Source organism: Arachis hypogaea, chromosome 16, assembly GCF_003086295.3.
Source record: "Arachis hypogaea cultivar Tifrunner chromosome 16, arahy.Tifrunner.gnm2.J5K5, whole genome shotgun sequence".
NCBI lineage: Eukaryota > Viridiplantae > Streptophyta > Magnoliopsida > Fabales > Fabaceae > Arachis > Arachis hypogaea.
In genome coordinates this window covers 17,221,682-17,293,770 of record NC_092051.1, presented here as the reverse complement: position 1 = coordinate 17,293,770, position 72,089 = coordinate 17,221,682, and the positions used below count along the sequence as shown (strand labels likewise).

Below are 72,089 nucleotides of genomic sequence, written 5' to 3'. Positions count from 1 at the left end.
TGAAATTAGGTTAATTAGAATTAGGTTTTAATTTAGGAATTTTAAGTTAGGATAAAATATATACAAGTAATATAATAATTTTACAAAATATTTGAGATAAAAAAACAATTTAAAATTTAAATTTAATATTGTAAAGATTACTTTTAAAACGCATAAAATTTTATTCATCAAAATTTAATTATTGTTGTTTATATTTATAATTTAATTAATTTCTTTTAAGTTTTACAAATTAAGTTTTAGTTAACATATGATTATTAATAAAAATTATATATTAATCTTTTAAAAAAATATAAAATAATATTTATAATTTTTAAAAATTAATAAATATAAACAATATGTAAAATATTTTAATTTTTGAAACAAAATAAAATTATTCTGAAAAGAATTATATAAACAATTTTTTTTATTCTCAAAGTGTTTAACATTTTGAAATAATTTGTTGGTTATAAAATATACTTACATTTTGTTACAAACAATATTGAATTTTGTGACAAATTAATTTTTTGTTACAAAAAGATATTTTGTTACAAAATATTTCAAATTTTTGCAACTATTTTATTCTTTATTACAAAATATTATAATATTTTGTAATAAAACAATAGTTCGTTACAAAAACTAACATAATTTGTAACAAAAAAAATCATGTTATTACAAAATATTAGCATGTTTTGTAACAACTTATAATGTTGTTACAAAACATTATTCTTCTGTAACAATCACCAATTATTATTACAAAAAAATTATTTTTTTGTAATAATTTTAAATTTATTACAAAATTTTTGTTACAAATATTCTATTTTTGTTGTGATAAGAATGGGACGTGGATGCCCATTTTCTATGTGAAGCTCACATTCTCAAGAGAGAATGTATTTAATAAAGGTTGAAAAATGGTGATAATTTATGTGTATAAATAGGGGATGCATCCATCTGAATACACACACAATAATAATAAAAACACCCTTTCTTTCCTTCATATATTATAGTTCTCTCTTTCTCTATCTATCCGAAGTTGTTTTACAACACGTTATCAGTACGACACTCTGATCAAATTTTTAGGAAGACTCAGGTAACAAATTTTCATTATGTCGAAGCTCTCTCATCTTGAATTCAATGCTCTTGATATATCTTGGAACAATTATTTATCATGGATATTAGATGCTGAAATCCATCTTGATTCAATGGATCTTGGAGATACCATTAAGGCTGAAAATAATGCATCCCAGAAGGATAAAGCCAAAGCCATAATTTTTCTTCATCGTCATCTTGACGAAGGATTGAAAAATGAATATCCCACATTAAAAGATCCTGCAGATCTTTAGAAAGACCTTGAAGAAAGGTACAATCATCAAAAAATGGTGATACTTCCTCAAGCCCGATATGAATGGACGCACTTGCGTCTACAAGATTTTAAATCCATAAATGAATATAATTCTGCAATGTTTCGAATCACCTCACGAATGAAATTATGTGGGAAAAAGACAACTGACCATGATATGTTGGAGAAAACTTTCTCAACCTTCCATGCCTCGAATGTGCTCCTGCAGCAGCAGTATCGAGAAAAATGGTTTAAAAAATATTCTGAGTTAATTTCTTGCCTTTTTGTTGCTGAACGCAACAATGAGTTGCTATTGAAAAATCATGAAGCGTGCCCAGCTGGCGCCACCCCATTTTCCGAAGTAAATGTGGCAAATTACCCCAAAAGAGGTAAATGGCAAGGTTTTAATAACAAGAAAAATTAAGGAAGGAAAAGGAATTATATTAAAAAAAGAGGATCTCACCAGAAGTGGGATAAAGAAAGAAATATCGGGCAGAATAAATCAACAGAGGATAAGTGTTTCCGTTGTGGTGGAAAGGGCCATTGGTCACGTACCTGCCGTACCCCAAGGCACCTAGTTGATCTTTACCAGGCATCTTTGAAAAGGGACGACAAGGGAAAAGAATCGAATTTCGTTTCAAATGATGCTGAAAATTCCACCACTCATTATGATGTATCTGATTTCTTTGAGGATCCTGAAGGAAATATTGGTCATTTGATCAATGATGGAATAGTTTAATGTGTGAGATTATTAAGTATTCATGTAAATAAATAATGTAAAGAACTTATTGTTAAGTTTTATTTTCTATGTATTTAAGTTTCAAATATGATGTATATAAATAATGAAATATTAATGTTTATGAATTTTGAAATCATTAAATATGTCATGTTTTAAAATAAAGTTTTAGTATATGACAGTATTTTTATGTGCAGTATTTCTTAGAAAAATAATTCCGATCAAGTATTCAATTTAACTGTGCATACTACTCATTTTATTATTTTTTGTCTTTGAAGAGAATGACAAGGATATGTAATGAAGATGTATGCCTTGCAGATAGTGCAAGTTCGCACACTATTCTCAAAAGTGATATATATTTTACCCATCTTATGCCAAAAGAAGAATGTGTTAATATTATTATCGGCTCAGGCAATGTGATTGAAGGCTCCAGAAGAGCTATAATTTTGTTTCCCGGAGGAACAAAATTCATAATAAATAATGCACTGTTGTCTACCAAGTCTCGAAGAAACTTGTTGAGCTTTAAAGATATTCGGCGAAATGGATATCATATTGAGACTATGAATGAGGGAAGTCATGAGTACTTATGTATCACAACTCATGATTCAAATAAAAGGGTTATATTAGAAAAGTTGCCCTCACTTTCATCTGGGTTATATTATACTAAGATTAGTGCAATTGAATCACATGCCACTGTAAACCAGAAGTTTACTAGCTCAAATGAATTCATAACTTGGCACGACCGATTGGGTCATCCGGGAACAACCATGATGAGGAGAATTATTGAAAACTCCCATGGACATTCACTAAAGAACCAGAACATTCTTAATACTAGTGAATTTTGTTGTGCTGCATGTTCTTAGGGAAAGTTAATTTTAAGGCCATTACTAGTAAATGTTAGATTTGAGTCCCCTGAATTTCTAGAAATGATTCAAGGTGATATATGTGGACCTATTCATCCACCATGTGGATCTTTTAGATATTTTATGGTCCTGATAGACGTATCTTCGAGATGGTCACATGTGTGCTTATTGTCCTCTCGCAACCTGGCGTTTGCGAGATTACTGGCTCAAATTATTCGATTAAAAGCACAATTTTCAGAAAATCTAATCAAAGCAATTTGTCTTGATAATGCTGGTGAATTTACTTCCCAAGCTTTTGATGCTTATTGTATGGCTAATGGAATAAGTGTTGAACATCCAGTAGCTTATGTTCACACACAAAATGGGTTAGCAGAATCGCTTATTAAATGACTCCAATTAATTGCTAAACCATTGCTTATGAGAATAAATCTCCCAACCTCGGTTTGGGGGCATGCTATTTTACATGCCACAGCACTTATTCGTTTGAGGCCAACGAGTTACCATCAGTTCTCTCCTATGCAATTCGCATTTGGCCAGCAGCCAAATGTTTCCCATTTAAGAATATTTGGGTGTACGATATATGTTCCCATTGCACCACCTAATCGCACCAAAATGGGACCCCAAAGAAAATTGGGGATATATGTTGGATATGATTCTCCCTCTATAGTGAGGTATCTTGAGATACAAATTGGAGATGTATTTAAAGCCCGGTTTGCGGATTGTCATTTTGATGAATCAAAATTTCCAACATTAGGGGGAGAGAATAAGCTTCCTGAAAAGGAACTTAATTAGAATGCATCATCGTTGATGCATTTAGATCCTCGATCAGGGCAATGTGAACTAGAAGTTCAAAAGATTATACATTTGCAAAGAATAGCAAATGAATTGCCTAATGCATTATCCAATACAAAGAGGATAACCAAATCTTATATACCAGCGGAAAATGCCCCAATTCGAATTGATATCCCAGTTAAACAAATTGCCATCGAAGCAAATACATGCCAGAAGCGTGGCAGGCCTGTCGGTTCCAAAGACAAAAATCATCGAAAAAGAAAAGAAGTAAATACGATTCCTGTTGAAAAAGGCATAGTAGAGACACCTGCAGTTGTCCAAAATTCTGATATAGTTTTAATGCCAGAAGACATTCAGGTACCTGAAAATTGTGAAAATGACAAAATCTTGATAAATTATGTCTTTACAGGAGATAAATGGGATCGAAATAAGACAATTGTCAATGAAATATTTGCATATAATGTGACATTAAATATCATGCATGAAAGTAAGGATCTTGAGCCAAGATCAGTCGAAGAATGTCGACAAAGAAATGATTGGCCAAAATGGGAAGCAGCCATGAAGGCTGAATTAGACTCACTTGCAAAACGTGAAGTCTTTGGACCTGTAGTCCATACACCTGAAGATGTAAAACCTGTTGGATACCGATGGGTATTTGTGAGAAAACGAAATGAGAAAAATGAAGTTGTGCGCTACAAAGCCCGACTTGTGGCACAAGGTTTTTCATAAAGGCCCGGTATAGATTATGAAGAAACGTATTCCCCTGTAGTGGATGCGATAACATTGTATTATTTGGTCAGTTTATCTGCATATCATAAACTGCATATGCATTTAATGTATGTGGTAACAGCCTATTTATACAGCTCATTAGATTGGGATATCTATATGAAAGTCCCTGAAGGACTAAAGATATCTAAACCATCCAATGAATATTCACAAGGGTTATACTCAGTCAAATTGCAAAGATCTTTATATGGTCTAAAGCAATATGAACGAATGTGGTATAATCGTCTTACTGAGTATTTGGCCGAAAACGGATTCAAGAATGATGATATCTGCCCCTGTGTTTTCATAAAGAAAACTGCATCTGGATTCATTATTATTGCTATGTACGTTGATGATTTAAATATCATTGGGACTCCTGAAGAGATTCCAACAATTATAAAAACTCTAAAAGAAGAGTTTGAGATGAAAGATCTTGGAAAGACTAAATTTTGTCTCGACCTGCAGATCGAGCATACAAAAAATTGGATCTTTATTCATCAAACAACATACACAGAAAAGATCTTGAAAAGATTTTATATGGATAAGTCACATCCCTTGAGTACCCCAATGATCGTAAGATCTTTGGATGTGGAAAAGGATCAATTCCGTCCAAAAGAAGAAAATGAAGATATCCTTGGTCCTGAAGTACCATATCTTAGTGCCATTGGAGCGCTAATGTATCTTGCTAATAATACACGACCTGATATATCATTTGCTATGAATTTACTAGCAAGATATAGTTCCTCTCCAACCAGAAGACATTGCAGTGGAATCAAACAAATCTTTCGATATCTTCATGGAACTGTTGATATGGGATTGTTTTATCCATATGGATCCAAGTCACAACTAGTTGGCTATGCAGATGTTGGATACTTGTCTGATCCACATAAAGGGAGATCTCAAATAGGATACCTATTCACATATGGTGGAACAGCTATATCTTGGAGGTCCACGAAACAGACGATTGTTGCAACATCTTCTAATCATGCCGAAATACTAGCGATTCATGAAGCAAGTCGCGAGTGTTTTTGGCTCAGGAATTTGCTCCAATATATTCTGTCATCATGTGGACTGATTGATCATAAGATAGCTCCAACTGTCCTGTTTGAAGATAATACAGCATGCATTGCTCAACTTAAAGGCGGATACATCAAAGGCGATAGAACAAAGCATATTTCTCCCAAATTCTTCTTCACTCATGATCTTCAAAATCAAGGGACAATTGATGTCCAACAGATCCGCTCAAGTGACAATCTGGCAGATTTATTCACAAAGTCACTCCCAAAATCCTCCTTTGAAAAATTGGTACATGAGATTGGGATGCGCCGATTTCGAAATATTAAATGATGTCGACAAGAGAGAGAGACTGTACTCTTTTTTCCTTGGTCAGGTTTTTTCACATTGGATTTTTCTTGACAAAGTTTTTAATGAGGCAGTCCCCATCACAAAGGATGTTGTACTCTTTTTCCTTCACTAAGATTTTTCCCACAGGGTTTTCCTTTAGTAAGGTTTTAACGAGGTAATAATTCTAAATGGTCATCCAAGGGGGAGTGTTGTTATAAGAATGGGACGTGGATGTCCATTTTCTATGTGAAACTCACATTCTCAAGAGAGATCATGTATTTAATAAAGATTGAAAATGATGATAATTTATGTGTATAAATAGGGGATGCATCCATCTGAATACACACACAATAATAATAAAAACACTCTTTCTTTCCTTCATATATTATAGTTCTCTCTTTCTCTATCTATCCAAAGATCTTAAGTTTATATATATTAGTAATATAATAATCATTTCGATTATATTAAAATAGTAATTGTAGTACTAGAGTTCTATATTTATATTTTTCTATTTTATATTTACATCTTCTTTATTTATTTAGTTATTTAACAACAATTTTCTTGTAGTATTAATTAACGGACATATTATTAAGACTAATAAAATTATAAATAAATAAAAAATTGACAGATAACTTTTTTTTAATACACTATCATTTAATATATTACTAATTTAAATATCAAAATATTTTACAAGTTATCTTTTTAATCTAATTTTAATATTATAAAATTAAAATCTCCGAATCTGATTAACTCATTATCTCACCAAAAGATACATACTGGATTACTGGTATATAAAAGTCAAGATGTTGGTATTCACCACTTTAGAATACGGAAAAATACTAAAATAGTGATCTCTTTGGGGGGAAGGAGAGGTAGCAATATACGGAAAGATAAGATAAGAGCGTTGAAAGAAATTAAAAACTTCGATCTTGATTTCTATTCTGGATTTCTGGTCATTGTGATTATCACCTTCTCCGTACGTATCCTTGAATTGGATTGCATTAAATGAACTATAAATGAATGGCACACTAAAAAGTAAAAACGACAAAGACATTGCCACCACCAAATATTATTACGCCTTCCTTATTATCTCTATTATTTTATTAAGAAATACTATATATGCTCATCCTGTCATCCATTAAACATTCTTTGACACCCTATAAAAATACATTTATTACTACTTAATTATAAATTTAAATTCTTTTTTAATTAACAAAACAAAAAAAGTGTTTGATTTATATATATTGAGACATAAACATTAAATTATATACACAAATTAGTAATATATATTATATTTAGTAAAATATTAAATAAGACACAATAAAATTTTAAAAAAATTATATTATTTATGTAATAATTTTTTTTTAAAACAAAAAAATCATCATCCACCATTGTTGTCACTATAAATTCATCATCACATGTACTTCACCAGAAATTAATCAACAAAAAATTCACAAAAATCAACAAATATTTTTCGAGAAAAAAAAATAATAAACAGAATTTGATCACACAATGTAAATCTACAAAAAAAAAAAGAAGAAAGCAGCAAAGACAAAAGGCGACAGAAATGAAGGTAAAACGGCTTCAAGGTAGAGGCGAAGCAAACCAAAAAAAAGATAGAGGCAGTAGTGATGAATTCGAAGAGGAAGAGAGATGCAACTGTGAGCGATGCGAAGAGAGAGGGAAACGAATGTGAAAGAGGAAGAGAAGAAAGTGGCAAATTTGAAAAAAAAGAGAAGAATACGTGACAATAGCAATAATAGTGACGGACTGTATAATGACGAAGAAAGATAGAGGAAGGAGGAAGGAGTATGGTGAGCAAAGAGAGAATCGAAAAGAAAAGATGGAAAAAAAGGAGTTAGGACTAAGAATAAAATTAATATTTTAAAATTAATAAATGATAAAAGTGTAAAATTTTAGAGTATTATTTACCCATTTTAGTCTCTAAAGAATTTTGGATCAGACACTTTAGTCTTCAACTAAAATTAATTACTCGATTGGTCCTCAACAGTTAACTCTGTCAGTCACTTAGGTCCTTTGTTCCGTCAACTCTAACGGAGAACAAAATGGTCCCTAACAACTCTAACGGGGGATAAAATAGTCCCTGACCTCCTCTGATCGGAAACGACATTGTTCTTCTCCAATTTTCATCATATCTCACATAATCCTAACAGTCTAACACAACAACTTCAAGCTACACAATACATACTCTGCAATTTGAATATTCACAAGAAGAAAAATCCTTAACTTATTCTTAACCAATTCATACTCAGGAAACTAATGACTATGTCTCTCAAGTACTTATCTTTTTTTATGAATCTCATGAATCTATACAGCAAGTCCAATTTGTTAAGACCTGTCGTCTTCGTCGTCACCATCTCCCTCCTCCTCTACCATATCATCTCCATGGTCACATTGTCCACCACTCTTATCGATCGCTTCTTTCAGCTTCTTCTCCGAACCAATGTTCAGTCTTCAGTTTTCATATGAGCGGCAACGACGACATTGCTCACTGTACTGATAACTTGGACGCGAGATCAAAATTTTCTGCCAGCTTGGACTCCGGGAGAGAAGGAATGAAGCACTTGGGATCCATCCCAAATGAGAATTTGCTTATGATGTCGAAGGAGAATCTTCTTACGATGTCCTAATGTCCAACAATTTATATTGCTTGGCGAAGAGTGGAGAAATGCGTGCCCTTGGAATAGTTGTGGAACTTGTTATTGAGTATGTGGTGGACGTTGTCGGGGTTGGAGGTGATGCTATTATCGAAGACGTGGAGCGGTGAATGCTTCTGGTGGGTGAAGTGCAGAGAAGGTGGGTGTACCAATCACAGAAATTTAGGAAGTATGTGGTCTATGACATGTTGAGATAGGTGCGACACGCGTGGCAGTTACATCATGGCTTGATTTTGGAGCTGAAGAGGAGGAAGGAGAAGACGGAGAAGAAGACTGTGTGAAGGTGAAGAAGGAAAGTTCGAATGTTAGAGTTAATCAAGATATGATGGAAATTGGGGGAGAACGGCATCATTTCCGAACAGAGAGCACAGAGACCATTTTGTCTTCCATTAGAGTTGTCAGAGACTATTTTGTCTTCCGTCAGAGTTGTTAAGGACCATTTTGTCTCCCGTTAGAATTGACGGAACAAAGGATCTAAGTGACTGACGGAGTTAATTGTTAGAGACTAATCGTGTAATCAATTTTAGTTAAAAATTAAAATGTCTGATCCAAAATTATTTAAAGACTAAAATAAATAAATACTCAAAATTTTATATATAATTAATTATATCTTTATGCCTCAATATTTTATAAAAATATTAAATATATATATATATATATATATATATATATATATATATATATATATATATATATATTTTCTAAGAGCATTTATATGCTATCGTGTTTATAAAAAAATTGTCACAATAAATAATTAAATAGTAGACATATGCATACATGTATTATGGTGCCTATGTTTCTCATGGATATGGACAGCAGTAACCAAATAGGATCAAAGAAAATGTGTTTGATTATTAAAAAATTACTGATACTAAAACAATATTTATTATAAATGGCATAGATATAGCGAAATTGTATTTTATTTATTTTAGAGTAAACATTAACATAATTTTTGTTCATTTTTACCAAGAAAACAAAGTGATTATTGTCTAAAAAAATTAGACATTTTAATTTTTAACCTTTTTATTTTGAGATAATATAATTTTTTTTGTTAAAAAATTTGTTAAAAACTACTAACAAAAATTAATTTTATAAAAATTTTATTTATAATTTGTGAAGGTTTTAAATTCTCACAAATTATTAATAAATTTATTTTTAAAAATTTTTTTTACCAGTAGTAGTTAAGTAGAAAAAAATTATTGCTAAAAATGATATCACAAGAAAAAATAATTACAGTACACATTTTTTAAAGAAAAAAAATAACATCGAACAAAAAATGAAATAAAAGAACATTAATATTAATAATATTAATATTGGTGATTATGACGATAGACAAGATAACAATAATGATAAAGTATGGCTATATAATAAAAATAGTAAAGATAAACGTAATAATGATGAGGATAAAAAAAAGTAGTAAACTGATAGTAATAATAATCATATAATTGATTATATTATTAAAAAGAATTTTATAAAAATTTAAAATTCTCACAAAATATTAATAAAACTATCACAAAAATAATTATCATTATTATTTAATAAAATTTTTAATTCAAAGATTACCTTATTTTTTATAAAAATAAACACAGATCAAATTGAATCTTTACTCTTTATCCTATGAACTTATGAACCTAATAAAATAATTTCTCATCATTTAATCTTTTGTTACTTTTTATATTAAATTCACTATTAGTTTTCGCTATCAACATAAAAACAAGATGTTTGATTGTGTTTTATGTATATGTATATGATACGAATTAAATTATTATACGTATATAATTTCTCTCCATAAGGATATATATTAACATAGATTCTAAATATTTTGGTGTATGTGTTGATGACGGTGTGTCTGGATTTGCTATTAATTAACTCTACTGAAAGAATATTAGAGGCAAATAAAAAGAATAAAAAATACAATAATTTATCTGTGTGTGTGTGTGGATCGATCTTTTTGCTGTTTATCGTTTCGTGCATTATTGCATGCATGGTGGTTGTGGTCTCATGCTCATTCCACATTTTCTCTCCAATAATAATAAAAGCAGAAAGTATAGCAACATTATTTCTTCTTTTATTGTTTACTTGGTATGCATATTATCATATATTTATTTATCCAGCTAAGAATTTTGGGGCAAATTAAAGGTTCATCATCCACCACGAGGTTTGGCTCACTCAATAGTAAGTATTTATTTATTGTTAAATAATTAATTTAAGGTTTGATTTATAATAAGTGTTGATTGGTTGATCAGGAGCTATAGAGTATATATTGCCACTGGAATGTAACCAGAAAAATTGAGAAGGAGACGGAGACTACAAGTATACATAATATAAAAATAAATTAAAGATCAATTATTCTAATAAAATTATTATATAATTAGATAAGTATATTAACATATGTAATTAGGTAAAAATTTTAGAAACTAATAAATTTAAACCACCAAAATCATCCCAGATTTTTTAAGACACTAACAAAAATACACTCACTTTAGTTAACAACAAAAAATTTTCAAAATATTTAAAAAATGCAAAAAAAAATCCAATACTAAATATATGTTTTTAGAAAATGATTTAAATATTAGATTTTAATGTAATTTTTTATAAATATAATTAGAAAATGAGACAGTTTTATCTTTAAAATTTTGTGAATTGATGCTAACTAGATTTTTTTTGTGATTTTTTAATTAATGAGTAAGGATACTTTTGAGAAATGAAGAAAAAAATTTTCCTTCTTTTATATATTTTTTAAGTAGTTATTTAAATATTCTTATAAAAATTTAGATCAAATGCACAAGTGGTTTATTAAATACATAAGTAATTGGCCACTTATAAAAAAAATTTGTTATTTTTCATATTTTATAATATTTTAAAAATATTTTTGTTGTTATAAAAAACGAGAATTATTTTTGTCAGTATTTCAAAAAATTGAATCCAACTTTAGTAGTTTATTCTATTTACCTTGTTGTCTTTTAATTTGGGCTTTTATTTTGCAGATCATTTGATAGGAAATTTTAATTTATTAGAATATAAAATTAATAAATTAAACCAATATTAGCAAATTAAATAGTAATAAGTATTGTCCTTATAAATCAAAATAAGCTATTAAAAAATATAACAAAGGCTATATATATAACAGCAAGTTTAATATGCCAAAATTGCCAATTCAGAATAAAACAAGGCGGCGAAGACTAACACTTAATGTGTGTGCGTGTTCTTTTTCTAATCAATGAAACATTGTTGAGTTAAATTAGCTAGGATGCTTGTTTTGACTTTGTGAAATCATTTATAATGAAAAAATTTGACACTTTGATATAGATCTTAAAAGCTATTACATGAATGTATTAGTTATAGCAGATTGGTATTTTTGGACTTTATTTGTAAAGTTTTGATTCTTTGGTAGTCGAAACTCAAAGATCTATGAACAAGTCTTAATAATTTTACAACAGAAGATTCTATTTTGGGAATAGCTTCGAGTACTTCTGTTACAATTTTGACTGTCCAATAAACAATTTGGTCCCAAGGTAAGGAATAATCTGTTACCTTTTGAAACAATTATAGATCCTGGGAGGCAATTTTAATTGGTCAATAGAAAAAGATTTTAATTCTATCTTTTTTTTTAGTTTAGTTAGTATATATAATTGATAGTTAATTATTAGTTAGTATATTCAATTACTCTAAGATATTTATTATGTAAGTTGGTATATAAAATAGGTTTGTTAACTGATTCTGTTAGCTTGCCATTTTATCCATATCACTTTCTCTTTCTGTCAAAACAGATTTTAGAGTCCTACTCTCTCTCTCTCTACTCTCCTTTCTATTTTTCTCTATCATTCAAACTCTGCAATCCTTTCCAGCTTCCGTCTTTCAAATGGTATCATCACCGGAAATAACTACGGGCATCTTCGATGTTCTAAGCTTCTTCATCTACTTCCAGATCCAACATCTTTTTCAGACTCACACAGTAGAGACCGATGAGAGCTGTTCATCGAATCTCTAGGGTTTCGGTAACAGTGTTCCGATCAATCAGTTAGGGAATCGTGTCTTGGAATTGCTTTCTTCTTCTTTCTTTCCCCTTCTCTTGAACTCATTCGACAGAATTTGTTCATTAATCGCGGTCTGTTTTATACCGAATCACCTCCAATCTTCATCTCTTGGATTCTCCTCACATTCTTTCCTTTTCTCTTCAATGGATTCCACTCACAGTGACGTCAGCTCTACTGCAGCTTCCAATGTCGATATCAACACCCTCTCGTAGCTTCTTCTTCAACTCACTCAACTCCAGAACCGCACGAGTTCAGGAACGGTGCATCCTCCTATCGATCAGAACAGTCCATACTTCTTGCACCCAACTGAAAGTTCTGGTGATTCCTTAATTTCTCTTTGCCTTAATTCTCAAAATTACACCAATTGGTCCCGCTCGATTTCATTGGTGCTCGAGTCCAAGAACAAAATTTCCTTCATTGATGGCTCTCTCCCTCGACCAGAGGTTACCGTCCAATGTATGCAGCTTGGGGCCGTTGCAACACCTATGTCCTCTCTTGGCTACACTTATCTCTCTCACACGATATTCTTCAGAGTATCATCTGAAGAAATGTGGCTTCAGATCTGTGGAATGATTTAAAGAAATGCTATTACCAGGGAGATCTGTACCATATCTCTGAATTGTATGAGGAGCTGTATAGTGCAAAACAATGTGATTTTTCAATCACTTCCTATTTTACCAAGATGCAAGGAATTTGGGAAGAAATTGATAACTTCAGTCCGATTCCCATGTGTATTACCTGTACTAGCAAATGTATATGTGGTTTGGAAGAAATGCGATGGTACCGCAATGAAGACTACATTGCAAGATTTCTGCGTGGCCTTAATGATCAATTTGCAATTGCCAAAACCCAAATTATGCTCTTAAAATCCCTCCCTGACATGGATACTGTGTTTGCAATGCTAACCCAATAAGAACGCCAGCTCAGTCCTTCAATTGACACTCCAAATTCACAAATTCTATACGCTGCTAATTCTGGTCACAATTCCACCAGAGGCAGAGGCAGAGGTAGAGGAAGAAGTCCAAGCAGGTCTCATAGCACAAAGCATTGCTCCTTTTGTGGCAGAACAGGACACATTGTTGATACATGCTACAAGAAGCATGGCCTTCCCCCGCATTTGTAGAAACGTGGAAGCATCAATAACACTTTCACTGATGAGAATGATGAAATCAGTGCATTACCTTCAACTGCTATTAAAAATGGTGAGAATCCAAGTTATAGCTTGACCAATGATCAACGGATTGCTTTAATGTCCATCCTACAATAGTCAACCCAATCTAATCAAACCATTAACTAAATCACTATATCAACAGAGCCAAAAGACTTACAGATCACCAAAGGTACCCTTTTAGCTACATCATTATCTGTCAATAAAAAATTTCTTAGATCAGATACTTGGGTAATGGACACAAGTGCTACTGATCACGTTTGTTTTTCTCTAAATATTTTTCAATCTTTCAAAAATATTGAACCTGTTACTGTGCACATGCCTAATGGCTTCATTGCTACTACTACCATTGCTGATACATTGATTTTTAATACAAATTTTTACTTAGAGAATGTTCTCTACATCCCTATTTTTAAATTCAATTTGGTGTCAGTTTCACGAGTTACAAAGGCATTGAATTGTCTATTTTTGTTTTCACATACATGGTGTCATATTAGGGATCACCATCTATTGAAGATGATTGGCATAGGTAAAAGTAGCACTGGTTTATATATACTGGATCACTCAAATGATCACACTGTAGCTCATTACATTGCACATCATTCATCACAAACACTACATAACACATGTGAGAACATGATCTCGTCTACACAACCGTCACAACTGTGGCATAGCAGACTAGGACACTTGAATAATTCAGCTTTGCAAACACTACAAAAAGATGTCTCTTTCATTAAATGTAACAATAATGCTTTAGCTTGTGAATCTTGTCATTTTGCAAAACAGAAGAAAATTTCTTTTCCTATCATCAGTAGTTCAGTAGCTTACTCGCCTTTCGAATTAATACATGTTGATATTTGGGGCCCTCTATCAATTGTATCTACCTCTGGTTTTAAGTGCTTTCTTACTATCGTCGATGACAATAGCCGTTTTACCTGGATTAAGTTCATGAAAAATAAATCTGAGGTTTCATTAATTCTGCCCAACTTCATTAAAATGGTTAAAACCCAATTTTCAAAAATCGTCAAATGTGTCAGATCAGATAATGGTCCGAAATTCAGCTTGCATAATTTCTTTGCTTCTAAAGGAATTTTACAGCAAAAATCATGTGTGGAAACTCTTCAACAAAATGGGATAGCTGAGAGGAAGCACCAACACATTCTTATGGTGACTAGAACTCTACTTTTTCAATCAAATGTTCCAAAAAAATTTTGGGATCTAGCAGTGGCACACGCTGTGCATCTCATCAATAGAGTCCCTAGTCCCATTTTACAAAATCTTTTCCCATTTCAAAAACTACATGGCAAATTACCTGATCTAAACCACATCAAAGTTTTTGGTTGTCTTGCCTTTGTATCCACTTTAACTCAAAATAGGAAGAAGTTAGATGCACGAGCTCAAAAATGTTGTTTTCTCAGATATAAAGAAGGAATCAAAGGATTTTTTTCTTTATGATCTAAAAACAAGGCAAACTTTCCTTTCTAGAAATGTCATATTTTATGAGTTTGAGTTTCCATTCAAAACCAACCCTGCCTCTTCAGATGTCAACCCTGCTGCTGTCACAACCACATCACATGTCCCATGGACAGACCCTTTTGCATATCATGATCATCTTTCATTTTACCAACATGTGCATTTAACTCCAATTTTGCATCAGCATCAACCGACTTTCGTCACTAATTCTATTTCTCATAATACTGCAAGCTCAATTCCTAATGCACAAGCCTCATCCTTGTCTCATTCACATACTCACGTGGACACTCATGCATCACCTCACCCTGCACCTCTTAGGAAGTCTAGTAGGACTAGGTGAGCACCAGCATATCTAAATAATTTTTATTGTGCAAATAATACCACTGCTCAACAAGTTATGCCAATTTCAAAATGCAAATATCCAATTTCAGATTCAATGTCTTACTCTTTTCTATCCACTAACCAAATGAATTTTTCTCTTGCTGTTTCCACACACAATGAGCCAAAAACCTATGAAGAAGCCGTCAAAGAAGACTGTTGGAAAGATGCCATTAATGCAGAACTTTCGGCACTTGAGCAAACTAAAACTTGGACTTTCACCCCTTTACCACCAGGGAAGAAAACTATTGGCTGCCGTTGAGTGTTCAAAGTCAAGTTTAATCCTGATGGATCAGTGGAGAGGCACAAAGCACGCCTAGTTGCAAAGGGCTATACACAACGATATGGTTTAGACTACATGGACACTTTCAGTCCAGTGGTTAAGATCACTATTGTGTGATTAGTACTTGCTCTCACTGCAATCAAGGGTTGGCACTTCCACCAATTGGACGTAAACACCGCATTTCTTCATGGTGAGTTAAAGGAAACAGTATATATGAAGCCTCTCCCGGGATTACCGCTCTCCTCACCCAATTTGGTTTGCAAACTTGACAAGTCCCTCTATGGACTCAAGCAAGCTAGTAGGCAGTGGAATCTTAAGCTTTGCTCTGTTCTCCGTGCTCACGTCTACCAACAATCGAAGAATGATTATTCTTTGTTCAACAAACACAAATTCGAGACCTCCTTCACTATGATACTTGCTTATGTTGATGATCTCGTCCCTGCTGGAAATGATCTCGCTGAGATTCAATCCATCAAGACCATCCTTGATCACCAATTCAAGATTAAGGACTTAGGAAATTTGAAATATTTCCTTGTCTTTGAAGTTGCAAGAACTGCCAAAGGAATTGCTCTTTATCAGAGGAAGTATGCTCTAGATCTCTTGGATGAGTGTGGCCTATTGGGTACAAGACCAGTGAGCACACCAATGGAATATAATCTCAAGCTTTCTAAGGACTCAGGAACGCCACTCTCTGATGTATCATAATACCGCAGATTAGTTGGCAGATTAGTGTACCTCACTAACACGCGTCCAGATATCAGTTTTGCAGTGGGTAAACTTAGTGAATTTCTCAGCAAACCATCTAATATTCACCTTCAAGCAGCATATCGTGTCCTTCGTTATATCAAAACAGCTCCGGCCTCTGGGCTATTCTTTGCAGCAGATTCTGAGCTTCACATTTCTGACTTTGCTGACTCGGATTGGGTACAATGTCCCGACACACGACGCTCCATTACTGGTTTTTGTTTATTCTTGGGCTCTTCACTCATTTTATGGAAGAGTAAGAAGCAATCCACTGTTTCCAAATCGTCTTCTGAGGCTGAATATAGGTCACTGGCTGTGGCCACCTGTGAGGCTCAATGGCTCAGCTACTTGTTGAAGGACCTCCACATAGATCACAAACTCCCAATCCCCCTGTACTGTGATAGTCAGTCAGCTGGGCATATTGCAGCTAACCCTGTATTTCACGAACGTACCAAGCATATCGAAATCGACTGTCATGTTGTTCGAGACAAGCTTCTCAGCGGCCTGCTTCATCTCCTACCAATCACCACTACAGATAAAATGTCGGACCTATTCACCAAACCTCTATCCCCTGATCCTTTTTATTCTTGTGTGTCCAAGCTTGGCATGCTTGATTTTCATCAACCAAGCACTGCATGCCAGCTTGAGGGGACATGTTACCTGAATGTATTAGTTATAGTAGATTGGCATACTTAGCTTAGTTAGCATTTGTAATTGATAGTTAGTTACTAGTTAGCATATTCAATTAGTCTAAAATATTTATTATGTAAGTTGGTATATAAAGCAGGATTTGCTAATTGATTCTGTTAGCTTGCCATTTTATTCGTATCACTTTCTCTCTCTGCCAAAACAGATTTTAGAGCCTTCTCTCTCTACTCTCCCTTCCATTCTTCTCTATCATTCAAACTCTGCAACCCTTTCCAGTTTTCGTCTTTCACAAAAACCAAAACTGAACTAAACACAAAATTTTGTGAAAAACTCTGTTTAATTTAAAAAAAAAATATCTTTCTACATGAAGCTATTTATTTAAAATTTTAGTGCAAATATTTAGAGGGAGTCATACATTTAATTTGGACCATTTCCATCACCTTCCAAAAAAAGTAATGACATTGAAAACTTTCCTAAGAAGCAAATTAAGTCATCCTCAAATACGCTTTGTACTTTCCTTGCAAATAAAACGCGTCTATGTAATAGTTGTCATCAATATTATTACTCTCTAATCTATTTAGAATCACCTTCAATAAAATCACAGTCAGAAGTGACACATATATAAGGTTGAAAGAGAATAATTTTCTCCGAGACCAATCCGATCCTATATTAGCATCAAGTGAGTCTAAACACGTTTGTATATATATTAATATATTAAGTACTAGTATTTTGGCCATTTCAATTAGTCAAGTCAAATCTAAATGTGTGTGAGCCCGGTCAACGCTATGATACTAGGTCAATAATATAATCCAATATATGATAGTTCATTGGTTTATACATATATATTGTACATATAGTAATAATTATAATGTATATTTTCTAATCAATCGTAAAACATTCTATATTATTAGTTTATTACACTATTGCATACATAGGCACGTGGGAATATATATATACCCACGTGAGACTTGTATACATGTTATTTAATTTTATATCTTCAATATTTTCTTCATAAAATATGTTGTTTACTCTTTTAACAATTAAATTTTGTAATAATATATATCTTTTGGTCATTTTTCTTAAGCCTCGTTACCTTATAAGATTTTTATTCTTAATACATAAAGTCACGATTGATGGATCATAGATTTTGTCCAAGATTTCTTCATCAATGAAATTATTATTTGACTGTATATAATTTATGTTTAAGTAATACTTATTATGGTGAAAGCTAAGTCAGTATATTTAACCAATTTAATTGTATACATTTATTTTTTAGTATTATTCTCCACATACAAGTTATTTTTTACAAGTCTATATAAGTCATTCTTCTTCTGCTTCGTTATTTTTCTCTTTCGTTATCATCGTCACCAACACCACCTCCTCCTTGTCCTTCCCTTCGTCCTTCTTTTTTCATTGGAATTTCTTCTCCTCTTTCTTTTTTCTCCTTCTCCTCTATCATCAGTTATCTCGTTGTTGAAGATAATGAATAATTCAAGTTCAGATTGTCAATTGAACCAGAACAAAATTGATTATTGTTTTGAATCCAATCAAGTGGCTGAGGTGTGGTTCGATTCTAGTTAATGTTTTCATTAGTAGTTTATAATTCTGTAGGTGAATAATAATGTTTTTGTTTGTGAAAATTGTTGTTCATCATTGATAGTTTGAATTGAATGTAATATAAAAGTCCTGCATTAAAGAAAATATTTTTCTATATTTATAGCAAATTTGGGTGTAACACGAAGATATTTGGATGTAATACGAAGATATTTGAGTATATTGTTTAAGAATTTTTTGTATATATGTGTGCTTATAAATTATGCATAATTCAAAACTCATTTTCTCTCTCTTCCTCATCTTCTGCTACTTCTTCTTCTTTTTCATCATCATCATCATCATCATCTTTTTTTTTTATCTTTTCAAGTTCCTTCTTGTTTTACTCTTTTAACAATAATAAAAAAAAAATCAAACAAATAAGAAGAAGAAATATATAATGGTAATATAAAATTACTTGGAAGAGAATGAACTTACATTCATTCAACTAAAAGAAAGAAAGAAATAAGGAAAAAAAGAAGAAGAAAAAAATGTAGTATTAGAAGAAACATTTTTTTGTATTTGCAGCAAATTTGGGTGTAACACAAAGATATTTGAGTATATTATTTAAGAATTTTCCGTCTATGTGTGCTGATAAGTTTTGCATAATTCAAAATTCTTCTTCTTCCTCCTCCTCATCTTCTGCTGCTTCTTCTTCATCTTTTTATTTCATATTTCATAATTCTTCTTGGGAGAAAAAAATCAAACAAAAAAAAAATACATAATGTTGCAAAATTAATAGAAAGAGGAGGAAGAAAAAAATGCAGCAACAACAACAGTAATAAAAAAACGATGATGAAAATAAAACACGCGAAGGAAAAGGAAACGCAAAGAAGAAGGAGAAGAAGGAAGAGGAGGAGGAGGAACGCGGGATACAAAAGAAACAACATAATTTTTACGCGTGCGTTATGTAAGTGGATTTTGTTGGATTAATATTAACTTATATGCCAAAAAAATTTATATGTGTAGCAATACTCTATTATTTAATCTTAATTCATTACTAATATTATTACAACTTCTACATCTATTAATAATAAAATTTCTAGAGAATTTATAAGTGTGAGACATTCTCAATTTTTCACCTTATGAGATAATTTTTCAGGTTAAATTATTAGATTCACTCACTTTTAATTTTAATATAATATTAAAATTTATCTAATTCAATGTTATTGGGCTAACTTTATGCAAATATTCACATTCTAAATGATCATTCTAGGAAGTAAGAAGATGTATTATAAGGTTCACATCTATCAAAAATAAGATTTTTAAAATTTTTATAAGTTTGATGCATCTTTCGTTTTGTACTGGAAGTCTCCAATACGGGTTGAGAGATGGATTGAAAATTTGCGGGTCGAGGCAGATGCCGGATTATCTGATTGGAGCAATGGTGGTGGGTACCTGCAAAGACACTCCGACGCTCAAGTCAGAATGGATCTAAGAGGTATAAGGTGTGAGGAATGAATGAATACCTGGAGGGACCTAGGTCCTCTATTTATAGAAGATGGTAGCTGTCTTATCTTATCTTATTTGACTAAGATTAGGGTGACGTTTGAATTCGAAAGTTGGTTAGGAACCTTAGTAGACCGGTTCCTGGCCTTCTAGAAGGATTTGGTGGGTCGGACCCAGGTAGCCGGGTTCGGGGACTATCCTGGGTCATGGGATCCATTGGGCCGGATCCGTAACAGTTGCCCCCGCAGCGGGAGAGCGAGCGAGGTTGGTCTGACGCTGGGAGATGTGGTCTTGACCGTTCGCGGCCTTCTTTTGTTTTCTCGGGTCGTCGTTTGACGTTTTTGGGGAGAAGTCGGTGCGCCGGTCCCGGTATTTATGGCCCAGCCGAAGTTTCGTCTGGCTGTTTTGATCTGACGGGACTCTTCTGTGTCCCAGCGCCTGTTGCGTTTTTTGAGGTGTGCTTTTTTGGTTTCCCGAAGGGGCATTTATTGTAAGGGAGGATTTCTCATTTTTGCCCTTCTGCGCTATCTTTATTCTTCGGGGTATTTTCGTCTTTTTTTTTTTAGGTTTAAAAACCGTTTTGGTCCCCATTTTCCCTTTTCCTTGTTGTTTTTCCTGGCTTTCAAGCTTTCGAGAGTAGTTTCCCTCTATTCTGGTGCTGTTTCTGTGTTTCTGGTTGTGTTCTTGCTTCTCTATTTCCAGTATTCCTCAGGCTTTTACTTCGCATTATCAGGTTAGCCTACTCTTTCCTTTGCTTATTTTTCAGTTTATGGTATTCTTGTCTGCCTTTGCATTTCTGTGCTTTTAGTGTGGATTGGGGTTGTCTTTTTGTGTATGGTGTTTCTGCTCCTTTGGGTGGTGGGCTTCGTAGGGGGGATGAGCACCGCTGTGTGGTTGGTAGTGGGTAGTGGTATTTGCTTTGGTTTTCCCTCGCCGTTTTCTGCAGTATTGGTTTAGGCTGATGGTGGTGCTCATCGATATTTTAGGTATGGCGCGTCGAAGGACCGAGGGCGTGAGGGCCTCGGTGATACCAGCAGGGGGCGTCCCTGCCCTTTACTCCTGGGTAACCAGCGATGTGTGGAGGACACCGTCGCGGATGAGGGAGGCGGACCTCCAACGGCTTCGTGATGAGGGGGCTGTTTGTGGGGGTGGTGACGCCGAATCTCATTATGAGTTTTCCGTTCCGGGGGTTGACGAGAGGGTTTGTTATACCAATTTGGATTCGCCGACCGTTCCAGATTGGTTATGGGTGTACGAGGCAATGTTCACCCGTCTTGGCGTGTGGTTGTCGTTTTCCCCTTTCGTTCAGGAGTTATTGAGTCGATGTTCCGTGGCGCCTTCCCAGCTGCATCTGAATAGTTGTGCGGCGGTCCGGACTTTCAAACTCGTGTGTGAGTTCTTGGAGCTTCCGGTGTCTGTGAATGTGTTCCTTTTCCTCTTCTTGTGCACCCTTCCCACTAAGGAGGGGAAGCACAAGAAGGGGTACATGTCTTTTAGGGCTCAGCCTCATCTTCGGGTCTTCGGTTTGTATGAAGATTCATTTCATGGGTTTAAGAGTGGGTATTTCAAAGTCCGTCCTACGAGGGGGCGTCATCCGTTCTGGCTGACGTTGGAGGGTGAGCAGCGGTTCCCCACGTATTGGAATTTTGGGGCGGGGCCGTCTGTTCTTACTCGGGTGACGCAGGAGTTCTTGACTGCGGAGGATCGGGATGTCGCTCTTGTTTTGTGGCAGTTGTTTGGGGAGCATCCTCTTAACCCTAGGGACGTGATGGGTGACCCGGTCGCTTGTCGGACCTATGTTGGTGTTTGAGCCCCTTTTTTTTGTTCCGAGTTGGGTACTTATGCGTTTTCCTTCTTTTGATCTTCTTCGCAGTTGAGATGGCTGGGGTTTGACGACTCTTGCAAGATTGAAAGCTCAGTTATCTCAGGGGACTCCCTCTGGCGGTACTCCCTCCACTCCGACCTCACGACCTACTGATGACACGAGAAATGTATCTGAGGATCTCACTTTGACTGGAGGTGGCACCGAAGGGTCGGGTTGGGGTGTGGGGGTTGAGGATGATGGGGTTGAGGTGTCGTCGGAGGGTGCTTCTCGGAAGCGAAAGCGGTCGGGGGATGATGATAGTGAGAATATGGTGGAGGAGGAGGGCGCGGTCCCGTCGGTGATGGATCGTCGTTTTGATGCTCCGGTCTTCATCGATGAGTTCCTTATGCCCGGCACGGAGGATTTTTTCCGTGAGTGTGACGTGACCTTTCAGGCTAAGTCCCTTTATCGTTCCCTTCTTCGTTCTGCTGTGATCGTCCGGAAGGCCGAGCCTGTGATGGCTCAGGTGGGCCTTCTGGATAAGAAACTTCGTCAGTCTCAGGCCAATGTGGCGAGGTTGAAGGGGTTGCTTGTGGATGCCGAGTCGGCGAGGGAGCGGGCAGTGACGTCATCCGAAGAGTCTGGTGCTGAGATCCTTTGTCTTTCCGAGGTTGGGACTTCTCTTTTGTCTCAACTTGGGGAAGAGCGGAGGAAGGCTTCGGATGCCGAGTCCCAGGCAGCCGTGCTTTTGGCCGATGTTGGTACGCTGAAGGAAGAGGTGGCTGGTTTAAAGGCGGAGGTCGTAGTGTTAACAGAGGAAAAAGCTGTGTTGCTGGCCGATGTGAAGGAGGCTGTTGCTGCTACCGAGGAGACGATGAAAGCTCAAGCTTTGGTGTTAGCGCCTGGAGCGGACGTGTCTGTGATGGGGGCTTTCAAGACCGTCCATGATGGCGAGATTGTCGACCTCGAGTAGTTGTGATTATGACTTCTTGTTTTTGGATTGCATGTTTTTATGTATTTGGCTGTGTGACCGTGTAACCGTGAATTTGTGGTTTTGAACTTCGATTTATGTTGTTAGGGCCATTCGGGCCTTTTTGTTTATTCCGTTTTAAGTCGTTTTGGTTTTTGTTTTTTTATTTTCCCCTTGTTTGGGGTGGGCGGACCGTCGTGAGGTCGATTCGTGGATATCTGTATCTCGGGCCTAGGGGGTGATCGGTCCCCCAATTATGGCCGTGCTTCTATTTCGTACTTAGGAAAAAACAAAGTTAGGAAAAAATAGCTTTGATGGAATTTTATTGATGTTTGGGCCTCGTTAAAACCCTCCGTTTGTGGTGGGAAAGAGTACCCAAGATTGACACTTAAGGAAAAGTTATTGTAAAGAGGGAAAGTAAAAATGTAACAAAGAAGGGAAACATATAACGAGAAAGAACAAAATAGGGGATGACCTAGGGGGTCCGTTTAAGTGTAGTATCGTCGTAAGTTGGCGGCGTTCCACGTCCTTGGGATTTTGTCTCCGTTAAGTCGTTCGAGCTTGTATGCTCCCTTTCCGATTGCAGCCTTGATTCTGTATGGGCCTTCCCAATTAGGGGTGAGCTTTCCTTCCCCTGGGTATGGAGTTCCTATGTCATTCCGCCGTAGGACGAGGTCGTCGGGCATGAATTCTCGTCGGATGACGTCGTGGTTGTACCTTAGGCTGATTCTTTGTTTTAGGGCTAGCTCTCTGATGTGGGCTATGCTCTTTACTTCGTTGGTGATGTCTCGTTCTGCTTCCTCGTCGTTACCCCCGATCGTTTTCCTCGGGCTTGGGTCTCCTATTTCCACTGGGATGACAGCCTCTACGCCGTATGTTAATCGGAAAGGGGTTTCTCTGGTGGTAGTTTGGGGGGTTGTTCGGTATGACCATAGGACTGATCTGAGTTCGTCGGCCCATAGTCCTTTGGCTTCGTCGAGCAGTTTTTTGAGTCCTTTGACGATTATTTTGTTTGCGGATTCCACCTATCCGTTTGTTTGGGGGTGTTCTACCGAGTTGAAACGGTGGGATATACGTAGTCCTTCTAGGAATTCTCTTAATTTTCTGTCAGTGAATTGGGTTCCGTTGTCCGAGATGATGATCTCGGGGATCCCGAATCGGGTAATGATCTGTCGCCAGAGGAATTTTCGGCATTAGGTTGCTGTGATGGAGGCCAGGGGCTCGGCCTCGATCCACTTAGTGTAATAATCTATGGCGACGATGAGATATCGGAGTTGACCGGGTGCCGTAGGAAAGGGTCCGACAAGGTCGATCCCCCAGGTGCCGAATGGCCATTCTGCCGATATGATGCTGAGCTGGTGCGGGGCGGCCTGGTGGACATTGGCGTGCCTTTGGCATTTATCGCAGTTTTTTACTAACTGCATGGAGTCCCGGATAACCGTGGGCCAGAAGTATCCGGCCCGGATGACTTTCTGGGCTAGGGTTTTACCCCCGATGTGGTGACCGCAAAAACCTTCATGGATTTCGCGGAGTATATACTCTGTGTCCTCGGGTTCGACGCATTTGAGCAGGAGTTGCGAGAATCCGCGTTTGTATAGCTGTCCTGCGACAACTGTGTAATTGGCGGCTTCCCTTTTTGTCTGCTTTTCCTCTTTGGGGTCTTCTAGTAGTGTTCCGTCGAGGAGGTATTGTAGGATAGGGTAGGTCCATGATCCTTGGCTAGAGAGCGTCAGGTAAGCGTTAGTCGTGGTTGATATAGATGGTGACTTAACGACTTCTTGAATTAACGATTTGTTGCCGTGTCCTGGTTTGGTGCTGGCTAGTTTAGAGAGGAGGTCTGCCCTGGCATTTCGTTCTCTGGGAACGTGCTGTATGGTTACGCGATTGAACCATTTTTTTAGCTCGTTTACCTTGGCAAGGTATTGTTGGAGTAGGGGCTCTCGCGTTTGGTAGTCTCCGTTGATTTGGGAACTGACTACTTGTGAATCGGTATTTACTTCCAGGACTTTTGCTCCGACGTCCTTAGCTAGGGCTAGGCCTGCCAGGAGGGCCTCATATTCTGCTTGATTGTTCGATACTGGAAACTCGTATCGTACTGACTATTCGATTACGACCCCATTTTGACTTTCGAGTATGACTCCAGCACCTCCGGAAGTGATGTTTGATGAGCCGTCGACGTGTAGCTTCCATGCCTCGGGGGTGGGATTTCCCGGCGTCATCTCGGCGATAAAATCGGCCATGCCTTGTGCTTTGATTGCGTTTCAGGGTTCGAACTTGATCTGGAACTGAGACAGTTCGATGGACCATGCTAGCATTCTTCCTGCTAAGTCGGGTTTTTGTAGTACATGTTTAACCGCTTGGTCGGTTTGGACCGTCACGGGGTGGGCCTGAAAATATTGTCGCAAGCACCGGGAGGCCGTGAGGAGTGCGAAGGCTAACTTTTCTAGTCGTGAGTAGCGAATTTCCGTGTCTTGCAGGACTTTGCTTATGAAGTATATGGGTTTTTGTTCTTTTTTCTCGTTTTCGCGGATGAGTGCTGCTGCGAGTGCTTCTTCTGTTATGGAGAGGTATAGGTAGAGGGTCTCCCCTGTTTGTGGTTTGGCGAGAACTGGTGGTTCCGCTAGGACTCTTTTGAAATGTTGGAATGCCTCTTCGCATTTTGCTTCCCATTTGAAGGGGGCTCCTTTCTTCATCAGTTTGAAGAAGGGGATTGCTTTTTGTGTCGATGCTCCGAGGAAGCGGGATAGTGCAGTGAGCCGGCCAGTGAGCTTTTGAATGTCGTTAAGGTTTTTTGGGCTTGTCATCTCGAGGACGGCGCGACATTTCTCTAGGTTAGCTTCGACTCCGCGTTGCGTGATCATAAAGCCGAGGAACTTTCCTGCCTCTATTCCGAAAGCACATTTTGTTGGGTTGAGTTGCATTTGATGCTTTCGTAGGGTGTTTATTATGAGCCTGAGGTCGCTGATGAGTTGCTCACCGGATTCGGTCTTGGCGAGCATGTCGTCTATGTAGACTTCTAGTTTGGTTCCGGACATATTCTGGAATATCTTGTTGACAAGCCTTTGGTAGGTGGCTCCGGCGTTCTTCAGGCCGAAGGGCATGACTGTGTAGCAGTATGTCCCGTCGGGGGTGATGAATGCTGTTTTTTCCTCATCCGATTGGTGCATAGGTATTTGGTTGTAGCCGGAGTATGCGTCCATAAAGCTGAGGTATCGATGGCCGGACGCGACGTCTACCAATCCGTCGATGTTTGGCAGGGAAAAGGTGTCTTTTGGACAGGCTTTGTTGAGGTCCGTGTAATCGACGCACATTCGCCATTTCCCGTTGGACTTCTTTACTAGTACGACGTTTGCTAACCACGTCGTGTAGGGTAGTTCCCTGATGAAGTTTGCTTCGAGTAGGACTTTTACTTGTCTTTTGACCTCAGCTGCTCGGTCTGGGGACATTTTTCGTCTCCTTTGTGCCACGGGTTTGGCTTTGGGGTCTACGGCTAGCCGGTGGGACATTAGGTCGGGGTCTATTCCGGGCATGTCGGTTGGTGTGAAAGCGAACAAGTCTCTGTTCTATTTCAGGAAATGGGAAAGATCTTCTTTAAGGTCGTACGGGAGGTTCCTGTTGATGAAAGTGTATTAGTCTTTGGTTTGCCCTATTTGTAGTTTTTCCATGTCGCCTTCTGGTTCTGGCCTAAGCTGGCCATCTTGTCGGGCATCCAGGTCGGCTAGGAATATCCCAGCCGCGTTGCGAGACTTCTTCCGTAAAGCTAGGCTGGTGTTGTCGCATTCTGCTGCGACTTCCCGGTCTCCGTGGATAGTACCGATGGAGCCGTCTTCCGTTATGAATTTCATAAGGAGGTATTTGGTAAAGATGATGGCAGAGAAGTCATTGATTATTTTTCTTCCGAGGATGACGTTGTAGACGGTGGAGTCTTTTAGGACCACAAATTCGGATATAATTATCTTCCTTTGGTTGCTTGTCCCTATGGTGAGGGGGAGGGCGATGGAACCGTCTGGTTTGAGGAAGTTGTCTCCAAGTCCCATGACACCGTTGCGGTGTGTTTGGAGATTGTCGTTGCGGAACCCCAGTTTGTCGAAGGCTCCTCGGAAGAGGATGTTGGAGTCTGCGCCGGTGTCCACCAGTATTCTTCGAACTAGTCCTGTTCTGATTCTTGCCGAGATGACGAAAGGTACGTCTTCGGCCGAGGTACCGTGCTGGCAGTCCTCGGGTAGGAAGGTTACCGTCTGGTCGGCAGTAGTGGTTGGTGTTTGGTCTCTGATGGCAAGGACTTTGAGGTCCTTTTTTAGCTTTGATTTTGACTTGCCTGATACGTCTTTGCCTGTGATAATGTTTACTATTATGGTCGGGTCGTCTTCTGGGCTTTCCCTGGGGGTTGTTTTTGCGTTCTCGGGTTGCGTCCTTCTCTTTCTGGCGACCTGTCTCTTTCCCCGCGTTTTGGTTCTCTGATGATTTTGGCGAACTCTGGGAGCTTGCTGTCTCTTATGGCTTGTTCGAGGGCGTCTTTAAAGTCGAAACAGTCTTGTGTCCTGTGCCCGTAACCTCGGTGGTAGTCGCAATAAAGGGTTTTGTTGCCGCCCGTTCTTTCTTTGAGTTGCCGGGCTTTTGGGATAATACCTCGATCCGCTATTTGGTGGTATATCTCGGTAATTGGGGCTGTTAGGGGTGTGTAATTAGAGAATTTGCCGATTCTTGGTGGTCGGTTTGTGCTTGTTGGCTTAGGGTGGTCCCTCTGATTTTCTCTGGGTGGTGGGTTATGCCGGGGCGCCGAGTTGCCGTGTTGGGCGTTGCTATGTTGCCGTTTATTGGCAGCGACGACCTGGCTAACCTCCTTATCGTTGATGTAACCTCTGGAAACGTTTTGGATCTCGTGCATGGTCCATACTGGTTTGGTGGTAAGGTGTTTGCGAAAATCTTCGTTCATGAGCCCGTTGGTTAAACAGAGGCTTGCGACGGAATCCGTGAGTCCGTCGACCGTTAGGCATTCGTCATTGAAGCGGTCGAGGTATTTTCTTGTGGATTCGTCTTGTTTCTGTGTGACCCCTAGTAAGCTGATGGGGTGTTTAGCTTTAGTGATTCTGGTTGTAAATTGAGCCATGAACTTTTGCAAAATATCGTGGAAACTGGTTATGGATCCGTTAGGGAGGGCGTTGAACCATTTGATTGCCGGCCCGGCTAGGGTTACCGGAAAAGCTCTGCATCGGACTGCGTCGCTGTGCCTTCTAGGTTCATCCTGGCTTCGAAGGCCGTTAGATGTTCCTGGGGATCTTTGGTTCCGTCATACTTCATGTCCGTGGGTTTATCGAAACCTTTGCGGAGTTTTGCTTTTAAGATCCTTTCTGTGAAGGGAGTAGCTCCCATTATTGTGTGTCGTTTCTCGTGCGCTTGGTTTCTCGGTGTCATCGGTCATCATCCGTGTGAACGGGGTCGCGGGAGATGCTGCGGTCGTATCTTTTCCTGTGTCGCCGTTCTGGCGATCTGCCGTGGCGGGACCTGGATCTGGAGGTCGTGTGACTTCCGTTTCCGGTGTTGTGCTTTTCCTTGGTGGCAACCCGGCCTTCGAGTTCCTGTACTCGGTGGCAGAGTTCTTGGATTATTTGGGCTGATCTGTCTTCCGGATTCTCGGGATGCCGGGTTTTTGTGACGATGGTACCGTCTTCTTTGTTATGGACGGCGCTTGCTATCCTTCCGTGAGGTATGGCTTCTTGGTGTTCGGGAGTAGGATTTCGCGTTCTAGAGTCGTCTTGTTGGCTGATGGAGTGCTCTTCAAATCCGTCTGCCATTCCGACTCAACCGACATTGATCCCCACAGACGGCGCCAATGTACTGGAAGTCTCCAGTACGGGTTGAGAGATGGATCGAAAACTTGCGGGTCGAGGCGGATGCCGGATTATCTGACTGGAGCAATGGGGGTGGGTACCTGCAAAGACACTCCGACGCTCAAGTCAGAATGGATCTAAGAGGTATAAGGTGTGAGGAATGAATGAATACCTAGAGGGACTTGGGTCCTCTATTTATAGAAGATAGTAGCTGTCTTATCTTATCTTATTTGACTAAGATAAGGATGACGTTTGAATTCGAAAGTTGGTTAGGAACCGTAGTAGGCCGGTTCCTGACCTTCTAGAAGGATTTGGTGGGTCGGACCCGGATAGCTGAGTTCGAAAACTATCCTAAGTCATGGAATCCGTTGGGCCGGATCCGTAACACGTTCCTACAAACAAGTATTTTTTAGAATTGTTAATATAAAAAGTTAAAAACATGCAAATATTCAAGGCGTTGAATGAATTAAATACTTCATAATTAAAAGATAAACACTGAGAGATATTAAAAATGAGTCATTAATCAACTAGTATAAATTTTAATCGATTATTAGTTATTATTATTATTATTTAAGTTTAATTTTGATACATTAATAATATATAAAAAATTTTATAAAATTATTTAATTATATTGAACTAGTCAATTATTAATTTTAATTAATTATTGATTAGCTAGTTATTATTTATATTTAATTAAATAATACATTTGAAAATATATAATTGACTATTTCTATAAAATACTAACATTATTTTATACCGTATCAAAATTATATTCCTTTTATTATATCTAGACCATATGCATGCATGGACCGTTTTATAAAATAGTTTTTATATATTTGCTTGCCATTTTGATATGTAACGTATGGATATTAATTATATATACAACGTTGTATTCGATTTCATCCTTTGAATTCCAAAGCAACCAAAATCTCTGAGAGTAGTTGAATAAACCAGATTCTCTTATTCATTAGAAAAAGTGCAAAACTGCAAATAGATAAGACATCATATATAATGTAAAATTAGTAGTGAATAGAGTCTAATAAAGTGCGCACAATATATATTCGTAAAGAATTGCAAATTGGCAATTTTCTAACATAATCTTACTGAATATGTGGGCTGAAGGGTTGACGAAATAAAATAATAAGGCTGCTGAATGCTGATGATGGATATATATTGAATGCTTGACTACCTATTTTGTGACCAAAGCCATCATAATAATTTTATAATATAATATTTGGATTGACCGATTGAGATGTATATTATCTATTATGTAAATTGTTATAGATATAATTATTTATGTTTTTTTATTAGTTTAAGTTTTTAAAAAGAAGTAGTTTTATAATATGATATATATTAGAGTTTTATGTTTAAAATATTTAGAATTTGATTATTAATAAATTTTAAAAGAAAAATAATATAAAACAAATAACATGATAAAAGAAGGTCTATATAAAAAAATTAAATAAACTTAATAAAATTATTATTTGAAAAAACGTATTAGAGATTAACTATTTATGTTATTTCTTTTATCAATTAAGTTTTTAGGAGAAGTAATTTTATTATATACATAAATATATAAATTTAGTTCATTCAACATGAATTTTCTTATAAGTAACATGCATTTTTACATCTTAATTAATTTAGAGGAACAATTATTATATATAGAATTATTTAATTCAATTAAACACAAGTTATTGAAGAAATACTTTAATTTGATTGCACAAGAGCGCAAGTATATGAGATTTTGTGTTTCGTGTTTTGTATTTGAGTTCGTAAGCTAATAGGCTTGTACATGGTGTCATAAATTATTCATTTAAAAAATTTAAGTTAATAAAAAAAATATTATTAATGTTTTTATATTTTTAACATTTTTTTAAGTAATTTTTTTTTTTAGATTTATTTGATTTTTCATAGACTTTTTTTTCTTTTTATTTATCTTATATTATTTTTTTATTTTTAAAATTACCAATAATTGAATTTTAGATCTTTCGAAATTATGATATCATATAATAAAATTACTCATTCTAAAAATTTAAATTAATAAAAAAAATATTATTAATAGTTATATTTTTAATACATAGTAGTGCATTACTGTACTTTTTGTCGTTTTGATTAATTTACAATAACTTTGCATATGATGCATTATAAAAACAACCTAATATATGATTTAACCTTTTTATGTCCCATATCAATAAAAAAATTGTCATGACATTAAAAATATTTAATTTTAAAATATAATCAATCAAAATCAAATTGATAATATATATATAAAATCCAAAACTATATATCTTAATTGATTCTACACATACAAAATTGAGACTTGACAAAAAAGAAAGACGCGATTATGGATAAAAAAAAAATTACAACTATTAAGGTATCTGCATAAAAAAAAACGAATGAAGACCTATAAAATTTTTACGAAAATAGAGATCCATTTCCACGAATAAATAAAGACAGGAGACGAAAATTAAAGTATTTATCTACGAGAACTCGTGCAAAATTTTTACGAAAAAAAATTACTTAAATATCTTTATTTATATATAAGTTGTATAAATAATTTTAATTTATTTTATTTTAATTTATATGTTGAAATTTTATGTGTATATTATTATGTTTAAATTATATTTAATTTGATATATTTAATTAAATTATATAAAATTTTATTATAATTATGCTAATTTATTTTAAAAAAATTTAAAATTTAATATCAACAAATATATATATATATATATATATATATATATATGCTGATGTCCACCTCTTGTGCAGAAAAAAGTAAATGAAAATGTATGAAAAAAATATAACAAAACCAAAGACATTAAATGAAGGAGGGGAAAAGAATGAAATCCGATCCCATAGGTTGTTGGATATATAACAAGTGGCAGCCTCTTATTGAATGGAATTAATGTGGAGCCGGGTATCCAATAGCCATCACATATCAATTCTTTTTTCTTTTTCTTTTTCTTAATGTTTACTTGCCCAACACAAGAGCCTTTTTCTTCTATAAATATCACACCAATAACTCTCTTCTCTCAAGCATTAATTTATATTACTTGCCCTTTCTCTCAGGTCTCTCATATTCATAATAATATATCTTTCTTGTATATTCTTAATTTGTTAGTTGTTACTAAATTGTTACTACTCTTTATTAGTTTTTATTCTGGTACGGTTGATCATATATAATAATAAGAAGCTAAGTTATATATATATACGATGTTGAAGAAAGTAGTGAATTGTTTGGCGTGTAATAATGAAGAAGATAAGAGGATAAGAGGGAGAGTGGTGTTGATGAAGAAGAATGTGTTGGACTTCAACGACTTCACTGCTTCAATTCTTGATCGTGTTCATGAGTTTGTGGGACAGCGCGTTTCTCTTCAACTCATAAGTGCCACTAACGTTAATCCTGGTCAGTATCATAATCATCATTTTTCTGAAATATATATATTTGTTTTTGAGGATAACGTAGTATAGGGTTTAATTAGGATCCTCTACCACTAACCTCTATTATTATCATTTCCACTTTATTTGGTTCTACTATCTTTTATTCTTCTTAACCAGTGATGGATCGAATCATCAATGTGGGGGTATTTGATTCTGAAGCTGCCAAGTTATGATTTTTTTTTTTTTGTGAAAACTTAGGTGCAGTCGACTTCACATGAAGTTGATAATTGAGAGCCGTTAAATAATTTGACTAATTTAACTAAATTTTCATCTAACGGCTCTCAGCTATCAACTTCACGTGAGGTCTACTGCATCTAAGTTTTTACCATTTTTTTTACAAAGGCATTGTTGCTTTCTTCACCCCAAGCAAGAAGCCAAGATTTACTAGCTATAACAATGTGGAAATTCCATGTGTTATAACATCTATACTAAATATACACCAAAATTAATTACTAACTAATATAAAATATACGTTTGAATATAAAATACACATTAAAAATAAATTAAATAATAAATATATAATAATTAATTTTAATGACTGATTTTGTTATGTAAATAACATTTTTAAATTTATAATATGAAAAATTTAAACGAAGTATCTTATTTCAATTTTTTTAATTGTTATATATGTTAATTCATAAAAACATAATTAAGCAACTCGTATATATATATATATATATATATATATATATATATATATATATATTCCACATTGAAAATAAAAAAGCCGAATAAATTAACCGAAATTAATGGGTTTCAAGTCATGCAACCGCAAGCCAATTTTGTTATTAGGAGTACTTTTTTTTTTTATGTTATCATTTAAAAATATTAATTGTGTAGAATAGCAATGATACGAAATCAATTAAGAGGGTAAATTCTTTAGTCTAGAATCAATGATTTTGAGTTTATACCTTGGGAATAGGTAAAAGATAAAGAATAAGTCTAAAGTTTAATATATAAATTAAAATTATAAATTTGTTCACAATGTAAGGTATAAATTTAATTTTAATATACTATTTATTACTGTAAAAAAATTTTATGTTAGAATTTAATAGTCAACGCAGTGTTTGAAAAATAAAATATTTTTAAAATTTATTTTTTTCGATTAAATTGATCCATCAAAAATTAAAAATTAATCATATTTATCTTTATATATTTAATTAAACATTAACTAAATATATTTATAAAAATCTATTAATTTAATTGTTTTCTCCAATTACAACATAAATCCTATTCCCAATATATTTAGCAACTAAATTAATAAATTTTTAAAATATATTTGGTCAGCATCTAATCGAATATTTTAGATGTCATGTATGTTATCAATTAATATTTCATATCATCAATCGTTTGACAAAAATTATTAATGAAGTAAGTGAAGGACAATGATTAATTCATAATCTTTAAAGAATTAATTTGATTGATAATTTTTTTTAAAAAAATTTAAAAAGTGTTTTATTTTTCAAGAACTAATTTGACTATTAATTTATACGTATCATATGTTAGCAAATAACAAAATTATCTATTTATTGTATAAATAATTATTTAAAAAATAAATATAATTAAATGATTGTAGTCAAAATTAAACTAACATACTAATGTATTGTGTTTATATTATTTTTATGAGAAATTACTAGTTAAAAATTATTAAATAATTTAATATATTTTACTAAACGATTCTCTAACTATTTTCAAGTAATCTCACATATCACCATAAAATAAACGAAGTTGTTAAGTGGCTAGAAAAACACAAATGAATAAAGGTAGTCGTATTTGTTACACTTACTCAGTTATTCACATTCTGTCATGTGTGCAAAAATTGTGGCACTTTTATTCTTTATAGTGATTTTTGTGGGGTCAATGTGAATACAAAAAATATATTCTCCTTCCCGGAAAGCCATAGGAAGCACCCTCTTTTTTTCCTTTTCTTTTCCCCTTTAGATCACCACACTTCGTTTTGAAGATTGGTTGCTTTTTGCCCAGAAGGAGATGAAGATGCTGACGTGTTATATGAAACAAAAGTTTATTCTTTAATTGCTGGTCAACGTAGAACTTTTGTCTTGGTCTTGCGAAAGAAACAAAATGGTCCTGCGAAATATTCAAAATCTCGTAGTATGAAAAATCTGAAAAGTTGCTAAATCAATGGGCCAAGTCCAACTATGACTCAGTGCCTTGTTTGTTTGCTTATCTAAATCATAATTGAAGAGTCCATATAAATTCAGACTCAATAATAAGAGAGTAAAAACATTATATACCCAAAAAATAAAAAATAAAAAATAAATAAAAGAGTAAAAATCTTGCCTTAAAAAAAAGATTTTATGATATTTGTTATGAACTTAATTTTAAATTTTTAATGCATTATTAGTATAAAATATTTTACATAATTATTAAATTACATTCATTTTTTAAGATGATTATTCATATTATTTTACATAATTATTGATTGAATGCACACATAAAATTATTTTATATTGACAATGTATTAAAATTAAATTTATTTTTTATTTATAAATATATCATGAAAAAAAATTATTCAAATAAAATATTTTCAATTTTCATAGGAATGTTTCATTTATGAAAATATAATCATATATTGTATACACAAAAAATCAACCACCAAATTAATTACTAAAATAAAATATATAATAAAATATAAAATAAAAATAAATTAAATAATATATATATATATATTATTTAATGACTGATTTAGTGAGTGGATTTTGGTATGCAATATAGTATTTTTTTTATTAAAATATATACATTGACTTTTTTTATACGATGACTATATGTGTTTAATTAGAAATGATATATTTTTTTTTATCTTGATAAAAAAAACTAATGGAATTATTATTACAATTGCAAATATTGAAGAGAATGCATTGGAAGAAGGAACACTTGGGAAGGCAGCATATTTGGAAGATTGGATTACAACATTCACACCCTTAACAGCAGGAGAATCAGCATTCAAAGTTACATTTGATTGGGATGAAGATATAGGAACACCTGGTGCATTCTTAATTAGAAATCATCATCACAGTGAGTTCTATCTAAGAAGCTTGACACTTGAAAATGTTCCAGGCCATGGTACTATCCACTTTATTTGCAACTCTTGGGTCTACCCTTCTGATAAATATGAAAAGGATCGCATTTTCTTCAGCAACAAGGTACCATAGTTACAATATAATGTTATGTTATGTATATATTCAAATAAGTATTGCGGTGTTGATGTTTTTATTGTTATTGTTTCAGACATACCTTCCAAATGAAACACCAAAGGCACTTGTTAAGTATAGGGAAGAAGAACTTGAATGCTTAAGAGGACATGATGAAAAAGGGAAGCTTCAAGAATGGGATAGAGTTTATGATTATGCATATTACAATGATTTGGGGAACCCAGATAAAGGTTCAGAATATGCTCGTCCTGTTCTAGGAGGTTCTAGTAAATATCCATACCCTAGAAGAGGAAGAACTGGTAGACCACCCAGTTCATCAGGTTATGCTTCTCTATTGCTTTTGTTTTTTTTTTTCCTTTAAATTTATGTGTGAACATTTTTATAGGACACAAATACAAAAAGACTATGATGCCATAAAGAGAACATTTTTATGACAGTCATCAAATTATATCGTTATTTTGGATATTTACAGTGTCAATATAAAATGTAGTTATTTTGTTAATATTATGTAATTAGATATATGTGAAAAACTGTTTTACACCGTACATCAAAATTAAATTCTTTTCTTAATCCATTATTTTAGCAACCAAACATCTTTTGTCCTTTTTGTGAATATAAAGTAGTTTCTATTTGGAGACATAAAATTTTTGTTATCTATGTATCTATATTTATGTCCTATAGCTTCAAATACTTATTGAAATATTTTTGTTAACATTTGGTTTTTAATTATGTTGATATGTTAGCAGATGTTAATACTGAGAGTAGATTGAATCTTTTGCTGAGCTTGGACATTTATGTTCCAAGGGATGAAAGATTTGGCCACCTGAAAATGGCAGATTTTCTTGCTTATGCATTGAAAGCCATAGTTCAAGTCCTGAAACCTGAGTTGGAATCTTTATTTGACAAAACTCCAAACGAGTTTGATAGCTTCGAAGATGTACTTAAAATCTATGAAGGTGGGATTAAGGTTCCTGAGGGCATACTTAAGGACATTAGAGATAACATCCCTTTAGAGATGCTCAAAGAAATTCTCAATACTGATGGTGGAGGCTTCCTTGAATATCCCATGCCTCAAGTCATTCAAGGTATCTTTGTAAATAAAGAGAAACCATGCATTTTGTAAATCATTTCTGGAAAATGTTGACATTCTTAATGATTTGGTGCAGCGGATAAGTCTGCATGGAGAACTGATGAAGAATTTGCAAGAGAAATGCTAGCTGGTGTAAACCCTGTCAATATTCGTTGCCTCCAAGTAAGTTATGGTAGTTAATTGTAGTTTATGGTTAATTGACTATTATTTTCATTTATTATTGTAATGATGAGAAATTAATTGCAGGAATTTCCACCAACATCCAAGCTAGACCCTAAAATCTATGGTAATCAAAACAGTACAATAAGGAAGGAAAACATAGAAAACAACCTAAATGGACTCACTGTTGATGAGGTATTTTTGTGAATATTGCAACAATATTTTTTCTTTGATACTCACATTCACATTATAATATTTGCTTTTTAAATTGGTTAAATAGGCAATTAAGCAAAAGAAGCTATTCATATTGGATCACCATGATACATTAATGCCATATGTGAGGAGGATTAATGACAACACTTCTACAAAGCTTTATGCCAGCAGAACAGTTCTTTTCTTGCAAAATAATGGGACTTTGAAGCCATTGGCCATTGAATTGAGTTTGCCTCATCCTGAAGGAGATGAATATGGTGCCATTAGTAAAGTTTACACACCTGCAGAGCAAGGTGTTGAAAATTCCATTTGGCAATTAGCCAAAGCTTATGTAGCAGTAAATGACTCAGGCAATCATCAACTTATTAGTCACTGGTATAAAATAACTTTACCAAGTAAATCAAATACAAAAATAGTTCATTCAGGTCAAATTCTGATATATGTTCATGTTTCATAGGTTGCATACTCATGCAGTGATCGAGCCATTCGTTATAGCTACAAATAGACGGCTCAGCGTGCTTCACCCTATTTACAAACTTTTGCAGCCTCACTTTCGCGACACCATGAATATAAATGCGCTTGCGCGACAAATCCTCATCAATGCTGGTGGCATTCTAGAGTTAACAGTCTTTCCAGCCAAGTATTCTATGGAGATGTCATCTGTTCTTTACAAGGATTGGGTCTTTCCTGAGCAAGCACTACCAGCAGATCTTCTTAAAAGGTATGAGTGTGTTTGAAATCATTATAGAATTAACCTATTCAATTCTAAAACATTTTGAGATGTGGATCAAGCTTCTCTAAAGTGAGGAAGCAGTAAAGTAAGAAACTGAGAGTCTAATCATCCTTAAATCAAAGTTGTTTACTTTACAAGTCTCTTCACTTTAGAAGATCTTTCTCACCAGAAAACCGATTATCAAATGATATAACTACTTAGCTCCTAACTAGTTGTTACCATTTCTTTCAGAGGAATAGCTGTCGAAGATTCAAGAGCTCCACATGGCCTTAGACTAGTGATTGAGGATTACCCTTATGCAGTTGATGGACTAGAGATTTGGTTCGCCATCAAGACATGGGTGGAGGACTATTGTTCCTTTTACTACAAGGCGGACAAGACGGTTAAGGAAGACGAAGAGCTTCAATCTTGGTGGAAGGAACTAAAATCAGAGGGTCATGGTGACAAGAAAGATGAGGCTTGGTGGCCAAAGATGCAAACTCGCGACGACCTCATTGAAGTTTGCACCATTGTTATATGGATTGCTTCAGCACTCCATGCTGCAGTTAACTTTGGACAGTACCCTTATGCAGGTTACCTTCCGAACCGGCCAACCATAAGCAGAAGATTCATGCCGGAGGAAGGAACAGAAGAATATGATGAACTTGTGGAGAATCCTGAGAAGGCTTTTCTTAAGACAATCACAGCACAGTTACAAACTCTTCTTGGTATCTCATTGATAGAGATATTGTCTAGGCATTCATCTGATGAAGTGTATCTTGGACAAAGAGATTCTCCTAACTGGACAAGTGATTTGGAGCCATTAGAAGCCTTTGAGAAATTTGGAAGAAAACTAGCAGAGATTGAGAAGAGAATTGTGAGCATGAACAATGATGAGAAACTCAAGAACAGAGTTGGACCTGTTAAGGTGCCATACACATTGCTTTATCCAACAAGTGAAGGTGGATTAACAGGCAAGGGAATTCCTAACAGTGTCTCCATTTGATAGGATTCCCTACTCTCTTTTGCTTTTGGTAGTTCCATGTATAAATATATATGATTTAATCCTATTGATTATGTATTTATGTGATCATCCAGTGTAGAGTTTCTTTGGATTGAAATAAACAAGTAAATATTTAAATATAAATTTAATTTTGATACACCTTGTAACTCGTAGAAACATGCATCCAATTATGTTATCACACATTAACAAAAATAACTATTTTTTCATTGACTGCACCAATAATCATCCAAAAGAATAAATATAATCCAACGATTATGTAAAATGTTTTACGCATCAAAATTAAACTCTTTAAATATATTTTAAAATAAAACAATCATAAATTAAAATAGTCAAATTTATCATACTAGAATAATTTTTTTTCCAACTACATGATTATATATTTTTTATGTTCACTAAATTAGGTTGATTATTTATTAATTTTTTGCAAAAAATATTTCATATATATTAAAATCAATCACTAAATTAAATACTATGTAATCGATTTGGGTTAATTTAGTGGTTAGCTCACTAGTTCGCTTAAGCAAGTGTTGGGAGTTTGAATCCCACCTTGTACATACAATAACCTATTGATCAACAACAAACCCTATAAAACTGATCCGTGACGGATCAGTCATTGGCCTACCGAACTGGGGATATCGTGAAAAACCAAAAGAAATAAAAAATAACAAATTAAGTACTATGTATTTGCATATATTTATAATTCACAAATTATTTTAACTAAATAATTAATTATTATAATAATCAAATCTAGTATAGTAGAATAATTAAATTTACAATCGAGGAATGATCAAACTTGTTTAGAATAATATAACAAAAAATTCATGATATAATAAATACATATGTTGATACCTGATAAAATTAATAATTGATTTTTGGTGTATAAATATTGTATTGAATTTATTTTGGTTGTCTATGATATTGACATGTTAAAGATTTATCCATTGTGGATCTGAACTCTAATTTTTGAGATAAGTGATAATCCCAATTTTATTTTCCAAAATCTAATTTGTCTCATCTCATGCTCAACTATTTTGGGCTGAAAATTGGCCCAATGAACTGTTCAGTTCTTATGCTTTAAAAAAAAAGAGAGAGCGTATTGGAGAAGCTTTTAAAAATGGAACCTCATGACCAAAAAAAAAAAAAATTTTCAGCTATACTCTTCTACCTCTAGTGTACTAGTGTTGTGTATGATCTTGTATTAGTCTAGTGTATTCTAACTTCTAACCGCCAAAATAATAAATGAACCAAAAAATTTTCCCTCGCTCGCGCGACATCTGGTGAATGCGTTCTTCGTCTTTTGGAGATGAATTTTTCAAACGAACGAAAGAAGAAAATGACGGATTCGCAGTCCAATTCAGAGATTTTCAGTGTTCGGATTGTCTCCATCGACTATTACATGGCTCCGCCGATCCAAGGCGCCGATATCTGTTACAGCAGCTTCCACGGTACGTACCAAAACCACAACGAATTTTAGGGTTCACTGTGTTTCAAATTTTCATAGCATCTGTTTCGTTCTCATAAAATAGTTGACTTTCTTTCGCTGTTTGAATTTTGTGAACTAAGGGGGAAAAGTGAAGGAGGTTCCTGTAATAAGAGTGTATGGTTCTACTCCTTCAGGCCAGAAGACTTGCTTGCACATTCACCGAGTAAGAAACCGGATTACATAATTAAGTTTCATGTTTAGTTCCATTTCACTACTGAGTGCAATTGCTGCCAATTTTGCTATTTCAAATTAACGTGTTTATTTTTCAGGCTTTACCGTTGTTTCTGTCCTTTTGTACTTTATGATATGTTCGGATTATATTTTAAATTCGAATTGAGTATTCGTATATATGTTTGTAGGCCTTGCCTTATATGTATGTGCCATGTTCGGATATACCACTTCAACCAGACCAAGAAGGTGATGGCAAATTAACAATTTGTGTATTTAGTGGTCCCAGTTTAGTGTGTTTGTGTGTATGTTTCAAGGTCAATTTCAAGCATCTGGATGATGCTTTTGATATATTGAATGATCTCCAACATTTGTGCTCCCAAAAAATAGTGACTTAATTCTTGGAATGCAATTTTTTATGGTATTGCACAGGTGATGCATACACGAATAAGGTTGCTGCTTCTCTCGAGAAAGCCTTGCAGGTATTACTGTATGTGTTAGGATTAGGATTAGTTTAAAACTATCAAATTTAGGCCTTCATTTTAGTGCTAGTGTTTATATATATAGTCTTACATAAATATGGTGCTGTGTTTATATATATATAATTTTTTACATAAATATGTGACATAATTGAGCTTCATTTCAACTCCTGCAGCTTAAAGGCAGTGCTGGTTCAACAAGGCAGCATGTGCATGGCTGCAGCCTTGTACGAGCAAGAAGATTCTATGGTTACCACTCGTTTGAGGAGTTATTTGTTAAGATATACCTGTATCCAAATAATTTTTATTTATTTGTTTTCCTTTTACATGTTTTCACATGCATAGTTTCATGGCATGCATATGCCACATACTTAAATTATGAGAAGCCGTCATAGAAAAAAACAGGGAAGCCTTAACTGGAGGTTAAGATATTATCCGCAAGATGTCTCCCGTGCTGCTAATCTTCTCTTGGTATAATCTCAGGATACAAAGAATTTTGTCTGTTAATGCAAAGTATTTTTGAAACTATTATACATTAGTTTGATGATACGGAGAATTAACTTTCATGTTGACTTTTCCTTTCCAGGCTGGTGCTGTTCTTGACAAATGTTTACAACCTCATGAATCACATATTCCCTATATTCTTCAGTTTCTGGTATGTTCTTTCATATGAATTGTTATAACTTGGTAGGCTTACCTAAACATGACAAAATCTTTATCTTCTTAAATTAAGTCGATTCTGTTGCTTATATGGCTTTAATGCTTTAATCATAACCACATCTTTATCTTCTGACTGCATTCACCTGGCGATTCCCCCCCCCCCCCCCCCCCCTGTTTTTGTTAGGTTGATTACAACTTGTATGGCATGGGTCATTTGCACCTAACAAAGATGAAATTTCGCCATCCTGTACCAGACTCTTCTCACAAGAAATCAAGTATTTATAGCGAGCACATAATGGTGAGTTGAAATTCTTAAGTTGTCAAAATGCCCTTGTTTACCTACTAATTGTTGCCTGGTTTGTTGATATATTTCCATATTTATGTTTGATTTCATAATCTTTTCATTAGGCAGACTCAGGTGCTGATGTATGTTTGGAGTCAAAGATGTGGATATCTTCCACTGTCCCATCTGATTGGATGTGGTCACCTGCCGATGACTTTGGTGCTTCATCAAACAATAAGCCTTACTGCCCTAAAAGGCAAAGCACATCTGAGCTTGAAGGAGATGCTTCTGTAGATGGTTTGTTTGGTTTCTTGGCCATACTAACACTTTCAAACTCAAAATGCACGTACACACCTACACTTGAATATGTACCGCTTTCTTCTGCTACTGCTTTCTCTGCTGATTCTAATGATATATACTGTGTTCTGGCAGAGATTCTTAATCAGCAATTTATAATGTATTCATCTCTCTCACAAACATGCTCGGATGTGAAAATGGTTCAATCACTTGTACCTATATGGGAGGTAAATGATCAATCTCTCCTCCTATTTTGCATGTTATATTGTCTAAATTTTAGCTAAATCAATTGACTTATGTTACAGGAACAGCAGAAAAGGACTGGAGTTAATGAGGCTACTATGCCTCCTGATCCTGGAAAACCACTTCCAGAAGATGTTATGAAGCTTCTTTCTGCTGGTATTGACTTTGAGAAAAGACTTATTGAATTGTGTAACATAGCTGGAACCACTGTGTCTTTAACTCCTTCTCAGAAAGAATTAAGGTTTGTGAGGAATAATTTTCACATGATGAAAATTTTGGTTAATCTCACATGTGAATCCTGATGATGCTGATGGAGAACACTTGAATTGTTTTGCAGAGAAACAGACATAATAGGCTCAGCATCACCACCATGTTCATTAAATGATGCCAAAATACACGAAGATGGGGGTGATAACAGCTTCAGTTTGTTGCCTGTGGACAAAATGCATTCATCTGAAATAATTGGATCGTCGGACATAAAGGCAAGGAGTCATCCATGATTTTCTTCTACAAATAAATTGACATTATTATTCTCACCCTTCATTTTGGGAAGATAAGATTTAGGAGTTGGGAAAAGGCTTTGTTGTGCTGTTGTTTTATCTCAAAAATATTCTTTGATTTATATCTATTTGATTGAATGGTGCTGAAGGGATAGATATGTTCAACCTTTTTTTTTCCCCAAACAATCTATTCTATTGGTATTATGTCATGCATTTTCCATATTCTACTCTTTAGGCTGCAGAAAGGGAAGCCCAACATCTTCTCAAGTGGCTTGCAACTTCTCAAGCTGCAGAAGATATTAACTCTGATGATGAACTTGTTTGTGAAATGATGCTGAGTCCCCAGCTACCAGATGCAACGATTGATAAACTGCTGGAGAAAGTTAATATGCAATATGAGAGTGAGTCGCAAAAGGAATGTCAGGATATTCTAGATTCAGTTGATGATATGCTTGAGTTGAAGTTTTCTAAGCAAAAGCCTTCTTGTTCAATTGATCATGGTGATCCTATTGAAGTGTCAACTGAGAGTATAATACCCCAAGTTGATGGTTCAGCTGATGATGAATATTCAATTCCATGTGCTAGTTTGGCTGAAACCTCTTCTGCAGCAGAGAGAAATAGTGAATCCAGAAGGCTGTCTGAGTACCATGTCATGCACAGCACTGATACAGCCGTAGTTAGTAAAGATAAGAGGAGTAAGCAATGGGGGTCTTTGCCTTTTTCAGTGGCTGATAAGGTTAACTGCAAAGGAGAACAAGCTATAATGCAAGTGACTTGCCCATTTGAAAGTCAAAGTGGAGATTCTACTGATTCTGATAATGGGGTTAGAAAGAGTGCTCGTATTACAAGAAATGTGGGCAGAACTGTTTCAGAATCAAAACAACAGAGATTTGTTAACTGCTCTTTGCGGGACTTGATGAGGCGGAAGCGATCCTTTCGAGTTGAACAAACTGAATGCGATTCTGGGACAACTAAAAAGCTTGTTTTGGACAGGCATGAGGGATCAAATATCTGCCTTTGGAAAAAACGAATGGATTTGAGCACAATTCAAACCAACGAGGAAGAAACAAAACTCCTGAAAAATTGTGATCTTAAACTGAGCAATCATGATAATTTAGTGAGTCGGAAACTGCCACTTCCAGATGGTAAGGATAGTTTCTTACAGGATGATATGCAAAGCGATGAATGTTTTTCTGAAAATGAAATGGAGGCTCCAGAAGCAAGTGATCTGTTAAGGACTTCTGGAAATCAAGGTTCTTTAGTGTATATGCCAAATCCCTTTCCAGATGTTCAGTTAATGCGAACAGATACCGATTATAAAATCATAACTCCTGAGAGGTGTCAACAAACTTATTCTGCATCTTCAAGCAGTGTACAGAACTCATCCATTGATAATAAAGTGTCATGCAAGCCTAATTGCACGAATCAAGATTCTCATGGCAGCATATCTTTTGCACAAGAAAGCCAAATTCCAGCAATTTACACACGAGTGTTGCTTAATGAGAGAGTTGATAATAAAAAACATGGTGTAAATTTACTGGGTGAGAAGACTATTGTCTCAGAGTCTATTGATGATGACTTGAAGGATAAACACATGGAATTAACTGAAGTAAGTGCAGCTAAGGAAACCTGCTCAACTGACAAGAATCTTGAAAATCTTTTACCCTTGCCAACCATGCCTGATTCCCATTTACATTTGGATGAGGAAAGCTGTGATGAAATGTCAGGTTGTAACCTTACCTCCTTTAGCCTTGCATGTTCTTTTTGCCCCCTGCATTTACTTTTTTATTCTATTTCCGTCACATACATTGCAAGGGTGAATCCTGTCATATACATTGCAAGCTGTGATGAAATGTCAGGTTGTAACCTTACCTCCTTTAGCCTTGCATGTTCTTTTTGCCCCCTGCATTTACTTTTTTATTCTATTTCCGTCATATACATTGCAAGGGTGAATCCTGTCATATACATTGTAAGGGTTCTGGGTCCATTTCTACTCCAGAAGCATTGTGGTGAATCCTTTCTCATGTCTATTGGTAAACAAGAGAACCTCTGATGACCTAGTTTGTGTGTTAATATACTGACTATTAATCAGCCATCATTTATTAGGTGGCTATGTCATTTTCCTTATCCTTAAGATATATACATTTTGGCAAAATATAATGTTAAGTATCTGAAGAAAGTGGAAACCAGACCTTAAAAGCTAGCTGATAAGGAGGAAGAACCACTCTCTTTATATACAACATCAAGCATCCCATACTACCTGATGTGGGACTTTTGAGCATCCCATAATACCCAAGTCCCTAACAATGCACTGCCCCTGGACAGCCGACGTCCACGGCGGCTTCACTCTATCGACATTGACTCAACGGTAGCCACTTTGCCACCAGCTATCAGTATTCGGTATTCGGTATTCACCTTAATCCAACCTATAGATAGCCCTTTCCATAATACCCAAGTCTCTAACAATACACCGTCCCTGGAGAGCCGACATCCACGGCAGCTTCACTCTATCGACACTGACCCAATGGTAGCCACTTTGCCACTGGCTATCAATATTCGGTATTCACCTTAATGCAGCCTATAGGTAGCCCTTTCCATGGCGCTAACAACCACGTTCTGATACCATTGTTAAGTATCTAAGGAAAATGGGAAACCACACCTTAAAAGCTAGCTGATGAGAGGGAAGAACCACTCTCCTTATATACAACATCAAGCATCCCATACTACCTGACATGGGACTTTTGAGCACCCCATAATACCCAAGTCCCTAACATATCATCCCTATGAAGTATGTTGATCTAATGGAAAGTGAGGCATTTTTTGCAATCTCTAGACTCAATTCTTCTTGTTTAAAAAATTCCATGTAGTGTGACAGATTGGTTGTTGTTGACTTTATTATGTTGTTTCTTCTTCCATTTTCTAGTATGATCGTTTGGGTTGTGTGATTAAATTTCTGACTAGATTTTGTTTATTTCATCAAGGGAATGCTCTGGATGTTTTTCTTCCCATTTCCACAAAGGATTCCCAGAAAGAGATGAAGACTTGGAATAAATATGTTGCAATCAAAGCTCCTCGATCTCATGGGAAAAAGGATGTTGCTATCCACTATCAAAATGATGGCTCTCACGTATACGTGCTTACACCTAATATTTTGCCTCCGTCTGTAACCAGTGTGCAGAGATGGCTATCTCTAGATGAGAGAGGTATATAACTATATACTAAATGTCCAAAAGAGCATTTCGTAGATGACAAATGACTTTCTTTTTTACCTGTCTTATTTGCTTACTAAAATATAGTAATGAAAAGAATGAAACCCTCACATATGAAGCTATACCTTTTTTATTCTTTTTAAAGAATCAATTTAAGTATTCAAAGAGAGATATAAGTGATTAAATGGAAATCTTTTTGGAATTTTGTTGATTTTTCTTTACCCTGTTGGTTGTAATGATTATGACAAGGGTACACCATATACCTTTTCTAATCGTGCTAATTTATGCTTGACTTGGGGCATATTTCAGATCACACAAGTCAAGAAACTGAAGTAGAGGCCAAGGATGTGCCTGAACACACTTCTGGACCTACTCTCCAGCCTAAGCTTTATGATGATAGTAGTGCAGAAAAGAAACCAGTCAAACCATCATGCATTAATGAAGGACAAACAGAAAGAGTGAAGGCAAGTGCAGATGGTTCACAGGATAATTCACAGATATCAGGCCCTATGAGGAAATCAAATTCTACCCCTCTGAGTCAAATTGGCTTTCGAGACCCTTCAAGTGTTGGATGTGGACAGCAATTGACATTACTCAGTATAGAGGTACCTGGATAATGTTTTTCTTAAAATTTTTATACATGCAAAGTCATGTAGACTTTTGTCGAGAGTTCTTTGTTGTCTCTGGAATCTGCATGCTGGATTCTGATCTGAACAATTTAATTTGGTATACGGATCTCAAATTAACTTGTGCCTACAATTCAGTGAGATTTAGATACGTAACTTATTCCTATACACAAGCATTAAATTGGTCAATCACTGGTTATGCTTTAAATGAGATGGGCATGATAAACAACCATATTAGCTGACTTAGTTTTTGCATCAATATCGGTAGGTCCTTGCTGAATCAAGAGCAGACCTTTTACCTGACCCTCAGTTTGATGCTATCAACATTGTAGCTCTTGGTTTTCAGAATGATTGTGATTCTATTATTGAAGTTCTTGTTCTTTTGCATAATAAATTTGAACCTTGTCAGAGGTATGATATTGTCTACTTTGTATCATCCTTTACTCATTTCCTTTATTTTTAGTATTAGGTGACAGATTTTATGCTCCATTATATTCTATATTTCTTTAAAATCATGTTTCTTCATTTGTTTTCAGAAGTTTTGATGGCTTAGTAGGCTGCAAAGTGTTGGTCTTTTCTGATGAAAAGCACTTGTTAAAGGAATTTATAAATATTGTCTCTTCATCTGACCCTGATATTTTGATGGGCTGGGATATTCAAGGGTATTCTCTTGGTTTCCTGGCAGAAAGGGCTTCACGATTTGGTTTAGGATTACTTAACAGTTTGTCACGAACTCCATCTGATTCATCGGTTGCTTCTGAAGATGTGAAAATTTCCGGAAAAGGTATCTTGGAATTTGACGATCCTGATACTCCTAGTATAGATTGTTGTGTACAAGGAAGTTCAATAATTGAGGATGAATGGGGACGGACACATGCAAGTGGAGTTCATGTAGGTGGCAGAATTGTCCTTAATGTATGGCGGCTGATCCGCGGAGAAGTTAAGCTGAACTTATATTCGATTGAAGCTGTAGCTGAAGCTGTATTGAGGCGGAAAATTCCATTCTTTCACAACAAGGTGCTGACAAGATGGTTTTCAAGTGGTCCTGGACGAGCAAGATATCGGTGTATCAAATATGTTGTAGAAAGAACAAAGCTGAACCTTGAGATCTTAAACCAACTTGATATGGTATGGTAGCATTGCAAGTTTAACTCCATTATGGGGTTGTTCTTGGTGAATATTTATATGCAGATAGATTGAGTACTTCTTTTTGGCTATTTTATTCTATTAGGAGTTTTATTTTTATCCTTGTTTGGGCATGCTAGAAATCTCAAAACATGTTTGCAATTTTACATATACTTTTCTAGTTGCTTATGAGTTAGTTTAAGTTTCTTTTATAAAAGCTAATTGATGATGATACAGTAACAGATTCTGGTATATTTGTTAATCTATGGTTAGGATTACAATTTCCAAAAATAATTTAGGTTTTATTTTTATGACTTTGGTTTCACTAGTTTGTAGTTTTTCCTTATGTCATATATATTTTTCTGCTGCAGGTGAATCGGACATCAGAACTTGCTCGTGTCTTTGGCATAGACTTTTTTTCTGTTCTATCACGTGGTTCACAATATCGGGTTGAATCCATGTTATTGAGGTTGGCCCATACACAAAACTATCTTGCTATCTCACCTGGAAATCAACAGGTCTGTATAAATTTTCCATCCTCTTGTTAAATGCTTATGACTATTGTAAAAATGAGCAGATTCTGGAGGTCTTTTCTTCTAATTTTTTCAATGTTGAGTTGTTACTCATTCTACTTGTGTATTTCACTTGCCTTCCTAAAATGATGTGAAATTGTGAGTTTGTAGTTTCTATGGTATCCATTTATTTGGTTTTGTATATTTTTGTTTTTCTATAATTTCTGTTGGATGATGTTCTATTAATTAGTAAATCTTATTTACTAAACTAGTTGCATTTTACACGTCTTCTATTGAATGCTGGTTTCTTTACTCAAATCCAAGGACTTGACTGCTCATTGTTGCTTCATTTAGGTTGCTTCTCAACCTGCCATGGAGTGCCTGCCTCTAGTGATGGAACCCGAGTCAGGATTTTATTCTGATCCTGTTGTTGTATTTGACTTTCAATCTTTATATCCATCTATGATAATTGCATACAACCTTTGCTTTTGTACGTGTCTTGGCAAAGTTGTAGCTTCGAAGGCTAACACGCTTGGGGTCAGTTCATTTTCGCCAGAGCAACATGTTCTTCAGTATTTGAAAGATCAAATTTTGCTCACTCCAAATGGTGTTATGTTTGTACCTTCCAAGGTGATTCAATCGGTCTTTATGTTTCTATTGAGTAGACATGACCCAGTTTTCTTGACCTATTGACTTTTACATTTTTTTGGAGTCCTGGATTTAATTAATATTAAGAAACCTGCCTGATTTCGTCAGAACTGTAAATTGCAAATGATAGGGCTAGCTTATGATTAATTGATTATAGGAAATCCGTCTATATTTTTTCTAGAGATTTTGTGTATTAAAATTTAAACCACTGCGGCCTGTTTCCTTTATATTCCATTGCAAAATGAAGGAGTTTTGAACTTAATATCAATGAAGCTGAATGAATGACATTTACTTGATATAACTGTAAATTGCTAAATATTGCGGAATTACTTCTTGTTTAGTTGATCACTATGTGAGCGTTTTGTTCCATCACCTCCCCCTTCTTTTGTTTGACAAACTGTTATGGAAACATTTTTGCATAACTCATTTATGTAGAGTATGAAATAACTTAATGTAATTCAGGTTCGCAGAGGTGTGCTTCCCCGCTTATTGGAAGAGATCTTGTCAACCAGAATAATGGTGAAACAAGCAATTAAAAAGTTGGCTCCCTCAGAGCAAGTGCTTCAGCGGGTATTATCTTGTGACTTGGATTTAATAACTCCTAGTTGTATATTTATTTAATACTACTAGTATAATAGTAAAGACAAAAAAGATCATATTTTCAATCTGGAAATTTCTGAAAGATAAGTTTAGAAATTTAAAGATTATTTTCTAAATGAATGCATTTTAAATATTTTTGCCTTCATAAGTTACTTTATTTTGGGTATTTAGTTGCATCTGACATCTGTTTCAAAGATGTGGTTCTTCTGTATTCATTATGAGGAAGAAATCGCCAATTAGTACAATTTTTCTTTCAGATATTTAATGCAAGGCAGCTGGCATTGAAACTCATATCCAATGTAACATATGGTTACACTGCTGCTGGATTTAGTGGTCGCATGCCTTGTGCAGAACTTGCAGACAGTATTGTTCAATGTGGCCGTAGTACACTGGAGAGGGCGATCTCATTTGTAAATCTACATGAAAAGTGGAATGCTAGAGTTATTTACGGAGATACTGATAGGTATCACTGTACAATCTACTATATATAAAGGGGATTGGGAGAGGTTTTGGTGCACAGATATTTTGTTATTTATAAGATTGGTACCTAAAGATCATTTATTAAGAGAACAAAGCACTTACCATCTTGATCAATTTATATTTTTTATTATTACACGATTTAATAAATAAATAAATGAGTGGATTAGTGTCTATTAATCCACTAGTATATCTAATTAGAGTTAATCATAATAACCTCTTTTGAGATTTGCCTAAATGATAATCAACTGTTCACATATTGTTATACATTTATGTGGGACTGGAGGGAGTATAACATTCTTAAGTTATATATATCCTATTAGTATTTTAGTTCTAAAACATGGCTTCATTAGGCTCTTTATGCTCATGACTTTTTATGAGTTCTGGGTTAGCATTGCAAAGGGATTGGGTTCATGAGGTGCTCTTTGAGCTGATATATTTTTCTTTCCTCCTCTTTTTCCCTATTGTTTTCTTCATAGGTTTTTCACCTTTCTCTTTCCTTTTCTTATCAAACCTCCCCCCTCCCCTCCAAACACACACACACAAGAAAAAGAACCAGAAGTATTCTTTAACTATCTAAAATAACTGCTGAAATTCCCAAAGATATTCCCCATGACAATGAAATAGAAAACTATATATTATGCATGATTTCCCTCTGGCCGTGCGTCACTATATTGTGATTGTCCTCAGATGTTAAGAAAGATTTCTGTTAGTAACTGCATAATTGCAAATCAAGCTTTTTCATTTGTGAATTCTTATGTCTTTAGAACCTGTCTATTTCTCGGTGATTTGTGATTGTTATTTCTTTATGAAGAAATGATTAGTAAAGTATTAGGGCTGAAAAGAAAAACTGTTTTGGTAAAGTTTCTGTCTTTCTGCAGTATGTTTGTCCTCCTTAAAGGACGCACTATCAAAGAATCTTTCCAAATTGGGAGTGAGATTGCTTCTGCTATCACTGCTATGAATCCTAGTCCTGTTACCCTGAAGATGGAGAAAGTTTATCAACCTTGTTTCCTCCTGACAAAGAAGCGATATGTTGGCTACAGTTATGAAAGCCCTGAACAAATTGAACCTGTTTTTGATGCTAAAGGTATTGAGACAATCCGCAGGGACACGTGTGGTGCAGTTGCAAAGATAATGGAACAGTCTTTGAGATTATTTTTTCAGCATCAGGATTTATTGGAGGTATAATGACATCAATGAGTTGGAACTCCGCTTTCAGTTATCCCATATTTTTAGTCTTAGGTAGTCTGAAGTCGGTGCAAATGCCATGGTTACAACCTTTTTGTTTGCTGCCTGCAGGTCAAATGTTACTTGCAACGTCAGTGGAAGAGGATACTTTCTGGAAGATTCTCCCTGAAAGATTTCGTCTTTGCAAAGGAGGTTCGTCTGGGTACCTACAGTGGAAGGATCTCTTCACTTCCTCCTGCTGCAATTGTGGCCACTAAGGCAATGAGATCTGATCGTAGGGCAGAACCACGATATGCTGAGAGAATACCTTATGTTGTAATCCACGGTGAGCCTGGAGCCCGCCTGTCTGATATGGTTGTGGATCCATTGGAAGTCTTGGCAATTGATTCTCCATTTAGAATAAATGATTTATATTACATTAACAAGCAAATAATACCAGCCTTGCAGCGTGTCTTTAGCCTTGTTGGCGCTGACCTGATCCAGTGGTTTTTAGAGATGCCCCGCCCCGTAAGGGAAGCATCTGTAAAGAATAAGTTCTCTTCAAATTTTCAGAGAACCAGAATTGATTATTACTATCTCTCGAAACATTGTATAGTATGTGGGCAGTTGGTCCAGGCTTCAGCACGTTTGTGTAGTCAATGCTCCAAAAATGAAGCAGCTGCTGCAACAGCAGTGATTAGTAAAACTTCTAAGTTGGAGCAAGAGATGCAACATCTTGTTGCTGTAAGTATTTTTCTTTTAAATTTTCATCCTGTTGTGGTAATCCTTTTGAGATAGCATATTTGCATGTGGAAGAAATTGCTTGAAAATGAAAAGCTGCTGCGCCAATGTAGTTATAGTTCCTCTGAATTTTTGCTCCTTTCTATTAGTCCTCTAAATTTGATACGTTTTAGTTGTTATAATTGTGATCATAGCTGTGGATTTTATTCTGTTATAGATATGTCACCACTGTGGCGGCGGTGATAGGCTTCTCGAAAGTGGGGTGAAGTGCACGTCCATTGCATGCACGGTGTTCTATGAGAGGCGGAAAGTTCAGAAAGAATTATTAGCTGCCACTGATGTCGCTGCAGAGAAAGGCTTCTATCCGAAATGCACGGTAGAATGGTTCTAATTTCTAAAAACTGAAAAGGTCGTGATTCTTGAAGTAAATCGTGTAGGGTTTGATGACATTAGTTTGGTAGGGGTCTGCTGCTGCTGCCGGCACTACTGCCGTGTATATATTTTCTTCTGTAACTAACTCTGTATTTTCACCTTCATTTCTCCTTTTGAGTTGTAATTCTATGTTCATTCCATGTAACCCAAGAGAAACATGTATATTTGTTCTTTTTGTAATCACCGATTTGTAAAGCTCACAGAAGAATAAATTAACAATCAAATCGTATTGTTTTTGTAATATTTATGTGCTTTTCACACTTCGTCGATTGTTTTTGTTATGTCATTTGCTTAAGTTCTACATATAGCCTAGAAACAAAGTCAAACAACCCCCAAATAGTTCTATTTAATGCAACCTAACACCTACAAGCTCTTAGTGAATTGAATCGAATGATAGCAATAGCATGATCGCATAAAGTCGAATTAACGAAAACAACTGATTTTTATATTAATTCCATGAATTATTAAACGAATATAATTAGACAATTATATAAAATATTTTACATTATAACGACAAATTAAATCAAGTTGGGTTGGTCTAATAATTAGTTCACTAGTTCGTTTAAGCAAGTGTTGGAAGTTCGAATCTTGTTTTGTGTATGCAACAATCCATTGGCCAATGACAAACTCTTAAATAGAGTTCTGATTCGTGACAGATTAGTCATTTGCCTGTCGGGTTGGAGGAGTAAATCCTCATAGTGATCCTGAAATTCATTCAATTATCCAATTTAGTCCTCGAAGTTCCAATTTCCTCATAGTGGTCATCCACATTGAGCTCCGAACATCATAATAGTCCCTGAGTTTATTTTCGGTGTTGACTTAGCTTACAGAGTGCTGATTCAGCTATTCCTTGCCACACTGAAGGTTCCCAACGGCTAGATGACGTGACAAGATTGCAATTGGATTCAATTTGGTCCCTATCCCATTATAAAACCCTAATTCATCCCCAATTGTTTAGATTGTATTCCTCTTCTTCTTACTCTTCTTTTTCTTCCTCTTAATCGAAGCTTTCCAAAACTATGATGGGAGGTGGGAGCATGAGGGGGTTAATACTCAAAATGACCCCTAAAATTTGAGATCCGACTCAATTTAGCCTCCAATTTTCAATTGACCCAAATTGTACTCTGAAACTTTAAGGCGTGACTCAAGTTGGCCCCTCCGTCCATTTTTGTCACTGAAGAGATGACCTGGCACGATTAAACGACGTTGTTTTGTTGTTTGCGCCTAAATGTTGTCATTTTACTCCTCCCTCCTCCTCTTCTTCTTCCTCCTCCTTAATGTCTGAACCCCCCACCACCTGATTGCCACCACACTCAATCATACCTTTCCAATCTCACCACCACCCTCCTCCTCCTCACCTCCCCCCTTTTCTTCTTTCTCTTCCTTAATTTGATCAGTAAGTTTTCCCTCTCTCTCTTCCTTTCTTCCCTTCTACTCACAGAATCAATGCAACGACAAATGGGACAACTTGATTTTGTGACCTCAAGCAGTCATGGCTCCAACAATAATTTCAACCCACTTCCACCATAACTCGTTGTTGCTTCTACTTGTTGAGGTGATGGAGCATGCAAGTGAGGTTGATGATGATGCCGACAATCAAGGTTGTCAAATTCGTGAGTCTAAGTGAACTTGTAGAGCTAACCTAGACTCGACTCGTGAGTTAACTCGTAAACTTGTACGAATTTACCTATTACAAAATTTTTTCAATATATATATATATATATATATATATATATATATATATATATATATATATATATATACTCAAATCTAGCCATTTAAAATTAACAATATCAAATTTAAAGCACATAGTAAACTAAAGTAGTAGCACACATTATAACAAGTATTTTAGAACACAAGTTCAAATCCTTTACAATTATATTTATGGAATTAGTATAACATACAACACACAGCTAAAAGTTTTAAACTTCTAATAAACTTAAATTGAAATCCTCTAATATCTTCATCTTCTATGACATCAATAACATCTTCATCATCTTCATCAAAATCATCATTTATCATTTTCTTTAAGCAACATTCTCATATATTTGGTACCTAAATCAAGAATATCAAATAATCAAATTACTAAGGTTGTCCCTGAATAAAACTATGTCCCTAATTTAGTTATCAACTATATGTTGTTATTAACTTTTAATTTTCTATGTTATTCCTAAATAACAACCATGAACATTGAATTTGAACCATAATCAAAGCACTGTAATTTACTAACTGCCTAAATCTTTAAACTACATAAAAGGCAAGCAATAAAATTTAGAAAATAAAACCTGAATGGAACAAAACCATGACAGCTAGCTGCAAGCCTAGAGATGCAGCACAATTGTGTTTGTGTAGTGCAGAGATGGAGTCACGATGCAGACCTAGAGAGTGAGAAACGGTGAGCAACAGCGAAGCACAAGAGAGGTAAGAGAAGCAGACCAACAACGACAGTGCAGTGGAGTTATGCACGAACGGTTGATGAACGAACGAATGGTGCACGAACAAACCACGGCAGTGTGACAGACTGCAGAACCGCAGAGGACACGACAAACAGTGGCAATGAGACGAAGGAGCTAGCGCGGTGGATGGCAGAGGCTCCTCGTGCATCAAAGCAAAACCCAGCAATGTTAAGGAGAAGCAGAGCACTGAGAGGAGAGAGTACTGCTCGGGGACGCAGGCAACCAACGGCAAATGGCGGCAAAAATTGAAGAGTGAGAAAACGACAGAGAAGGAGAGAACTGAGAGAAGAGTGATTAGAGATTTAGTCATTTAAGGTTACGTGTTACTGGGTTAGCATCATATATAACATTATTCTTTTTTTTTGGCCAAAGTCACGTCATTTTTTGCCAAAACCGGCACCCAAAGTAAACTCGCAAACTCGCTCTCAAACTCGCGATCTTGACCGAGTTTACATGAGTCCACCCGAGTCTACTTAAAAATGAGTTTGTGTCTGATTTAACTCGATTTCACTACCTAAATTTGTAAACTCGTATGAGTTTATGAGTTAACTCGAGAGTTTGACAACAATGACGACAATGATGATGGGGTTTTGAGTCTTTACTCGTCGTCGAATTGCTTGGCTATGATGAGGTTGAGGGTTTCTTGGATGGTCCAGTTTTCTTTGCAGTATTCTCTGGTTGAGGAGGGGGAGGAAGAGGGAGATAGAGAATGGGATGGTGGGGTGACAGTGGAGTGGTAGATGAGGGGAGGTGAGGAAGAGGAGGGTGGTGGTGGTAGTGGTGAGGATGGTGGGGTTAGAAAGGTATGATTGAGGGTGGTGGCAATGGGGTGGTGGGAGGTTCAGACATTGAGGAGGAGGAAGAAGAGGAAAGGGGAGTAAAACAACATCGTTTAGGCGCAAAGAGCAAAATGATGTCGTTTAATTGTGCCACATCATTTTTCTAGTGACAGAAATGGACGGAGAGGTCAATTTGAGTCATGCCTTGAAGTTTCAGGGTACAATTTGAGTCAATTAAATATTGGAGGGCTAAATTGAGTCGATGGTCAAATTTCAGGGGCCATTTTGAGTATTAACTCGAGCATGAGGCCTATTGCATTCATCTGTTTTTTCCTACAAAAGTTGCTCAAAAATGGGATTGACGTGATAGTTGTAAGTCTCTTTGTATGACTTCATTGTAAGCCATTTTTTTCAAATAGTCAATCCAGCCCCTCGTAAAATAGAGGATAAACCCCAACTTACTACTAAAATTTCTCAAACCCTAATGAACAAAGGAATTATTAAAAATCAATTATACCAGAAGCCATTGACACAACTATTATACGAAATAATCAACATTAAAAAAAAAAAAACGAATGTTACCTTCACTGTATATGATAATGTCGCAAATGCTTGCTTTTAGGTGAGGAGGAGATAATCTAACCCACCAGTTCAGTGTCACCAGTGTCATTGCAACATAAACAATTGCAAGAAACTGAATCCTAGCTTTTCACCATTGAAAAAGACGAGAAGAAGAAGAACGATAATGGAAGTACAGAAGGCAAACGAATTCTGTGTTTGATCAATCGCAAGAAATTGAACCCAAACAGCGTCGTTTTGCCCAATATTGAACACCAAACTAAAACAACGTCATTTTGGTTACCTCTAGCGTGGCAAGGAATAGCCACATTAGCACTTTGTCGGCTGAGTCAGCACCAAAAATGAATCCAGGGACTACTATGGTGTCTGGAGTTGAATGTGGAGGACCACTATTAAAAAAATTAAAATTTCAAATACCAAATCGAGTAATTGAGTGAATCTTGGAGACCACTATGAGAATTTACTTCGGATAGGAGGATACCGTAAAAAATAAAAAAAAAATGACAAATTAAAGTATAAAATTAAAGCTAAAATTATTGTAGATTTCGAAAAAATATTAATTACAAAACTCGGTCTCTTAAGCCTTAATGTTAGAAGTCCCCTTCTGCGATACACATGAATAGGGATGGCAACGGGACAAGGCGGGAGTGGGGGATGCCTCCCTGCTTTCTGTCCCCACTCCCTGATTTGCTCTCTGTTCCCGCTCCGATCACTGTTGTAGAAAAATATTGTCCCATCCTTATTTTCTGCAAGGTCCTATTTTTCGTGGGGACTCAATTTCCCATCTCTTTATATTAATAATTTATATGAAAATTTTAATAAAAAAATTTAAAAATCATAAAATATTATTACAACATACAAATAGAGTATTATCCAAGATTACAAGTCTAAAAATATAAAATAACACACCATAGTTATGGAGAGAAGAAATTAGAAATGTGGGACAATACGGTATTAGTGTTATGGAGAGAAGAAAAGACATTTTTTAAATTAAAATTAGGTTTTTTAATATATATATATATATATATATTATATGTGAAATGACTAAAAAATCTACATTAAAAATAAATTATTAAAAATATTCAAATAAATTTAATAATTTGAGGATTAGTAAGGACGGGGCAAGGATCTCTGTTTGAATTTTCGCGCCTGCTTCAGGGAATTTTACCCCTCCCATCCTTGCAAAAAAATATTCCATCTTCGAGTATCCATTTAAAAAAGTTTTTGTAGATATCTCTATATTTCGAATTTTGTCATCTCTACCATAAAATTGAGTTAGGCCCATAAAAATTTATGGAATTCAATTTGAAGAATTTATTTAAGATATTTATTATTAATTAATTATTAATATTAATAATTAATAAAAAAAATAATAGTAGGTTAATTGATTGACAAGTGTCATTGTTAAATACTTGACAAATGTCATATTTATTTGATTGACAAGTGGTACATACAAAACAAGAGTCTAAAAATTATATTTCAGTTATTTGTAATAAGCAAAAATGTAATACATCTCATTCTTATTATTTTAATATTAATTCAAAATTAATGCTATAAATGGTTATTTGTTTGATTGTTTTCACTTTTCAATACATTAATACATTGTTTAAAAAGAATGTTTGAGTTGAGCGCAATCTTTCTCCTTTTGGTATCAGAATTTGAAAACAAATTCTAAACGCTATCTTTCTTTTTTGAGTGCACAGATTTCATTCAGGTTTAAAAATCAATTCTTTTCTAAATTCTATCTATCTCTCTTTCTCTTCTTTCTTGCTTGCGCTCTCTTTCTCTTTGATTGAGTACACAAATGGAGTGGTGGTTCAAAATACATGGAGATATCACAAGCGAAAAAGAAGAAGCAAGGAGCTCTCTGCTGATGGAAGCAATAACGGTGACTGCTGATAATACAAAAAGCAGAGAGAGAGAGAGAGAGAGAGAGAGAGAGAGAGAGGGAGAGGGAGAGAGAGAGAGAGAGAGAGAGAGAGAGAGAGGGAGAGAGAGAGAGAGAGAGAGAGAACAACATAGTGACAAAAGGAAGCACAACCGAAGAAGGAGAAGAAGGTGGCAACGAAGGTGATGGATTGAGAAAGAAGGAGGCTACGTCGATAGAGAAAGGAAGAGGAGTGAGGTGACAACGGTGATGGAGGCCACGACGCTATTGGATCCACAGAAAAGCGTCACAGCCGCTCCTTTACCGATGGCGGCTGGGGGTGCTGCAAATGCGTCCAAGCAGTTCGTTAGGATGTCGTTATACATTGGGGATCTAGACCCTGAGGTCGATAAAATCCTCTACGATTTGTTCGACCAGGTCGGACAAGTGGTTTCGGTTTGTTTTGCTCCCACCCTTTTCTCAAAAATTATTTTTGTTTTGTTTCGTTTGTTTGAGTTTATTTTTTCTTTTTCTATGATTGTTTGTATGAACAAATGGAGTGTCATTTAGTTAGGACTTTTGATGCCATTGTAGAATCATTTCCAAGCTTCACTCTTTGACGTTCATTTAGTCAGCGTTTCTTCCTAACTCGAATCAGTGAAGCCAAGGCTGAATGATGGTGCCGGAAATTCTTTTGGTACATAGGATGTTGTGATGGCGATCATCATCAATGCAGCAGTAGCTTGAGAAGGTGGATTACTACATGTTGACATATAAGATATTATAAGAATAAGAATAGACGAATAATATCGAAAGAGAGTTATATTGTGTAGAACTTACATTTTAGAATGAGCTGCTGGCACTGTGGGTGTGCTTTCAGCATGTTGCTGGGGTTGTGGAGTGCTGCAGGGTTAGAGAAAAGGATTTAAATTATAATAAAACCAATTACACGTCAATTCAGATGAGATACACCTAAATAAGAACAAAATACACCCAAATAATAACTAAATACACTCGAATATTATTCCTTATCCCAATTGTTTCTTCGCTAATTTTCTTGCTCGGAGGCTTTGGGGGGGGGGAGGGGGATGGTTCAATTTGCACAGGGTTGCTGCTGTTGTCTGCGAGAGGCATGTATACTTGAATTGGAACTCTAAACAAGACAAAAATAAAAAGTTAACAAACTCCCTTAAAATAGATTATTAGAAGGTTGAAATTTAGTTGTAAAACTCACATATCAAGCGATTCAGATTGTGAATGTGTCTCCATCCGAACAATGATCATCTTCTGTTGAGCTGGGTCACTAACTGATTCTTCTTCCAGACCCAACCTGAAATCCACCAAAATAATGTCAAAATATACCTAAAGCATTGAAAAGAAACACAGGCTTTGTTTTTTTTAACTTACGTAGTTGCAGATTTTTTTCCTATTTTTTTAATAAAACATTAAAGGGCTTTTTTCTAATATATATATATATATATATACGGAATTAGAAGCAGATGGTAACAAAAGAATTAAGCAAATAGCATTAGAAATAGAAATTACATGCTATATGTGGGTTTGTTACGCTGCTTTGATCCGTTTGTTTTGAAACACATGATCATTTTCGCTTCCTAAGTTCACCTCTAACATTCTAAGCACAGAATAAACATCATTCAATAAAAATACTATTTAATTAAATCAGGATCTAGAAATTCTATCAAATAAAGGATGATGAATCATAGTGAGCTTCCGTCGATGGGAGCCCAGCTTCCTTCATCCTGGGAAAGCAAAAACAATTATTAGCAACAAAAAACACCTTAAAATCGGCGATATACACTCAAATTCAACATACCCATGTGCAGCCTTTTCATTAGTTTTTTTCTTTTTTGATTCTCTGAAGAATTCTTCAATTTTTTCAGTTCTTACATCAATTCTGACAGTACATACAAAAGAATATGTTAATGAATAAAATTTTGATGATAAAAACAATTGCTTTCTTTTTTTGGATTGCGTCCTGGAAATAAAAAAAGTATGACTCAGACAAATACAACAAAACTGATGATAAAATACTTCCGAAAGTAATGCATACTTTTTGGGTGGAGTCTGAATTTTTTTTCTTTGATTTTTGTTTTATTATTGGTGACGATTCTTCATTTCTGAAATTAAATGAGAAACGCTTTGTTAAAACATCAAATTTTGATAATAAACAGAAAAGAAAGCAATGCAATGACAATTTCAGAATCTTAGTCATCATCGGATTCACTTTCACTTTCTGAAGAGGAATTCTCCACAATCTGTTTTTTTGTTCTGGATACCATTCTGGAGAGAAAACAATCATTAGATAAAAATATCCTAAAAATGATAAAATACACCCAAAAATATTAATTACTTTTTAACTGTCTTAGTGGGTTGTTTCCTTGTTTTTGTTGGTTCTTCTGAGTCTTGTTCAAACTCAAACTCAGAGGAAAAAGCAAATTCACTCTCCGATGAATCACTCTCAGATGAACTTACCTTCTTCTTTTTTGTCTTTTTCTTTCTTTTCTTTCTCTTTTATTTTCTTCAATTTCTTTTTCACTTCCGCCCTCTTGACGATGCCCTGAAATAGTTGAAACGTTAGTTTACACCATCTACATAAATAAAATACACCCAAATTAGAGAAAGTATTCTGTTCAGTTACCATATGACCATCAGTTTCTGCTCTGATCCTCGGAATCAATAGCTCCCTATTCCAATGGCTAACCTAGGGCAATCCAAGGATTGCTTCTCCTTTTTTGTCTGTGTGCTTTGTTTGATAAAAATATACTATCATCAAGGCATAGAGGCAGCCATCAATCGATTTTTTTCTTTTTCAAACGGTAATTGGTTATGCCTTTGACGATGAAATTGAGGACATGGCTACCCCAATTGCACTCCGTTATGTTGTCCAGTCGAAAAATTGGAGCCATGTGGACAGAAGAAACTGTTTATGCTAGTTGGCAACAAGAACGCCATTTGAATATAGAGGATGAAATTCTCTTGAACATTAGGCGATCTTGATCGTTGTCAACACCAATATCCATCATCTGATTGGTCAGATTCTTTAATTTTTTTTCCCCTAGAACCTTCTAAAAATTTCTTTGTTCTCCTCAGAAAGGTCTTTAAAACTCACTTTTTCGGGAAATAGGTCTCCTATAAAAAAAATAATTACACTCCAAATCACTTGAAATACACCCAAATACTAGTTATATACACCTAAATTTATTTCTTGATTACATGAGATTAAAATAATATATTACAAAGAATAGATTACAAAGAATGCAAATACAAAAATTTTCTATAATCAGTTACCTGATGCATTGAGGCCAAGAACAGCTCTTATTTTTTTGGGTTTAATTTTCAACGAACCGTGCCTTGTGTCCAATTTGTTTTATCCAAATTAAAAGAATCAGTCAACTCCTTCAACAGTTTGTGTGGCACATTCAACGGCGGGATGTGCATCAGATCATCAAATCCTAATTTCCGAACGATGGCCTTCTTTGCCTCGCTCATTTTTTCAAACTTTTTATTCAATAGTCGCGTAGAGCATCTCAAATCCTTGGTTTGTTGTAAACAAAGAAAAATGAGAGTCATTTAAATAAGCTATATTTATACTAGAAAAAATTGACTTAGTCTAAGATATATATATGTGCTTACATTGTATTTTTTCCTACCTTGGCTCTTGCTTTTCATTTTTACTGTAAGGAATAAAAAATATTGTTAATAGCTATGAAGCACGAACACTTCGCTGAGTTGCCGTATCCGCATGTCGGATACATTTCTGACACAACACTTACCGACACTCGTCCGACACGCGTGTCTGCTGTGTCCAACCGTGTCTTAATAAAAAATAAAAAATTCTTCTCCGGATACGCCTTGACACACCTAAATACCATCACGTGTCCGGTCTTATTCTTAGCATATATTCTTAAAATAAATTTAGATATAGTATATATTATTATTTATTAAAACAAAAAATATTTTAAAATACTTGATATAATTAAAAAAATTAATTTATATTTTAATATGAATAAAATATCAAAATATCATTATGATATATTTAAAAAATATTTTATATTTTATATGTATATGTGTCCTCGTGTCAGTAAGATTTTAAAATTTGCGTGTTAGGGTGTCCCGTGTCGTGTCTGTCCCGTGTCCGTGTCAGTGTCTGTGCATCATAGGTTAATAGATAAAAATACCAGCCAAATAACAGTCACATACACCCAAATACCAGCCACATACATGCAAATACCAGCAACATACACCCAAATAACTGTCAGATACACCCAAATACCAGCTATATACACCCAAATTCAGTCACATATACATTTATTATTTTTTCGATTACACGACATTATATGAGTTCAAAATGATATTCAAGTCAACCAAACATGCATACAATGACACTACAAGCTCAAGCACAAGTACAACAGCACCAATTACACTTGAATACTCTTGATATATATACCAGTCACATACACCTATATTTTTTTGGATTAAATAACATTATATGAGTTCAAAATGATATTTAAGTTCAAAATGTCACTAGAAGCACCAGTCACATTCGAATTCAATTGATATCAAGGTTCAGAAAACCGGACCGGTCATCAAACCGCTCTAGCTATTGATTCACTGGTTCATTGGTCTAACCGGTTTAACCGGTGGTTCAACCGGAAAAACCGTTTTAGAATAAAATAATAAATAAATTATATATAAACATCATAAAATATAATTATAGTCTAATATAAATCTTAAATATCTTCCAAATTTAAAACATATGAAATGTCAACCAAATCCACATGATCTTATCAAAATACAAAGTTAAATAGTGAAAAGAGCAATGGTGCAAACAGCAACAATACAACTAGAAATAATCATTAATCACTCCTAAATTAATTCAAAACAGTAGCATAACAAATAATCACCCCTAAATTCAAAACAGCAGCATAACAAAATCACTAACAACAGTAGTCCTAGGAGGAACATCCTTAATCACCACAGAACCAGCACCAATCTTAGCACATTCACCAACCTTAATGTTCCCCAAAATACAAGTCCCTGCACCAATCAAAACCCCATTACCAATCTTAGCACATTCACATCAAGAATTCAAAATAAGATCACATAGAAATATGCTTGGTTTAGTAACTTGTTCTTGCCATTCAGGTCTCAACTACCTCAATATTGAATCCTACCTCAATTTTCTTTAGATAATGTACAAATCATGCTTTTAAAAATCTTCTAATTCAATAATACATACTTGATACTTCTTCCACCTTGTGGCTCCCTTTCTACCAACTTGGACATCATAACACATGCTTGCTCTTAATTGCTCTCAGCATTGACACCAAGGAACCAAAAACATCAAAGCATTCTATTGCTAACCAATATTTTATCCTAGCCATAAATATTACTACAACACTACCTACAGCACAATAAATGCACCAAAGGTCAACAATTCAACAACAACATTGAAGTGTACGAATAGAGACATATACTGAGGTATAAACTTGGATCATACCTAATCATGGAGGAGTGACAATGGTTTATCAGTGTCACTCTCGGATAAGCTATTCTCAGGAGTAATCTGTAGCTTGGGACACTTGAAGGGATACCCAGGTAAGCATCTATAAAGAGAAAGAGTGAAAGACACAGAAGGGCCAATTTAATATCAATTCACCATAAAAAAAAATTAAAAATAAACAAAAATAATAACAAAAACTATCTTAAATCCTGTTGAATGTCAAACCATTAACATCAATATATGAATTGACAACAAAGGTGCAAAAGACGATAATGCAGTAATCAAATAATCAATTATCACAAGACCTTCAATAATCAGCAAAATCACAACACACAAAATAGGAACATAGCAGAACCAGAGCTCATCAGTAATCAAATAATCATTGAACAGGACATAAAAAAATGCAGAAGAAGTGAGCAGTGAACTGACCTTTGAAGTTTAGGGCTTTGGGCTCCGGGGCTCGACGAACAGACGGCGTCAGTGGCTCGACGGACAAACGAACAGAAGCTGAGGCTAGGATTTTGAACTTTTTCTTTGGTTGAGAGGACTTGAGGTTGAGTTGAGTTCTGGAGAGTGAAGAAGGAGAGAAAGGGGGCAAGGGGCTCTCAGCGCTACCGAAGCTTTGTTTTTTTCTTTTTTTGTTATAAACGAAATGGCTACGAGACGACGGCGCGCAGGACGAAGACGACGGAGGATGGATGCCGAGCGAGGAAGAAAAGACCGAAGTGCGACCAGGGGGTTGAGGACAAGACGAAGAGAGAAGCCTCGGAGAACCACGGACGGCAGCAATGGCTCACTCACTCCGTTCGGCGACTGTGGAGACTAGCTAGGGTTTTCTTCCTTTGAATTGGGGAGAATGAAGGAAGGAAAGTTAGGAACGAAATGGGGAGGGGCACAGCACAGAGCAACGCATTTTTTTTAACTGAAACGGCGTCGTTTCTGGATAACCGGCCGGTTACCGATTCGGTCCAACCGGCCGGTTCAGCGGTTTCCTTCCGGTTCCATGATGAGCGGTTTTAAGTGCAGAACCGAATCGTTTGTATTGCCGGTTCGCGGTCGGACCGGTTCAACCGGCCGGTCCGGTCCGGTTTTCAGAACCTTGATTGATATACACTCAGGCCATATACACCCAAATATGAGTTCAGTTGAAATATAGTTCAAAGTTTATATGTATACAAATTCACTTCCAAACATGTAAACATGCACAAAAATAGATGAAAAAACTATGTTAATCCAGTCACTAAAAGTACGTAAAACAGTATAACCGACTTGAACAGTTTCACCAGAACAGTAATATCTACTTTAAACTAAGAACATATAATGAATCTACTTAATAAAAGAGAAATACAATGATAGAATGCTTCGCCTTCAAAATCAGAAAGAGAAATCTGAAAAACCTCGAAGATTAGTGAAACAGTACCTTGAATAATATTTTTTCTTTCTTTTCTGTGTTTTTTATGGAGATTTTGATGTTTACTTGTTGATTTTGTCAAGTGTTGGCGAGGAGTTTGAAAGTTTCTTCAGAATTTTCGAATGTGCCTTGAATCTCGACGGTTGTGATTTTGATCGAGGAAGAAGAAGAAGAGTCGTTTATAACGGTGAGTAGCACGCTTTGGAAACGGTTGAGTAACGCGCGTATTTAACATGCTTGAGTTGGGCGAGAATAGTTTTTATTGGGTTTGGCTCAACTTGTAAAAAATTATAAGTCAAAAAGGCTTGTATGTGTAGCATAACTATTATTTGAAATATTCCATTTTTAAAAATTTGGTTCAATTTAAATTATTAATATTTTTTATTATTTTTAAAAAATATATTTTTATATTTACAAATACATATATCTCATTTACACGGTAAATAAAAAACATTAAAAATTATCAATGTATCTCGTTTACAGTATAAACAAAATAATAATAGACGACATATTTTTATAATAATTTTTAAAATTATTTTTAAAATTATTTTTTGAGCTCCATGTTCCGGAAGTTTTGCCATCCCTACCACAAAGTTGAGTTAGAGGCCCTAGAAATGTATGAAATGTTGTAAAATAAATAACTAATGAAGATATAATAAATATAAAGTAAATAAGTATAAATAAAAGAATCTAGTTTTAATATTCACCAATATAATTATCTCACCATAATAATAGAAGAAACTTATATATTTACTATATATTAGTAACGTATGAAAGAGAGAGGAGAAAAGTTTTGTATATAAGCAATATAAAGAGAGAGAGAATTGCTTTTTATTTATGTTGTATGTTTCGTATAAACCTCTATTTATATACATACATAAAAGTTACTTTGTCAAACCTTATTAAATGTGATTTCTCTTGAAAACTTGAGCTTTATGGAAAATGGGCATCCACATCCTTCGTACTTATCACAATACTCCCCCTTGGATGACCATTTAAGATTATGCCTCATTAAAACCTTACTAAAGAAAAACCCAATGGGAAAAACTTTAGTGAAAGAAAAAGAGTACAATATCCTTTGTGATGGGGACTGCCTCATTAAAAACCTTGTCAAGAAAAACCAATGAGAAAATACCTGACCAAGGAAAAAAGAGTACAGTCTCCCTCTCTTGTCGACATCATTTAATGTCCCGAAATCGGTGCATCACAATCGCATGTACCAATCTTTCAAAGGAGAATTTTGGGAGTAACTTTGTAAATAAATCTGCCAAATTGTCACTTGAGTGGATCTGTTTGACATCAATTGTCCCTTTATTTTGAAGATCATTAGTGAAGAAGAATTTGGGAGAAATATGCTTTGTTCTATCACCTTCGATATATCCGCCTTTATGTTGAGCAATACATGCTGTATTATTTTCAAACAGGACAGTTGGAGCTATCTTATGATCAATCAGTCCACATGATAACAGAATATATTGGATCAGACTCTTGAGCCAAAAACACTCGCGACAAGTTTCATGTATCGCTAGTATTTCAGCATGATTAGAGGAGGTTGCTGCTATCGTCTGTTTTGTGAACCTCCATGATATAGCTGTATCACCATATGTGAACAAGTATCCTGTTTGAGATCTCCCTTTGTGTGGATCCAACAAGTATCCTGGATCAACATAGCTAACTAGTTGTGACTTGGATCCATATAGATAAAACAATCCCGTATCAATCGTTCCATGAAGATATCGAAAGATTTGCTTGATTTCACTCCAATGTCTTCTGGTTGGAGAGGAACTATACCTTGCTACTAAGTCCACATCAAATGATATATCGGGTCGTGTGTTATTAGTAAGATACATTAGCGCTCCAATGACACTAAGATATGGTACTTCAGGACCAATGATATCTTCATTTTCTTTCTTAGGATGGAATTGATCATTTTCCACATCCAAAGATATTACGATCATTGGGGTACTTAACGGATGTGACTTATCCATATAAAATCTCTTCAAGATCTTTTCTGTGTATGTTGTTTGATGAATGAATATCCCATTTTTTGTATGCTCGATCTGCAGGCCGAGACAAAATTTAGTCTTTCCAAGATCTTTCATCTCAAACTCTTTTTTTAGAGTTTTTATAATTGTTGGAATCTCTTCAAGAGTTTCAATGATATTTAAATCATCAACGTACACAGCAATTATAATGAATCCAGATGCAAATTTCTTTATGAAAATACACGGGCAAATATCATCATTCTTGAATCCATTTTTGGCCAGATACTCCGTACGACGATTATACCACATTCGTCCAGATTGCTTTAGACCATATAAAGATCTTTGCAATTTGACTGAGTATAACCTTTGCGAATATTCATTGGATGGTTTACATATCTTTAGTCCTTCAGGGACTTTCATATAGATATCACGATCTAATGAGCCGTATAAGTAGGTTGTTACTACATCCCTTAAATGCATATGTAGTTTATGATATGTGGATAAACTGACCAAATAACGCAATGTTATCGCATCCACTACAAGGGAATATGTCTCTTCATATACCAGGACTTTGTAAAAAATCTTGTGCCACAAGTCGGGTTTTGTAGCGCACAACTTCATTTTTCTCATTTCGTTTTCTCACAAATACCCATCGGTATCCAATAGGTTTTACATCTTCTGGTGTACGGACTATAGGTCCAAAGACTTCACGTTTTGTAAGTGAGTCTAATTCAGCCTTCATGACTTTTTTCTATTTTGGCCAATCATTCCTTTGTCGACATTCTTCGACTGATCTTGGCTCAAGATCCTTACTTTCATGCATGATATTTAATACCACATTATATGTAAATATTTCATTGACAATTGTCTTATTTCGGTTCCATTTCGCTCCTGTAAGGACATAATTTATCGAGATCTCGTCATTTTCACAATTTTCAGGTACCTGAACGTCTTTTAGCGTTAAAATTATATCAAAATTTTGGACAACTACAGGTGTCTTTACTATGTCTTTTTCAACAGGAATAGTATTTACCTCTTCTTTTTTGAGAATTTTTGTCTTTGGAATCGACAGGCCTGCCACGCTTCTGACGTGAATTTGCTTCGGTGGCAATTTGTCCGACTGGGGCATCAATTTGAATTGGAGCATTTTCAGCCGATATATAGAATTTAGTTATCCTTTTTATATCAGAAAATGCATCAGGCAATTCATTTGCTATCCTTTGTAAATGTATAATCTTTTGAACTTCTAGTTCACATTGCCCGGATCGAGAATCTAAATGCATCAAGGATGATGCATTCTAATTAAGTTCCTTTTCAGGAAGCTTATTCTCTCCTCCTAATGTTGGAAATTTTGACTGATCAAAATGACAATCCGCAACTCAGATTTTAAATACATCACCAGTTTGTATCTCAAGATACCTTACTATAGAGAGGGAATCATATCCAACATATATCCCCAATTTTCTTTAGGGTCCCATTTTGGTGCGAGAAGGTGGTGCAATGGGAACATATATCGCACACCCGAAGATTCTTATATGGAAAATATTTGACTACTGGCCAAAAGCTAATTGCATAGGAGAGAATTGATGGTAACTCATTAGCCTCAAATGAATAAGTGCTGCGGCATGTAAAATAGCATGCCCCCAAACTGAGGTTGAGAGATTTGTTCTCATAAATAAAGGTCTAGCAATCAATTGTAGGCGTTTAATAAGTGATTCTGCTAACCCATTTTGTGTGTGAACATAAGCTACTAGATGTTCAAGACTTATTCCATTAGCCATACAATAAGTATCAAAGGCTTGAGAAGTAAATTCACCAGCATTATCAAGACGAATTGCTTTGATTGGATTTTTTGGAGAATGTGCTCTTAATCAAATAATTTGAGCAAATAATCTCGCAAATGCCAGGTTGCGAGAAGATAATAAGCACACTTGTGACCATCTCGAAGATGCGTCTATTAGGACCATAAAATATCTAAAAGATTCACATGATGGATGAATAGGTCCACATATATCGCCTTGAATCCTTTCTAGGAATTCAGAAGACTCAAATCCAATCTTTACTGGTGATAGCTTTAAAATTAGCTTCCCTTGAGAACATGCAGCACAACAAAATTCACTATATTTAAGAATCTTCTGGTTCTTTAGTGAATGTCCATGGGATTTTTTAATAATTCTCCGCATCATGGTTGTTCCCGGATGACCCAATCGGTCGTGCCAAGTTATGAATTCATTTGGGTTATTAAACTTCTGGTTTACAATGGTATGTGATTCAATTGTACTAATCTTGGTATAATATAATCTAGATGAAAGTGAGGGTAACTTTTCTAATATAACCTTTTTATTTGAATTATGAGTTGTGATACATAAGTACTCATGATTTTCCTCATTCTTTGTTTCAATATGATATCCATTTCGGCGAATATCTTTGAAACTCAACAAGTTCTTCAGAGACTTGGTAGATAATAGTGCATTATTTATTATGAATTTCGTTCCTCCAGAAAATAAAATTATAGCTCTTTCGGAGCCTTCTATCACATTGTCCAAGCCAATAATAATATTAACATATTCTTCTTTTGGCACAAGATGGGTAAAATATATATTACTTTTGAGAATGGTGTGCAAACTCGCACTATCCGCAAGGCAAATATCTTCATTATATGTCCTTGTCATTCTCTTCAAAGACAAATAATAATAAAATGAGTAAAAATATCTATGCAGTAAAACCATTTTTCTTGATTGAAAATATTTTTATAAGAAGTATAGTATAAAAATTTTATTATTATTATCTTAGCACATTCAGTAATTTTGAAATTCATAAATATTTTATCAAACATTATTCATATAAACGAAGCATGCCTTATATATAAGGGTGTGGATACCTCTCCCTAACATGACGCGTTTTGACGAGTGAGTGTGGGGGGCTTCGGCTAGCATCCCTATCATCAAAGGCAAAATCGTGAGGCCTTGTGTGCCGAAGCAAACAATATCGTGCTAGCGGGTGGTCTGGGCTGTTACATATATCACACTTGAAATTCAAATACATAAAACTTAACAAGAAGTTTCTTACATTATTTATTCACATGAATAATTAACAAACACATATATTAAACTATTCCATCATTAATCAAATGACCAATATTTCTTTTAAGATCATCAAAGAAATCAGATACATCATAATGAGTGGTGAAATTCTCAACAGCGTCATTTGAAATGAAATTCATTTTCTTTTCTTTGTCATCCTTTTTCAAATATGCTTGATAAAGATTGACTAGGTGCCTTGGGGTACGACAGGTACGTGACCAATGACCATTTCCACCACAATGACAACATTTATCCTTAATTGATTTACTTTACCCATTGTTTCTTTCTTTATCCCACTTCTGGTGAGATCCTTTCTTGTGAATATAATTCTTCTTCCTTCTATAATTTTTCTTGTTACCAAAATCTTGCCATTTACCTCTTCTGGGGTAATGATTTGCCGCATTTACTTTAGGAAATAGGGCGGTGCCAACTGGATGCACTTCATGATTTCTTAAAAGCAACTCATTGTTGCGTTCAGCAACAAGAAGGCAAGAAATTAGCTCAAAATATTTTTTAAATCCTTTTTCTCGATACTGCTGCTGCAGGAGCACATTCGAGGCATGGAAAGTCGAGAAAGTTTTCTCTAACATATCATTATCACATATCTTTTTCCCACATAATTTCATTCGTGAGGTGATTCGAAACATTGTTGAATTATATTCATTATGGATTTAAAATTATGTAGACGCAAATGCGTCCATTCATATCGGGCTTGAGGAAGTATCACCGTCTTTTGATGATTGTACCTTTCTTCAAGGTCTTTTCACAGATCTGCATGATCTTTTAATATGAGATATTCATTTTTCAATCATTTGTCAAGATGACGACGAAGAAAAATCATGGCCTTGGCTTTATCCTTTTGGAATACATTATTTTCGGCTTTAATGGTATTTCCAAGATCCATTGAATCAAGATGGATTTTAGCATCTAGTATCCATGATAAATAGTTATTTCCAAATATATCAAGAGTATTAAATTCAAGATGAGAGAGCTTAGACATAATAAAAAATTGTTACCTGGAGTCTTCCTAAAATTTGATCAGAGTCTCGTGCTGATAACGTGTTGTAAAACAAATAACTAATGAAGATATAATAAATATAAAGTAAATAAGTATAAATAGAAGACTCTAGTTTTGATATTCACCAATATAATTATCTCACAATAATAATAGAAGAAACTTATATATTTTAGTAACGTATAAAAGAGAGAGGAAAAAAGTTTTGTATATAAGCAATATAAAAAGAGAGAAAGAGAATTACTTTTTATTTATGTTGTATGTTTCATCACAAATTTAAGCCTCTATTTATATAAATACATATACTTTGTCAAACCTTATTAAATATAATTTCTCTTAAAAACTTGAACTTTATAAAAAATAAACATCCACATCTTTTATACTTATCACAACATAAAATTCAATTTAAAGAATTTATTTAAGACATTTCTTAAAAGAGGGATTATTTCGTAGAATTTCGGGGACTACACTACTCTAATTTACATCTTTTATCTTCTCTTTTATATATATATATATATATATATATATATATATATATATAAATCAGATTTCTGCACTTAATGATAGAGTTGATGTGGTATACTTCTAAGAGTGTTTTTCAATTTATTTCTTTTAACTCATTAAATACAAATTTTTATGATAAACTAACTATATCAATTAATTGATTTGATTAGATATTTAAATATCATTTAATTTATTATAATTTATATCAATTTGATTTGGTAGTATTTTTTAATTTATTTATTTTAATATTCTGTTAATATTTTTTAATTTATTTCTTTTAATTTATTAAACCAAATTTATTGTGTATACTAATTAATTAATTTGATTAATTTATTAGTCATTAAAATAATAAATCTATGAACAAAATAGGCAATTGAAATATTTTCAACTAATAATTGAATCAAATCAAATCATATCATATATATTGAGCTAAATTCAAATAATGTGAATTAAGGACTAAATTAAAATGAGATAATTTTTTGCTTATTCGAGTTGAGTGCAATAAATACAAATTAATTTTGCTAGATAATCATAGTTGTCTGGTCTACTATAT

At 35.0% G+C, this 72,089-nt stretch overlaps 4 protein-coding genes across 6 annotated transcripts; 3 read left to right on the top strand and 1 right to left on the bottom strand.

The window, feature by feature from the left end:
• The first annotated feature begins 12,950 nt into the window (after positions 1-12,950).
• LOC140180022 (uncharacterized) lies at positions 12,951-13,443 on the top strand. The gene is made up of 2 exons (XM_072220405.1): positions 12,951-12,986; positions 13,126-13,443. The coding sequence occupies exons 1-2, from the start codon at positions 12,951-12,953 to the stop codon at positions 13,441-13,443; spliced, it is 354 nt and encodes a 117-aa protein (XP_072076506.1).
• Positions 13,444-23,525: 10,082 nt separating this feature from the next.
• LOC140180021 (uncharacterized) lies at positions 23,526-25,256 on the bottom strand. The gene is made up of 3 exons (XM_072220404.1): positions 25,184-25,256; positions 24,551-25,096; positions 23,526-24,031 (listed from the first exon to the last, which is right to left on the bottom strand). Exons 1-3 carry the CDS (start codon positions 25,254-25,256, stop codon positions 23,526-23,528), a joined length of 1,125 nt encoding a protein of 374 aa, XP_072076505.1.
• A 6,578-nt stretch (positions 25,257-31,834) lies between these two features.
• LOC112758131 (probable linoleate 9S-lipoxygenase 5) lies at positions 31,835-38,814 on the top strand. The gene is made up of 9 exons (XM_025806730.2): positions 31,835-32,274; positions 35,181-35,473; positions 35,559-35,802; positions 36,229-36,567; positions 36,649-36,734; positions 36,819-36,926; positions 37,012-37,319; positions 37,402-37,665; positions 37,909-38,814. The coding sequence occupies exons 1-9, from the start codon at positions 32,082-32,084 to the stop codon at positions 38,660-38,662; spliced, it is 2,589 nt and encodes an 862-aa protein (XP_025662515.1). The 5' UTR covers positions 31,835-32,081; the 3' UTR covers positions 38,663-38,814.
• Positions 38,815-39,821: 1,007 nt separating this feature from the next.
• LOC112758130 (DNA polymerase zeta catalytic subunit) lies at positions 39,822-52,593 on the top strand. 3 transcript variants are annotated; one of them, XM_025806727.3, is made up of 24 exons: positions 39,822-40,125; positions 40,244-40,326; positions 40,523-40,580; positions 40,764-40,813; positions 40,987-41,099; positions 41,239-41,281; positions 41,397-41,465; positions 41,655-41,768; positions 41,879-42,050; positions 42,186-42,277; positions 42,356-42,534; positions 42,631-42,775; positions 43,029-44,520; positions 45,775-45,996; positions 46,312-46,607; positions 46,897-47,039; positions 47,165-47,756; positions 48,125-48,271; positions 48,620-48,895; positions 49,376-49,483; positions 49,771-49,976; positions 50,872-51,175; positions 51,293-51,904; positions 52,119-52,593. In XM_025806727.3, exons 1-24 carry the CDS (start codon positions 39,984-39,986, stop codon positions 52,290-52,292), a joined length of 5,832 nt encoding a protein of 1,943 aa, XP_025662512.2. In that variant the 5' UTR covers positions 39,822-39,983; the 3' UTR covers positions 52,293-52,593. The 3 variants fall into 3 exon arrangements, with proteins under 3 accessions (XP_025662512.2, XP_025662510.1, XP_025662513.1); XM_025806728.2 differs by having other exon boundaries at positions 39,907-40,125; positions 41,883-42,050; XM_025806725.3 differs by lacking the exon at positions 40,523-40,580 and having other exon boundaries at positions 39,865-40,125.
• Positions 52,594-72,089: the final 19,496 nt, after the last annotated feature.

Bases quoted from the DNA above. Each gene is read 5' to 3' on its own strand.
- LOC140180022 (XM_072220405.1), top strand. From the start codon at position 12,951: ATGGCTCTCTCCCTCGACCAGAGGTTACCGTCCAAT. The intron at 12,987-13,125 runs GTATGCAGCTTG...TGCTATTACCAG, and splicing joins ACCAGAGGTTACCGTCCAAT to GGAGATCTGTACCATATCTC.
- LOC140180021 (XM_072220404.1), bottom strand. From the start codon at position 25,256: ATGACGCCGGGAAATCCCACCCCCGAGGCATGGAAGCTACACGTCGAC. The intron at 25,097-25,183 runs GTGCTGGAGTCA...ACAATCAAGCAG, and splicing joins ATCAAACATCACTTCCGGAG to AATATGAGGCCCTCCTGGCA. The intron at 24,032-24,550 runs GTTTTTGCGGTC...TAATCGTCAAAG, and splicing joins ACTCCGCGAAATCCATGAAG to GACTCAAAAAACTGCTCGAC.
- LOC112758131 (XM_025806730.2), top strand. From the start codon at position 32,082: ATGTTGAAGAAAGTAGTGAATTGTTTGGCGTGTAATAATGAAGAAGAT. The intron at 36,927-37,011 runs GTATTTTTGTGA...TTGGTTAAATAG, and splicing joins ATGGACTCACTGTTGATGAG to GCAATTAAGCAAAAGAAGCT. The intron at 37,666-37,908 runs GTATGAGTGTGT...CATTTCTTTCAG, and splicing joins CCAGCAGATCTTCTTAAAAG to AGGAATAGCTGTCGAAGATT.
- LOC112758130 (XM_025806727.3), top strand. From the start codon at position 39,984: ATGAATTTTTCAAACGAACGAAAGAAGAAAATGACGGATTCGCAGTCC. The intron at 40,126-40,243 runs GTACGTACCAAA...TTGTGAACTAAG, and splicing joins CTGTTACAGCAGCTTCCACG to GGGGAAAAGTGAAGGAGGTT. The intron at 41,282-41,396 runs GTATAATCTCAG...TTTCCTTTCCAG, and splicing joins GTGCTGCTAATCTTCTCTTG to GCTGGTGCTGTTCTTGACAA.